This window comes from Schistocerca americana, chromosome 7 (assembly GCF_021461395.2).
Source record: "Schistocerca americana isolate TAMUIC-IGC-003095 chromosome 7, iqSchAmer2.1, whole genome shotgun sequence".
NCBI lineage: Eukaryota > Metazoa > Arthropoda > Insecta > Orthoptera > Acrididae > Schistocerca > Schistocerca americana.
The window spans coordinates 48153417-48225505 of record NC_060125.1 but is presented as its reverse complement, the minus strand read 5'-3'; the positions used below and the strand labels follow the sequence as shown (position 1 = coordinate 48225505).

The following is a 72089-nucleotide window of genomic DNA, read 5'->3' as shown; positions in this document are numbered from 1 at the left end:
TGCTGTTCCAACAGGACAATGCACGTCCGCATGTATCCCGTGCCACCCAACGTGCTCTAGAAGGTGTAAGTCAACTACCCTGGCCAGCAAGATCTCCGGATCTGTCCCCCATTGAGCATGTTTGGGACTGGATGAAGCGTCGTCTCACGCGGTCTGCACGTCCAGCACGAACGCTGGTCCAACTGAGGCGCCAGGTGGAAATGGCATGGCAAGCCGTTCCACAGGACTACATCCAGCATCTCTACGATCGTGTCCATGGGAGAATAGCAGCCTGCATTGCTGCGAAAGGTGGATATACACTGTACTAGTGCCGACATTGTGCATGCTCTGTTGCCTGTGTCTATGTGCCTGTGGTTCTGTAAGTGTGATCATGTGATGTATCTGACCCCAGGAATGTGTCAATAAAGTTTCCCCTTCCTGGGACAATGAATTCACGGTGTTCTAATTCAATTTCCAGGAGTGTATGTGGTGTCAGTCAATCATTATAAGATAATCAAAAGCGTACCAGGGGATGGTTGGCATGGGATGTACTGTAATACACACCACAGTTGATAGCACGATGAATTTCAGCAATTTTACCACTTGTTCCATAACTGCAGCCAGTGGAATAGCCGAATGCTTCCCAGTTTCCGTATCATTGCTAAATCACCCCTCTACTACTTTTCAGGTACCATACAATACATTGCGAATGATGATTGATAACACTGTAGTACTTTCATTTTTCCTGTATATCAAAGTGCACCAAATGTTCCGTAATTGCAACGCCAGCCACATATACAGCAGAAGACATCCCAGTTTCAGTATCATCCCTAAATCACCCCTCCTTTACTTTGCAAGTATCATATACTACGTTGCGAAAGCAGATAAATGACTGTGCAGTACGTCGATTTGGCCATACACACCGTAAGTATGACAGATAGCGTCCTATACCGATACAATTAGGTTATCTACATATTTCCGTTGCCCAGTCCTCCCTGCAAAACCGTTGCTAATTTAATGTGCAGCCCGCCAGAAGTATGAGAATGATGAGTGTCCTACATCCATTACAATCCATGTGTCGTGAAGGAACAGAGGGAGCTGTGTCTCTAACTGCTGTTCAGCAAGGACTGTTATGCTCCAGTCTTACTCATGGCCCCCAACGAAGTGCACAAGATCTCTCCAGTTGCGTGCATGTCGGGGAGGGTAGCATCCCTAATCCATTTAGAGTAGACATGAAAGCGTTACGGTGGTATGACCAGATGGTCAAGAAGAAGCATATAGTTTACACATGACAGAGCTCCAGATGGACGAAGTTTGAACCATTTCACGTAAATAAACTGTGCTATCAATTCTGAATTATTATTCCACTGGAGTCAGTACCAAGAAGGTACCGGCATGAGAAAAATGATTGGAGAGCATAACACACAGTCTATGGCTACATGGTTCTGCAGCTAACAACACTATATTTTTAAAGCCATACGGTCTCTTAATTTATGAAGGATATATTCATCCAACATAATACTTACAACAACCCTGCAAGTTTACTACCCCAACACTATGGTGACAAACTTTAAAATGATATAACTTCTTCCTTCTACACTATTAAACTCCTTGTGTACGAAAAACACAGGATCCGTCTCAGATGACTGATAGTCTGTTGGATATGGTATTTTTCCAGTACAGTCGACAGAACTTTATGCAGGTCTGTGCAATCGACTTCGACCAATGACGTCCTGCACCAGTGGAGCGATATATATATGTATGTAATATGCTCCATGTCAACACCCAGATAGTACTGTTGCTTGGGTATATCAGTAGAGAGAGATGCGGTAAAAGCTTGTAGGATAACCTATTACAAGACAGGCTCACAAGATCTTTTTCATAAACGCTTGTGTGATATATCATAAGTCATCATATTGGTAAAACTGGACCTGTCATAGTGTACAAAACATCAACGTCTTCTTCAGTTATAACTTGCTGTCAAACGTAAAATGACTGTGTTATTTGCGAAATGTGGGCAAATAGTATGAAAGGATATATTTCGTAATGTTATTTCAAGTGTCTGTAATGTTTGTAATACACCTGTGTATGACAAATTATTTACAGGCACCGATTTGAATGCGAGGGACGCTCTGAAACCATGTAATTTGTCCATCAAGCTGAAACAAATTGCATAACATAGACGTTTTTTACTTCAGAGTTTAAATTCTCGTTTTATGCTTACTCCAGTGATGGTTTCGAAGTAATGAAGACATAACTTAGTGATTGGTAGTTCGTGGAGCCGTGGAAGTTACTTCTTTTCTTTTTCGAATTTACGCAGGGTGGACAAGTATAGGGGGTGTGTATTGCGACTTCCTCTGTTTAGTCATCTGTAATCGGCGGCGGTGCTGTCGTTTGTTTTTCACTTCGTTGGATGTCGCAAAACAACGGAAGGCAGGGGCGGGGGGGGCGGGGGCGTGTAAGAAAGCAAGCAATGCGAATATCTTCCAATCAAACGTAAAAGCCATGCAGATTTGGCTCATAAAACTAAAAGAAAATGGACTGTACCTATATTCGCGGAAAGAAGACATTCATTAGCGTCGCGATTGTGTTTTCCTTTTTAATAGATGCCTCCTTATAAGCGACGCGTCGACATTAAATAAAATTCCCGTAGCGAAGTATTTTCCCCTCAGAACGGCGGTCTTAGTGGAGGCACGGTTGCGCGTTCCATAGGAGGTCGTAACTGCCCTTTTAGACAATCAAGCCTCCGTGAGGGTAGTCATCATTTATCTCTCTTTTGTTCTGAGGGATGCCAGAGGCGAGGTCTATTGTGTACGTGTAGCTTATGTCTCTATCGATTGCACTGACCACCCAGGCATATACTCATCAGAGACACACTGTACTGAAGATTTACGAGGCCAGACATATGATAATGGGGCAAACATGAAAGGAAAAAAGTAGGTTTATATATATTGGGCATGAGTCCTCGTGCTTTTTACGTTCTGTGTGCGGCTCATATGCTCAATTTGCCAGTAACGGATACAGCTTGAAGCATCGGAAATATCAAACTTTTTCCTATTGTTGAGGATATATATGTATCTTTTTCGGTATGAAATTAACGTTGGCATGCCATTATGAACCAGATACTTATTTTGACATTAAAACCCCTTTCAAATACGCGATGGAAAAAAGAGTTGATGCTTGGCTTTAATATGGATAAAATTTGCGATGCTTTATTTTTATCAGTAACAAGTATCACACTGATGCAAGAAACATGGTGAGTTCATCAGTCAGAACTAAAGACTTACAGGTTTATATGTTCAGTTGTAATATGGTACAACGTTTTATCAAGAATTAATACTGTAAGCAAAGCTTTGCAGAAGTCAGATTTTATTGTTTCAAAGCCAGTCGAAATGATCGATCTGATTAAAAAAGATTTAGGCGTATAATGCACAGACAGTACATTTGAACATTTGCTAGTTGATTCAAAATTAACTACAGAAGATTTAGAATTTAAACACGAATTCACTGAAACTGCTCGTTCACTTAATCGAAAACGACATTATCATTAGAAAGCTGCAGATGAGCCCATAATAGATCCAAAAACGAAATGTAAAGTAAATTAACAATAAAATGAAAAATTAAATTTGTTAGCAGAACACAAAGACAGGGTTTCATATCCGCAAAGTATTGAAAGCCTCAGAGAATTGTACAGAGACCAAAGGAAAACACAATGGCTGAGCACAGGACAAAAGATGAAGACAGATCGGATATTAATGGGGAAGATCTATTTAATAAGTTGGAATTGCATCCTTGATTTTTTCTAAAGAAAATCACAACTCTACGTGTTAAATTTCATTTGTCTCACCAATTTAATGCCTTTGTTTCCAAATGTTTCAACATCATTACGCATATGTTTTACACTTCCTGTAACAGCTGCAGAAGGCGAAAGGTCATTTTCAAAACTGAAAATAATAAAAAAAATATTTATGACGAATCACTACCGTAGATGGACTGACAAATTTGTGCATCATTTGTATCTAATCGGAAGTAGATTTCAAAACGATTCCATTAAGAAGATCGCTGAGTTAGAAACCAGAAAAATTGAACTACATGTACCAAAATGTATTTAACTTTATTTTAGAGTAAGTATTAAGTAAAGAAGTGGAGCATAAAACTTAAAACGTTTTTGGTTTCTTCCATTTGGTTGGCAAAGGGGAATGGGGACGCAGGCTGGTTTTTCGCACCCTGGCGCCCAGTATCGTTAACATGGCCCTGGAGTCTAGCACACTAAACGCATTTTATTCATGTCTGTCCTGTACTTTTTCAATCAGTATTATTATCAGTTAATCCAAAATTCGCGAGTATGTAAAAACTCTCATGAAAGTTTTCACTGATGAAACTTAAAATTATCTGGACCTAAAGGCTTTATTTGCAGTTTAATTAGATGACTATAATATTCCTTTAATGAAACTGAAATATAACACAAATATTTTGAAGTATTCTGGATTATTCACAAATCCATCCATTCATTATTTCCACGCTCTTGTAATATGGAGTACAGTGTTATGGGCGACTAGTCGGCCTTTTCTATCAGGAACAGCTGTTTTCCAACAATGACCATTCTCACTGTGGGCGACTCTTATTTTCTTCATTACTGTCTGAAGATCCGGTAGAATGATTGGTTTTGCCATTGTAAGTAAGTGCTTTGGGAGCATCAGTTTCAGAATCACTTTCATCAGGAAAGTCCCTACCACCGTTGAGTTCATCTAAAAATGCTTCCTATGTAGCATCTTCCGCCTCATTCTCACATAAATGTACTTAACACTCAGAAACAGAGTAGTTGCACATTGTGGGCTCCAGGATAACAGTAACCCATCAAAAATATTTCTGTAAAATTAATTAAACCACAGTTTCTCACAACTTTGAAAGCCCATCCTTTTCTAGATCTCATTTAATGTAGAATTTACGTTGGTGTCAGAGGGTTGTGTAAATGTGGTGGTGCATGCACAGTAAAAAACAAAAAACTCCAGGGTCAGACTAACCCTAGTGTACAGTTAAGGAGTTAAATTACATACACTGCATTAGTGTCAGGAAAATTAAAAATACTGTGCGACATGGCTAGTTGATGGTAATTATTATTATCATAAATAAACTCACATCCATAGAGATACACGTAAGGAAGAGAACAAATAAGGAAGTAAGAAAGACAGAAGAGAAAACATACATAATTTACAGAGGCATTTCCTTTGCGCGGCTTTCAACTCAGAGTCATCAGTATTCCATGTAAAATGACTCATAAAAATTATTGTGTCTCTTTACTGCTGCGTTGATTGAGGCACAAAAATGATTTCATTTTACGTGTCGAAAACAACTATAGATATCTTCGCTCAATTAAAATGTCCATAGATCACAAATATTTAGTAGGATAGATGGATTACAAAATTTTCTTCATTCCCAATGTTAAATTCTTTTGAATTCTCCCATCTAACGGTCATGACCAACACCTTACATTCAATGGCTTAATTGAGTATTGCCCCTTATCAGGCCAAAGCCAGTAGAAAACCCCTACAATAAAGACTCCAGCAGGAACTACAGAGCTTAATGGATTCATACAAATGTTTAATTCTTGGCAGAAACTAAGTCTTTTATGGTGTCCTCCGTTAATCCACATACTGTACATACGTATTTATATAGACAAAAATAATATTTTTACCATATTCAGGTTCCAGCTTCAAGCAGAAATTTTTATGGTCACCCATTACATGACACAAGTGTACAAATTATCTGATCTTTATGATATCTTTTTCTTTAATAGATTTTATGTCAGTTTTAATGGAAGTTTCCAGCCTGCGCCATAAGTTTTTAAATTTTCAGTACTTATGTCAGTCACATAAACATCACAAGTAAAAGTTTAGTTATCTGTTCAGTTTATATGACCACTTGTTTCATTACACAATGGTACAAATTATTTGATCTTTATGGTAGCTTTTTTCCTTAAAAGAATTTATGTCAGTTTTAATAGAAGTTACAGCTAGAATGGACAGGTGATAATTGCGTTTCTGATGAGAGAGAGACATCGTGGGGGACTGCACACACTGTTGCATGATGTCCCTGGACCCACCACTGGAAGCCAGAGGTGTTCAGGAATGTTTTCGGAATCAGTGGACACGACACCTTGAGGATACTCAGGAAAAGGTGCCAGGAGGTTATGATGACGTCCATATCTGGCAAATTACATGAAAAGAGTTAGAAGTGTTGCACAAACGAGATACATGCGTGTGCCGAAAGAGAAGTTTACTTCAGAGCATTTCATTTATTTATTTGCTACTGCCGTTTACACATGACCTGCAAACTACTTATTGAGACAGGTCCTATTTTCACAATATGCAATTGTACATGTATAGAATGTGAAACGCGTCCTATTTGTGAAAAGGAATAGTAATATTGCAGCTTTAAATACATATAGGTTTAAAAGTAAATAAGAAATGAAATCTCAAATTTTTTTGTTTGTGAATAGACGATACAAATTTAGGAAGATGGGAAGACGATATGACACATTATCACTTTATGCATTATAAATGCGGAAAAATTTACTGAAATTAAATTAATCTTGAATTTAATAATCAAAAATAAAAGGTAATACAAAAGAACATATATTTGTAATAGAGATCTCGCCACCTAGCTGTCTCTGGTATGAGAGCTCAGGAAATTATGGATCCTGTCATATTCGAAGTATGATACGAGATACCACTAATACTCATTCGATAAATTTGTATATACATACGTGGGTTGTAGATCTCTTATATTCCGTTTGTTGCAGGTCATATGTGGCTTACACAAGGGCATAATTGCTACATTATTCGTGCATCTTTGACTTTCTTGTTTCTGCTTGTTGTGTGCATGGTGTTTATGTTGTCTGTAAGCTAAAACCTTACCTATGTTTAATAGACAATTGCATCTTTTTCATTACAATTATTATTTTATCTGAGCCTAATAACAATTACATCAGTTAATTACATGTATTACTCGAGACGTTTCTATATATATGAAAATGAGAGTTACATCTAGGTCTGTGTATTAATCTCGTTTGCGTCTATTTCAGCACCTGAGTCTGTTTCTATGTGTGTGTGTGCGTGTGTCTATGTCATTCCAAGTATCCTGTTCCAGTGTTCGTGTGTTTGGTACTATTGGTGTGTGTGTTGCTTCTTGTTTGTATAATTCATGTGACATACGTGACACATATCAGTTATTTTATTTAGTATGCTCCAATCATGTGGTTCTTGTAGAAGTTCTCATATGTTGTCAGACTTAGTTCGCGGTTGTGTGTGTATGAGTCTGTTACAGTGTAAAGTAACATGTTTAGGAGTTCTTAGTTCTCCACACCATAGTTCGGCTGAGACCAAATCGATGAATGTGTTCTGGGTATTGACCATGGCCTGTGAGGCAATGGACCATGCCACGCGTGGGACCTATATGTTTTAGCCTCATACTTTCCTTGATGTTTGGTTGGTTCAAATGGCTCTGAGCACTATGGGACTCAACTGCTGTGGTCATAAGTCCCCTAGAACTTAGAACTACTTAAACCTAACTAACCTAAGGACAACACACAACACCCAGCCATCACGAGGCAGGGAAAATCCCTGACCCCGCCGGGAATCGAACCCGGGAACCCGGGCGTGGGAAGCGAGAACGCTACCGCACGACCACGAGATGCGGGCCTTGATGTTTGGAAAAAAGGTGTAGACGCAACGCCCCTTTTCTGGCGAATCTCGTTCTCTCTGCTACGTATCATTTCACCAACGGTTTAGCTGACACATTTCTGTGATGTCCTTTCCTGTAATTTCAAATACCTTGTTAAATCTGCCTCTCTTCAATCAGTACGCTGCTGCTCCTTGACAGATGGTGATTCAATGGGGCATACTGTCATTACCACACGTAGAGCCTCCACCGATGTTGTGCCGATATCACCAAACTTCCTGAGAAGAAGACTTCTTTGGGCACCTCTCAGAATGATTTGCTTAGTTGCAACCGTTAGTCAACGTCAGGCGCTCGCTGCAAAGCATACAATGGTTCGAATAGTGCGATATCATATGTGTGTGTTTTCTTTATGGATAGTGTGCATTTTGTTATATTTAGTCTTCCCTGTTTATTCATTATTTTCATTGCTTTGTTGGTTGTAAGATTTATATGCTCAATGAGCTTCAGACTATCGTCAGTGTCTAAAACTAGATATCTTATTACTCTTTTGCGTTGCAAAAGTTGTTTTATTTTGCTTGACACTGGGGTTTCTTTTAAGTTCAGCTTTCACTGGTAAGTACACCGTTTTATTAACTATAAATGTTAGTTTATTATTGTTACAGCATTGTCTTTTGTTCTAAGTGTCTTCTTGAGTTTCCCGATACCACTACGACCAAGTTATGTGTACACTACCATCCCCTTCGTTCTACCACTTATGTCTCGGTTGTGTATCAGCGACTCAATAGCACTGAACCCTTTGGTGATTTTCTGGACGTCTCTTCGGAGGCCTGCTCGCCATTCAATAACTCTGTCTCTGCAGTAGCTGAGGAAGCTGTTATATAGAACTGCTGTATTTTTCATCTGTCTTAGCTTTGCTAATAGCGCAGGCCACCAAAGGTTGTCAAAAACGGCAGGTACACCACCACATATTTATCCTGTGTGCTCCTGTTATAGAAACAGGATATTACTTATTTCATGAAAGCAAGGTGATAGCTGTTTGTGTGTACTTCATTTTAGTTTAGTAATAATTTGAAAGTAGTCACTAGTAAATGATTTTGCAAGTAATAGTTACGACGTCACATAAAGAATTATGGTTTCTGAGCCTTGGGAGAATCTTCCACCTAATGTATTAATTACTTGCAAGCACTAGTGAAAGTATCAATGTCCCTGCCGGAATATAGTCCTTTAATTTTCTCACTGGATGGGTAAGCTGAAAGATAACTTCTTCTGGGATATAAAGTACCCCTATCCCATTTATAGGTTCGTTTCTTGTGGTCAGAATTAATGTTGGGGGACTTGATTCCTTTTCCAGTCGAGACATACTGTGTCGTATTGAAATTAAAAATAACTGTGTATGCTTTACATTTTGATCTGTGTTTGTGTTATTATCAGAGCACTGTCCTACACCAGGACGACGGCAGCCGATTGAGTTTCCGTCACATCTCATCTTATTCACGTACAGTGGGCCTCATTCTGCATGGCGACTGTAACGGAATATCAGTGTCATTGCTAGCATCACCAGATAGACGTTTTCGTCTTGTGACGAATCACGGCAGCGAAACTTTAAGTGTTGTAGAGAGAAGTGACCTTCGCCGCAACTGTTGTTGTAGTTTTTGTGATTATTACTATTCACCGTAGCTGTGAGTATCTCAAATTCCCTGTGTTTTCATATACTTTCGTTTAACAAAATAGAAATGGTGAGCTCTTCCACCATATTCCTAGCTGTAAGGTTTTGTTGTAATCAATTACTGTCACATACTTCGCCAATATACATGTCTTAGGAGACACTGGTCTGTGACAGGTATCACTAGCTTGTCCCTTAACATTATTTCTTTCCTTTTCTACGTTACCTATCTGTATAATAAGCTGGGATTGCACACTGCCTTGTCACTGCGCAAATGTTTTAGTGTCTTGTGTATTTGCTCTAACTCGTTCTTAATCATCTGTACTGATGGGACCCTGCTCGGTACATAGTTCAGTAAAATGCACAGTCTGATCTTTAACCTGATCTGTAATGTGTGCAAAATGAGTAATCAAACATTCTGTTTTTGAATTATGTTATCCACCATAGCGTCCTAACTAATTTGTTTTTCAACCATATGACCCAACATATCTTCTAGTCATTTGAGCGTTTGGATAATCGGATTTGGTGCGATTGTAATAGACTCCGCAATACATTCGCTCGTACCAGGTGACGTTATTTCACTTGCTGTCCGCCCCCAGTAGCTGAGTGGTCAGCGCGACAGAATGTCAATCCTAAGGGCCCGGGTTCGATTCCCGGCTGAGTTGGAGATTTTCTCCGCTCAGGGACTGGGTGTTGTGTTGTCCTAATCAACATAATTTCATCCCCATCGACGCGCTAGTCGCCGAAGTGGCGTCAAATCGAAAGACTTGCACCAGGCGAATGGCACACCCGACGGGAGGCGTTCGTCACACGACATACATACATACATTTAACTTGATGAAGCGGTAACTGTATTTACATTCTCACTGGCGAATTTCCCTTCTGGTACTGGATCTAAAGCATTTTGTGTGTTTATCGAATCCATCATAGTAGTCTGGAGTATAATTTTTACCTTACTAACATCCAAGGAATATTGATTGAAGTAACATCCGATTGTATTATGACTTACACGTAAACAAGTCATACATGATGTTCAAATGCAGCACAACGCAATTGATTAAAAATATTTCATTGATAACGAAGGCACTTCACTACTACATACTGAGCGATCCTTGTCACGGACAGGCGTCATCTTGTGATCAAATTATGAAAAAAAGAATAAGTATAAAAGTAATTACAGTTACGCAAAATAACCAATTCTTTACAGAATACTGGACCGACATAGATAGATTTTACTAATACAAGAGGAGACACTATAATTTGCTACTGAATGAGTGTAAGAATTCCATTTCTAGTGTTATGGATGAGAATACCATGATTTTAATGATTTTCATTCTTATATTCTTTACCCAAATTATTCTTAAACGTTAGCGTATTATTTTCTTTATTCATTTAATAATTATCTTGGGCATGTTTTATGATTACATGAAAAGAAAGCAACCAGTCATCAAATATAAATATTTTTTAATGAAATCACATATTTAGAGTAATAATATTTTCCAATTACAGTCCTTTTTAGGGTCGCCAATGTAACGCGTTTTTTAAGAGACACGTATTTTAAGACACGTGTTACACTGCTGTTTCAAATAAAATAATGGGAACACAAAGTATTTCGATGTAGAAGACTTGTAAGACACGTAATTTTGAAGACACGCTTTACGCTACCGGTTCAAATCAAATATTCGCAACAGTATTACGATTTTGAAGCAGATGGCTTGGTTAGGTACTCTGTGACTGTGAGTTTTAAATATCACCAGTGCGCCCAATCTTGTTCGCACTGGTGAATCGGACTTCGTACGTAATATATCAAACACGCTCTGTATAATTACGACAATTAGTAGTTATCTCAATGAGATAGCCGTAATGGCGAGTAAAGAGATCACGTCCAAGCCGGCTGATCACTATGATGAAACCACATTCACTGACATTTCCAAACGTTGGGAGCAGATCACGTCCAAGCCGGCTGATTGCGATGATGAAACCAAATTCGCTGACATTTACAAAGGTTGGGCTATTAACAATACTTATATGGCATTAATGTCGGATAAAATGAAAAGTACAGCGTGAAATGTCTCTTCGATGGTGATTATTACTCTTAAATAATTTGCACGGTTACGAATGTCCGCACAGATAGAAGCTAGGAGGAGAACAGATAGGAAGTAACAAGCGAAGGGAGAAAGACAAAAGAAAAAAACTGACTGAAATATTTCCTTTGCACAGCTTTCGGCTCAGAGCCATCAGTATTTCGAGTTCATATATTATCTGAGAGTCCCCCTTATCATAAACGAAAATAAGATATTCGAGTAAACTATTACCTGTGTCCATGTAAAATAACTAAAAGTTTTGTATGTATTTTCTCTTCACCTGTTAATTCCGTTCTCTGTAAACCTTTTAGAAGTCCCTTGTGCTATTCTGTCTTTCTTTTCGTTTTTTCGACTAAAATGCTAGTAGTATGTACCAAGGAAAGAACAGGTCTTCTTCCTCTTTGCTAATTTTCTGAAAAAGATTGACATTTGTCTTAAGCCGAGGTATCTCCAGAAACTGATGAGATTTCTCCATTCCTTTTGATGTGTTTTTGAGTGGGAATATTTCCAACTATTTAGATCCCTTACGAATAGTTATGTGACGTGCATTACTAATTTTTTCCTCTTATTATCTAGACCTACGAAAATAAGTTCGACTTCTTCTGAAAGTTTTCTCCTGTGATTGTTAGTAGACGCATCCGTATTTGTGATGGTCTATCAATTTTTTGCTGATCTAAACGACAGAAGTGATATTCGCTCATGCCGAGAGGTAAAATTTGTTATGGATTCTATGTTTCCAGACCATGGGTGCTGTTCTCTGCATAGTGACTTTCTGCTTATTCTGTGCGATTGGTCTCACTCCGTAAATGCTGTAGCCCTCTGATTAAAATGCGTTCTCATCTCCGTATCTGGCTTCCTGAAGTGCTAGTATGAGTAGGAGGTGCATGTTTAGTACATCTGCCAATCATTATATTTTTCAGTCTTAGTGAGTGATATCTAGCAGGATCTCGCAACATTACACGAGATCATCGATCACTGTATGAGGAAAATATGCAGAATGTTCCAGGACCGGCCTAGCTGTATCTCTCGCGGTTCGATGATGCCATCTCGGAAAGCTAGTGATATGTTTTCCAAGTACCACAACTCATTAGCCAAATCCAGCAGTGTGGGTCCCAAGGGCACAAATATTGTTCATATAATTCTGCAGGTAGCCCACCTGATTCTGGTAATTTCCCTTTTCTACATCTACATCTACATCCATACTCCGCAAGCCATCTGACAGTGTGTGGCGGAGGGTACCTTGAGTACCTCTATCGGTCCTCCCTTCTATTCCAGTCTCGTATTGTTCGTGGAAAGAAGGATTGTCGGTATGCCTCTGTGTGGGCTCTAATCTCTCTGATTTTATCCTCATGGTCTCTTCGCGAGATATACGTAGGAGGGAGCAATATACTGCTTGACTCTTCGGTGAAGGTATGTTCTCGAAACTTTGACAAAAGCCCGTACCGAGCTACTGAGCGTCTCTCCTGCAGAGTCTTCCACTGGAGTTTATCTATCATCTCCGTAACGCTTTCGCGATTACTAAATAATCCTGTAACGAAGCGCGCTGCTCTCCGTTGGATCTTCTCTATATCTTCTATCAACCCTATCTGGCACGGATCCCACACTGCTGAGCAGTATTCAAGCAGTGGGCGAACAAGCGTACTGTAACCTACTTCCTTTGTTTTCGGATTGCATTTCCTTAGGATTCTTCCAATGAATCTCATTCTGGCATCTGCTTTACCGACGATCAACATTATGTGATCATTCCATTTTAAATCACTCCTAATGCGTACTCCCAGATAATTTATGGTATTAACTGCTTCCAGTAGCTGACCTGCTATAATGTAAATAAATGATAAAGGATCTATCTTTCTGTATATTCGCAGCACATTACACTTGTCTACATTGAGATTCAATTGCCATTCCCTGCACCATGCGTCAATTCGCTGCAGATCCTCCTGCATTTCAGTACAATTTTCCATTGTTACAACCTCTCGATACACCACAGCATCATCCGCAAAAAGCCTCAGTGAACTTCCGATGTCATCCACAAGGTCATTTATGTATATTGTGAATAGCAACGGTCCTACGACACTCCCCTGCGGCACACCTGAAATCACTTCTCTCCATTGAGAATGACATGCTGCGTCCTGTTATCTAGGAACTCTTCAATCCAATCACACAATTGGTCGGATAGTCCATATGCTCTTTCTTTGTTCATTAAACGACTGTGGGGAACTGTATCGAACGCCTTGCGGAAGTCAAGAAACACGGCATCTACCTGTGAACCCGTGTCTATGGCCCTCTGAGTCTCGTGGACGAATAGCCCGAGCTGGGTTTCACATGACCTTTTTCGAAACCCATGCTGATTCCTACAGAGTAGATTTCTTGTCTCCAGAAAAGTCATTATACTCGAACACAATACGTGTTCCAAAATTCTACAACTAATCGACGTTAGAGATATAGGTCTATAGTTCTGCACATCGGCGTCCTTGCTAACAGATTCTCTGATACCGTCTTCAGTGAAGATTCGCTGTTTCCTCCTGCGTCATTTGGAAGACAATTTTTCAAAAATGGTTCAAATGGCTCTGAGCACTATGCGACTTAACTTCTGAGGTCATCAGTCGCCTAGAACGTAGAACTAATTAAACCTAACTAACCTAAGGACATCACACACATCCATGCCCGAGGCAGGATTCAAACCTGCGACCGTAGCGGTCGCTCGGGTCCAGACTGTAGCGCCTAGAACCGCACGGCCACTACGGCCGGCGACAATGTTTCAGTCACGCTGATACAAAGATGATAGTTAACGTCATGTTTGCACTAGAGGTTCTTATTATATTCCTTCGCGTGAGTTACGATTTCACTCTGATTTATTGGTTTGTTTACCGCTTCGTCGATAAGATAGTTCAAAAACGTCGCATGCAGTGTTCGACCAGGTGTTCGAAGCCTACATATTTGGCTAAAATGTAGCTAAGTTGTCCTCCATTTTCACTAGGTTCGAGCTGGTTTTCCGGATTTGCACTTTTTGGTACTTATCATCCCATCAATTATTGTAAAATGTAAACAATGAATAAAATGTTCCGGGCTGATGTGCCTTGGTCGATGGATTTTAACTTAAAACCAACGTTTCACGCCATCTGCGGACGACATTTTCATGGGACATCATAGCCTCGTTCCGTGTCCGATTCACACGCTGGATCGCCACTGACGCGTGCTTCAGCGCAGTGACATGACGCCACATGTTTCAGTACCGGAGCGCAATCGGTCATTTTCAGTTGCCGTCGTCCGCTGTCCACATGTTCTTCAGCACCGGGATCTAAACGTCATTCACTTTCACGCCCTCCTGCTTCTTAATGAAACTCCTTGGGTGCTTTACAATCGCTATGGCCTCTCTGTATAGCCTTTCATGGCATCTGCTTGTGGCTGCTAGTATTTGAGTCCTATCAAAATGAATGTGATGGTTTCCTGGCTGTAAAGTATGTACCGCAACACCTGATCTCTCGGTCTTCCTCCTCCTGCAATTGCCTCTGTGCTCTCCTAGTCTTTTCTTGACAGTGCTTTTTGTAGTACCTACACATGCCTCGCCACATATAAACTTCTGATTCTTCCAACTATTTGAGAGCATTCTTGGCCCATTTTAGGTGATCCTGTATCTTCCGGGTGGGGTTGCAAATTACCGCGATGTTCCGTTTTCTCAAGATTTTTCCTATGCATTCAGTGACGTCCTTGATGAAAGGCAGGGAAACTTTCGGTTTCCCAGGCGCTTGTGCATCGCTATGATACCTGCGCAGTGGTATTAACGCTATTTTTTATCTCAGTGGACGATAACCAATATTGAGCAATGCTTTGGTGAGTTGGTTAATTCGACATCAATTACAGGCAGCCACAAGCGGATATCTTGAAAGATCACACAGATAGGCCATAGAGATTGTAAAACACCCCATAACTTTCAGCAGGAGGAAGTAGGGCGTCAAATTGATTGAGATTTGGATCTTGGTACTGAGGAAGATGTTTTCCACCATGGTGTGATAGCAACAGCAGACGACGGAAGCCGACAATGGTCAGTTGCGCTAGGGTATTTAAAAGTTGTGACGTCACGCCACTGCGCGGATGCACGCGTAAAGGGAATTTTGCTGCAGTCAGCAGTAATGTGTGGTGTGAACTGAACACTCAAAGAAGTTACGAACATCCACTAAAATGTCTTCCGCAGATGGAAACGAAGCGTTGGGTTTGAATCTGGAATCCATTCGACCACGGCATAACAGACCGGAATATTTCATTAATTGTGATTATTTTTCAGTTTATGCACACAGAGGCCTTGTGAGATATAAGTTCTGTTTATTAGACTTGCAGAGAGAAAAGTGCGAGTTGAGTTTCACATGACTGAAGTTTTCTAGTTGCATACCGTTTGGAATGAAAGAGGTCGTTCTGTTCGAGATACCTCACTATGCTTCAGATCAGAATACGTTCTAAGATTCTGCAACAAATAAATGTCAATATACACTCCTGGAAATGGAAAAAAGAACACATTGACACCGGTGTGTCAGACCCACCATACTTGCTCCGGACACTGCGAGAGGGCTGTACAAGCAATGATCACATGCACGGCACAGCGGACACACCAGGAACCGCGGTGTTGGCCGTCGAATGGCGCTAGCTGCGCAGCATTTGTGCACCGCCGCCGTCAGTGTCAGCCAGTTTGCCGTGGCATACGGAGCTCCATCGCAGTCTTTAACACTGGTAGCATGCCGCGACAGCGTGGACGTGAACCGTATGTGCAGTTGACGGACTTTGAGCGAGGGCGTATAGTGGGCATGCGGGAGGCCGGGTGGACGTACCGCCGAATTGCTCAACACGTGGGGCGTGAGGTCTCCACAGTACATCGATGTTGTCGCCAGTGGTCGGCGGAAGGTGCACGTGCCCGTCGACCTGGGACCTGACCGCAGCGACGCACGGATGCACGCCAAGACCGTAGGATCCTACGCAGTGCCGTAGGGGACCACACCGCCACTTCCCAGCAAATTAGGGACACTGTTGCTCCTGGGGTATCGGAGAGGACCATTCGCAACCGTCTCCATAAAGCTGGGCTACGGTCCCGCACACCGTTAGGCCGTCTTCCGCTCACGCCCCAACATCGTGCAGCCCGCCTCCAGTGGTGTCGCGACAGGCGTGAATGGAGGGACGAATGGAGACGTGTCGTCTTCAGCGATGAGAGTCGCTTCTGCCTTGGTGCCAATGATGGTCGTATGCGTGTTTGGCGCCGTGCAGGTGAGCGCCACAATCAGGACTGCATACGACCGAGGCACACAGGGCCAACACCCGGCATCATGGTGTGGGGAGCGATCTCCTACACTGGCCGTACACCACTGGTGATCGTCGAGGGGACACTGAATAGTGCACGGTACATCCAAACCGTCATCGAACCCATCGTTCTACCATTCCTAGACCGGCAAGGGATCTTGCTGTTCCCAACAGGACAATGCTCGTCCGCATGTATCCCGTGCCACCCAACGTGCTCTAGAAGGTGTAAGTCAACTAGCCTTCCCAGCTAGATCTCCGGATCTGTCCCCCATTGCGCATGTTTGGGACTGGATGAAGCGTCGTCTCACGCGGTCTGAGCGTCCAGCACGAACGCTGGTCCAACTGAGGCGCCAGGTGGAAATGGCATGGCAAGCCGTTCCACAGGACTACTTCCAGCATCTCTACGATCGTGTCCATGGGAGAATAGCAGCCTGCATTGCTGCGAAAGGTGGATATACACTGTACTAGTGCCAACATTGTGCATGCTCTGTTGCCTGTGTCTATGTGCCTGTGGTTCTGTCAGTGTGATCATGTGATGTATCTGACCCCAGGAATGTGTCAATAAAGTTTCCCCTTCCTGGGACAATGAATTCACGGTGTTCTTATTTCAATTTCCAGGAGTGTATATGTGGACGACTTTTTCTACTCTTAATATTCTTCCAACTAAGTGGCATGGTTTTTTGAAGGAGTGAGCCACAGACTCTTGCGACGCCAGTCTCACACTGAGCTTCTGTTTCTATCTTCATGGATTTGAGTTTCATGTGTCTTGCGGAAAATACATCACATCCATTCATCATTAGTCTATCCGTTCTATATGCACTTAGATTTTCACTGCTATGACCTTAGAGATTTAACCAGTTTTCTGTAACTTTACTGTTATAGAGGAGCACTTCAAACTCTGGCATTTTGCTGCGATTGCTTCATCAGGTAACCACTAAGATTTCAGTACTTTTGGCTGTAAAGGGCATTTCTTTGGAGCGTATACGAAGACATCTGGGTCATATACATCTATCGTTACCTGGACTAGATAGTAAGTTGACAGATTTGTTGAAAAACAATGAGCGAGGCTGATCTTTTCAACCTTTTTCACCAACAGCTGGAATGATCCAAGTACGAAATTGGAACCCAGACAGCAAGCACCATTTGTTCCAAGGTGTGCAACAATCAGCAACTGACCACAGTCTGTTCCCTCAATGGCTGCCAGAATACCCCCTTTAGCATATTGAATGAGGCTCCCAGCCATGCACCTGGTGTTTCTTCCGATCTCTTGATGGTATTTCCATAATAGGTATCAGTATTCACCGTATTTGTACTGCAGACTTTTAATAGACCCTACCTTGTGTTGGCCTCTTCTTGACACAAGACATGCAGGTTTCCCAACTGGTAAAGTGGACCTCTGGCTCAGTTTTGGCTTCAGAGGAAGACAGTATGTCACATATGCTGATTCTGGGAATGAGTAAAATACTTTGATTGTCTTCAGAGGAAGACAGTACGTCACATGTGCTGATTCTGGGGATGAGTAAAATACTTTGATTGTCTCTGGCTGCGGTCTCCCCCAAATAGGACGCCTGGTCCATCTACTGATACACCACACAGAGTCAAGTGGACAGGGGGTGGTTCTTTCATACTTACCTCTAAGAGAAAGGATTAGTACGATTATCTGGGGTACCTTTGATATATCTCGTTCATGTCTGTTGGGAACCCTACCAATACACCAATTTACAGCGGATTTCAATATTTTTACAGTAGTCAGAGCAATTTATAGTGCATGACATCGACTAACTCATCTTGTGTTCCCCAACAACACTCACTGTGGGGGTGCAATATGGCATAACACACATTACAAGAAGCCGTACCTCACTTATAGACCATGAAAACGAAAAAAAAGAAATACTGTATTTTATCGCCCATTAAAACTACACAGCAAATCACACTGTAACCCCAGAGCAGCCATTTTAGCTGTAAAAAGTACCCAAAGAATCTGAATTACATGTGCCATTATTAATTATGTTTATCCAAAAAGTTACATAAAGGTATTACTTGTAAGATTTCCACATTTAAAAAATGTCAACAGTCGCACGCATGCACACAACAAACAATTAAAGCAGTACTAGTTAACATCCATAGTTTGATCCATATACCACACTTGGTGTAAGGCAAAATGGCTGGTCAAATTATAGCATCTTCCACATCAAATTGTTCTTGATGCTTATCAAGTGTTATAATTTTCTTTCCATGTCTAAAATGTCTGTAAGGTACGCCAGTAACATGAAAAAGACAAAAGACAAGCAACCTGATTGAATGCTACTTTAAAAGAAAAAAATAAAGTGTTTGGATGAGATCTTAGTTGTAGTATTTCATTTAAACTGCTTATATGTGTAATGCACAAACAGAACTGCATAATGCTGCAAATATGAGACGTAAACGCAACCTTACCGAAGGTGTTAGTGGTGGAACAAGAGAGAGATCAAATATCGCCAAAGACATTGGTAAAGACGAAAGCTGTATAACGAGAAAAATATAATTTTTGCCCCCACACTAAAATTTCTCTTCAAAATAAGCGACGATTTTGAGTATAAAAACGCATGCGGGTTGGTGATCGTAATACATAAATATAATTACAGTTTTCTCATCGGAAATGAAAATGCAGACATTACACAAAAATGAAATATGATGTGTTAGATTTCGAACAGAAAATATATTCAGCACTACAGTCACAAATTAATTGTTACATAAGTTTTGCATACTAGCACCACTAATAAAACTAGAAGGTTTACACTTTGAAAATGAGCCACTTAGACGAATGTTGGGCCTAGAAAACTGGTCATTTATGCCATTATTTAAAGTGTTACTGGTTCATTTGTAACTGGTATACCTTCAAGAGCAATAGACACTAAAAATAGACCAAGCTTCATGAGATTCTTTCATAGATTACAAATGTTAAAATAATGATGATAGAAAGTATAAGTGTCCTTCTAAAAAAATATGAGCTGAGTAACTGAGTTATTTCTTCCTCTTGAGCTTCCGAAATTTCTTGATCACTCAAAAATCATGATATATTTACAGTATGATTACAGCGAATTGCTGAACATAACGAGTACAAGCATGAAATTACGTCAGCAAGACCACATATGGGATCAGCCTTTCACAACAGCAGCTGTTATTTTTGCTAATATTTCTTTCGAAATAATTCTAGAAATTGGCAAAAGAAGGCAACACCTGTAAAGGGATGGCTAGCGAGAAGTCTGTACATTGTTCTCATAACAAATGAATCCAGTTTTTTAGTGACAGCTGGCTGATGCATGGAGAGTTTTGTGGCCCCATTGTAAGGTGGCGTTGTCTCCTGACCTTCATTTCTTACATATTCTGTCCTCACAATCGTACTCTGCACATCAAGATGCTTCATTCGAAACCAAACTCGATAAGGTAGAGTCAATTTTGTATGAATTCATGTAAGCGACATGCAAATCTAATAACTAAATCGCAAGTGCACACTGAGGTTGAAAAACGTCGAGGCTGGTGTACACAACATGACGGCCACAGGAATTTTCGTTCTAAAGAGCAAACCAGCCCGCTGGGAAGACCGTGTCTTCAGAGGGCTGGCTCGACAACATACCTACTTTGGCCGAAGCGATCGCCCAGAGAGAAAACAGCTTTTGCCAGAGCTAAGGGATAACGAGCCCTGTGTTCGACTTAAAAGCAAATTCCGCTACATTGTGTGGGAGCGACCAGAAGTCGCATTTTTTCACAGACCGACTGCATAGTTACAGAGTTCTCACAGGAGGACAGTATATGCCTAACGGAGATGCTACAGATATCTGCATTGGTCGACTTAAGCGAAACGTCATTTTCCCATTTAAAAGAGCAACGCTGATTGGCAGAATACTTCTGACGCAAAGAGTCAGAGGAGTGAGGGAGGCAGCGAATGATATACTCTTGCAATTTTTCCAGAAGAAGAGGCCGTTCCGTTGTCACTCTTGGAGCAGGAACATAGAACGAGAGCGAGTGCGCTCATACGTGTACGCAAAGAATAAATCTCTCCTCAGTACTTCACTGAGAGAGCACCACAGTCATAGCGAATCGGAGTGATACTCTATATTGAGTCGATCGCGATTAAGCCTTGTTCACTGTGTTGGCCGTCACACTTACTGTGCGGTGTGAATACAGACAGACTGCTAGTTAAACACCTGCGAGCGAGTATTGAGTGGCATCATTGTGGACTGGTTATCTGATCGGTGTACGACGCCAATAGTTAGACTAGGTGACTTCATCAAGGTGTAGGGAGAGTCTGATGGGCGAAGGTCAATCCAGATAGAAAGAGGTAGTTGTGTTACTTGTCGGCAGCGAGCGACGCAGGCAGCAGTCGTCGCAGCTCACGGCATTGTGCGCTACAGCGTATGCGAGCCCCATCTGTCCTCCATAACATTACACTCCATTACATTTCTCATGCGACTGCCTTGACTGTACCTAGAAAAGTTATTCAAGTTGTGTAGGCGCGGCTCTCAGCCATTCTGCCGAGTAAATAACATTCTTAAATAAAAGGGAGAAACGAACCTTTCCATACTTTGTAAAATAATAGCATTCCTAGCCATAAAAGTCAATCTACTGTTCCGAAAAGAACACGGAAATTTATTAATTTTTTATAAGGAAAAGTTTCACTTGATTTCTCAGAATTTTTGTAATAAATAATATTTTTCGTTCGTTTAATGTTTTTCTTACACTAACTAGCAATACTCCCATACCCAAGTATCCAACTAGTTACGTAAGAATATATAAAATATTTTTGTGTCTTTCCCTTGCATCGGACGACTCCAGAAGGTATTTGTAGCTGAATGTTTTTCAAGAAGTTCTTGTTGGTACATTAGGAACGTCTGTCTGACTTCTGTAGTAGTGTGGGTTGGAAATTATTTCTTGCAGGAGCCAAAGGGTTGTTGGATCAATCCATTGCGTAACTTGACAGAATAAAACCCACACACTCACACCGTGTATAATCGGGCACATCTTTCATTGGCTTGGTGGCCAAAGTATAAGCAAAACCTGTTGATGACTAAAGTTCGATTGTTGTATCACAGTTTGCAAGCACAATGAACCTTCAGATCAGATACTTCCTCATCTGAATTGTCTGGATTATACATTAGAAAACACACAATTTGTTTATTCGTACTACTGAATAAATTATAAGTTAAGTGATGATCGTAGTTCAGTGCTAGTACCACACATTAAAATTATCAGAGTAAATCAAAATTACTTCTATAACACTGAAAACAGGCATGAGCGCTAATTCCGCTGTTTAAATTCGTCAAAAACTCTCCTCTAACACCAACAAAAAATTCACCGAAACTTCCTGAAAGTCTGTTAGGTACATAATTTCATGTTCAAAACATAATCATCTTGTACTTCCACACACTGGAAAATGCATGACACTTCGATGAAATAGCATACTGAACAGTAAAATGAACATTTGTATAGTTAATTAATGACAGTAGGTACACAGAGCTGAGTACATGCTATGGTATTAATTTTACCTTGCAGTTATCGTCTTACACGTATAATGTTATGCAGAAGCTGCGATGGTAGTTGTCACGAAGAAACGCACATTGCAAACACGTGGTTGATACTGCTGTGGTGCAGGAAGCTCCTGCTGGGTGACAAAGTGTAGGGATGGTTCTGTAACCAGAGCGTCGTGGGTTGACAAGAGTGACATTTTCAACAGTTGTGAGATATTCCATCTTGTAACAACACGCATGATAGACGATGCATTCAGTATACAAAGACTGCAGTGAGAGCAGCACATTGGGCTATCTTAGTCAGAACCCTGCAGCAGTACTGGCCACTGTTTGGACACAAGGCAGCCATGTCTCTTCCATTTGGTAGATCGCAGCGCTGTTCAGAGTCATCTGTGGAACAAAGGCTGGAGAGTAGCAGTGGCTGGCTGGAAAACTCTGGTGACGGTTATGTGGACAGGTGGACCTTATAGAGGCCGCCGCAGAGAGTCGGTCACCAAAGACTGGGCAGTCAAACAGTGGTCCTCAGATTGCAGCTCAAAATGGCTCTGAGCACTATGGGACTTAACATCTATGGTCATCAGTCCCCTAGAACTTAGAACTACTTAAACCTAACTAACCTAAGGACAGCACACAACACCCAGCCATCACGAGGCAGAGAAAATCCCTGACCCCGCCGGGAATCGAACCCGGGAACCCGGGCGTGGGAAGCGAGAACGCTACCGCACGACCACGAGATGCGGGCAGATTGCAGCCTACCCATGTCCTTGGCAGTGGCGATTTCGTAATAATAATGACTTTCAAGCTGCAGCTGACACAGACTGAGTCCAGCTACATTCCGCAACAGCTCAACTACGGCTCATCTGATCTGCAGTCACCTGATGGCGCAGCACCAGGCTGTTGTTGGCCAAGCCGGCTGAAATGGCCGAGCGGTTCTAGGCGCTACAGTCTGGCACTGCGTGACCGCTACGGTTGCAGGTTCGAATCCTGCCTCGGGCATGGATGTGTGTGATGTCCTTAGGTTAAAATGGCTCTGAGCACTATGGAACTTAACTTCTAAGGTCATCAGTCGCCTGGAACTTAGAACTACTTGAACCTAACTAACCTAAGGACATCACACACATCCATGCCCGAGGCAGGATTCAAACCTGCGACCTTAGCGGTCGCACGGTTCCAGACTGTAGTGCATAGAACCGCTCGGCCACCCCAGCCAGCTGTTCTTAGGTTAGTTAGGTTTAACTAGTTCTAAGTTCTAGGGGACTGATGACCTCACATGTTATGTCCCATAGTGCTCAGAGCCATTTGAACCATTTTTTGTTGTTGGCCAGCGGCGATGGTCATGTTAGCTGTCTTCTGTTTACTCTATGGCTCAGTTCTACTGAAACTGTTCCTCGAGCAGGGCAGCATGTTCGGTGATTTCTGCTGGGATTTCTATGCAGGGCTTTCGCACCTTGGCAATGAGCGCTGCCTTTCTCTCTCCAACCTTGGCACTGGCCGCCCCCATAGCTTTCGCCGTTGCTTCTGTGTCGATGGCCGTCTTCATAGTGCTGTTCTCCTGCGGTGGTGCCGGGGTGGTCGCAGGAACATCCACCCTGGGAATTTCCTGCTTGTCGACGGCGCTGTTCTGCGTATCTGCAGGAGCGGTCGTCGGGTTTCTCCTGTTGCTGAACGTAGGCCTCGGCGAACACGCAGATCCTTCAAGGCTTCCTCCTTCTCCACAGCCAGCGCTGCTTTGAAGGCGGCTGTGGTTTCCTCAACGGCGGTGGGGTACTCCGATGTTCTTCTGAGGGGTCGAGCTGCGTCCCGTTCTTCCGCTTCTGGGCGACCGTCGCCGCCACTGGCTGGGGTAGCTGCTTCTGCGCTGTGCGCTGTCCCTCACCTGTGCCGCCGTCGCCCATCGTCGCCGTTGTCGTCTTCTCCGCTGCGGCCGCTTCGTCGCCTTCGGCACGGCTGTGGCTCGAAAAAGGCGGTCAGCCGCGCCAGCTGGCGATGTGCGGTTCGCCACACCGGGCTTAAGTCGGCAGCACTTCTCTGCCGTGGTCGCAGGCGCGGCTGTCTTGCTCGCCGGAGCAGTTGACGCACCGCGCCGCGTTGAGGCAATACTTGGCGACACGGCTCTCGCCCTGGCACTAGAAGCTCTGAGTCTGAGGATCCGTGTCGGACGGGAGCGCTTCTGCCGTAAATGAGAAGCCCAGCAGCTTCCGCAACGCCGAGATGTCGCCCTCGCCGTTGGCCGTTTTTAGGGTCATGGCATAGAGCGATGGTCTTATTCGTTCACTAATGAACCTTGCAGCGGCGTTACCGAAGCTGGCCCGCTCGGACCGCTGCCTCGTGGCAGCACCAAGACAGTTCCTTTAGGGGTGCCTCTGTCGTCTTCATTCTTCTGGACGAAGGCGTCTTCTCACGCTCCGGTGGCGCTTCGACAATATAGGCCACCCCAGTGCTCTCGATCGCCCTGTAGTCGGCCATGTTCGCTGCCAGAGCGGACATCAGAGGGTCTCCATCCACAGACTCGTAGACCATCCCGTTTCTTTGAGCAACTCATTAAATGGCACAGCACTGTTCACCCCCCTCTGGATTTGACGGGGGACAGGCTGTGAATCGTCTTCGCTGTATTTTTCCCCCGCTACCTTCAGAATTACAATGAGAGTACTCCAGTCAACATTGTCAAAAGCTTTCTCCAAGTCTACAACTGCCAGAAAAGTGGGTTTATCTTTTTTAGTGTATCTTGTAAGAAAATTCGCAGGGTCAGTATTGCCTCGGGTGTTCCTAAATTTCTCCAGAATCCAAACTGAACTTCCCCAAGGTCGGTTTCTACCAGTTTTTCCGTTCTTTTGTAAAGAATTCTTGCAAGTGTTTTGTAAAGAATTCTTGTGAGTGTTTTGTAAAGAATTATTGTGAGTGTTTTGCAACTACAACTTATTAAACTGATAGCTCGGTAGTATTCACACCTATCATCACCTGCTTTGTTTGGACTTCTTGAAGTCTCAGGATATTTCGCTTGTCTCATTAATCTTCAGCATCAGATGCAGGAGTTTTGTCATGGCTGTATCTCCCAAGGCTTTCATTTGTTCCAACAGAATGTGGTCTATAACCAGTGACTTGTTTCGAGTTGTGTTTTTCAGTGCTCCATCTAAGTTTTCTTGCATTCTATTCCCTTTCTACAATATTACCTTCAAGTTCATCTCCCTTGTGTAGAACCTCTATATACTCCTTCTACCTTTAAGCTTTCCCTTCTTTGCTTAGAACTGGTTTGGCCTAAGAGCTCTTGATATTCATATATGTGCTCTTTTCTCCAAAGACGTCTTTAATTTTCCAGTAGGTGGTATCTGTAGTTTCCTAGTAAAATATGCTTAATTCTTACATTTGCCCTCTAGCCATTGCAGTTAGCCATTTTGCACTTCCTGTTAATATATCTTTTAGACGTTTGTATTCCCTTTCACCTGCTTCATTTTTCCCTTTCGTCAATTATATTCAATAACTCCTGTGTAACTCAAGGATTTCTATTAGGCATTACCTTTTTATCTACCTGATCTCTATTACCTTCGCTATTTCCTCTCTCAAAGCTACCCATTTTTCTTCTACTGTATTCCTTTTTCCTGTTCTAGTCAATAGTTGCCTAATGCTCCTTCTGAAACTCTCAGAAATCTCTCGTTCTTTCAACCTGCCTCAGTCCTACCTCCTTGAGTTCCTATCTTTTTGCAGTTTCTTTAGTTTTAATCTGCAGTTCATAACCAATAAATTGTGGTCAGAGTCCACATCTGCCCCTGGAGAAAGTCTTACAGTTTAAAATCTGATTTCGAAATCTCTGTCTTACCATTATATAAACAGTATGAAACTGTCCGGTTTCTTCATGTCTCTTCCACGTATACAACATTCTTCCATGATTCTTAAATCAAGTATTAGCTATGATTAAATTATGCTCTGTGCTATGTCTGCCAGACTTCCTCTTTCATTCCTATCCCCCAGTATATAATTAGATGTAATTTTTTCTTCTCCTCATTTTCATGCTATCTAATTCCAGTCCCCCATCACGGCAAAATTTTCGTCTCCATGAACTATCTGAATATTTTCTGTTATCCCATCAAACATTTCTTCAATACCTTCATCATCTGCGGAGTTAGTGGACATATTAACATGTACTGCTGTGGTAGTTGCTAGCTTTGTGTGTGCTTTGGCTACACTTAAGCGTTCACTTTGCTGTTCGTAGTAGCCTATCCGCATTTCTATTTTTCATTAATTATCAAACCTACTCCTGCATCACATCTATTCGATGTTTTATTTATAACCATGTATTCAGCTGGCCAGAAGTCCTGTGCCTCTTGCCACCGGACTTCAGTAATTGCTTGAATGTCTAACTACAACCTACCCATTACCTTTCTTAATTTTCTAACCTGCCTGCACGATTAGAGGACCTGACATTCCACGCTCCGATCGACAGAACGCCAATTTTCATTCTCCTGATGGCATCCTCCTGAACAGTCCCCGCCTAGAGATCCGAATGAAGGACTATTTTAGCTCCGGAATATTTTACCCAAGAGGACGCCACAATAATAACTATAGAGTAGAGCTGCATGCCCTTGGGTACGGTCATAGTTGCCTGTTGGTATCAGCCGTTCGTAGTATCTGCACAGCAAGGCCATTTTGCTCGATGTTACAAAGTCAGATCAGTCATTTATCCAAATTGTTGCCCCTGTAACTACTGAAAAGGCTGCTATCCCTTTTCAGGTTTCTTTTGGCCTCTCAAAAGGTACCCCTCTATTGTGCTTGTACCTATAGTAGGGCAATTTTTATATTTCTGAAATGCTTTCAATCAGCTATATTGAATACTTTAAAAAACACCTGGCTTGCAAAATTTTGTAAATGGCGTTTGTTGAATTTTGTTGAAACCGTCCTAATTATTAGTGCAGAAAACGAGATTTCTGTTATGACAGTAAGAAACTTAGGATTATATTTAATAATTTGCTGTAACTTTTTGAGTTACAGTTGCTAACAAACCCGAAAACTGCGTTAATTTACGATAAGTGAACAGAATATATACCGCTTCTGAAGGAACATCTAAATGTAACACAATATTTTAGTTACAATATGTGCTAAAGCAACTAAATCACAAACGCCGATTTACTACGAAATAAGTAATGTAAAACACTCGCACTTTCCGAAGATTCTCATAAATGTGGGTTTATTTGCATCGATATACAATAAAAGTTAGGGTAAACGATTCTTTGAATGCGGCTACTATCATGCAGTTATAATCGTGTATATCACAAATTTGATTACAACTGTTGTTATCGTACAAAATACATTCGCACAAGTTGTGATACAATCAACACGAAATGGCCGTTTTTGTGAAGTTCGTGGATCTAAGTTCTCGAGAAGAACTTATATGACGCACTTTATTATAATAAGGAACAGGCATAGTAAACAGTTTCTTTTAATTATGTTGTGTCTTTATCACATTCATAGTTTTTTGACTTGGTGTTTTTGAATCCTTTTGTCATCGAAATATGCTTTATATTTATTTTGTTTTAATAGTGTGTTGATATTTTGTGCGAAATTCTCTTCAGCACCCTGTATTAATTTGCAGTTTCATAGTGGAAGAGTAGTGTGGAAATCACAGTGATATAAACCAGAACAAACATTTAATTTTTTTGGAAGTTGGGTAGACCGAGATAATCAATTAAAGATGTTTTTGAAGGAAGCAAGTAACATTGGTAATTGTGTACATTCGAAACTGCTAATAAATATTGTTTAGCACCATCTTTTGAGCTCCAGTAAGTATGCCATGTTACGGTATTTCTAGAACAAAGCAAACACACAAAATACGCTTATTTACGTAAACTTAAGTAAAGCGTCTTACGAATTGCACGAAACGAACACCCAGCTGGTTTCCTTACATTTCGTACACTGTAAAGTCATAGATGAACACTGCAGCATGAATAAATCTTACAAAACAACCTAAAATATGAAGCACAACAGCTGGTGTCTTCACTTGGAGCGGCTAACAATACCATCAGCAGATAAGACCCTAACTTCATATGACACCCGCACAGCATAATATATTTTTCATCAAATAGTGCAGTGATAAATTTATTCTCCGCTGAACAAGGGTAAGTTACTATCTGTCAGGTCCATACAAATCCACTGCAAATGGTCAGACGATATCTTGTTCTTCCATTTGTTCTTACATTTTTGGTCACCATGTTTAACATCGTTGCGTACTCTGTTAATCTCCAATTTCTCTTTATGTACTCGCCCAACAAAACACGTCTCCACTATTGATATTCCCAGCGTTTGCTGACGCTACTTGTAAGTCTGTGGCATGGCGTCTTTCAGAAAAAGTAACATTTTATTTCTGACGCTTCAAAAGTATTAAAGGCAGCTGTCATTCTGCTATGTAGCTTTTCCATTCAGCCCACTTTGGAACCTTTGGCCAAATAAATTTCAAAAATTTTAGAACCGAGTCTGTTTAAAAAATATTTCTTAGATTCGCTTCGACTGCAGAGTCCGAGAAACAGTTCCATGCACAGCCTTAGGCCCTTTCCCATCTTTGCCAAGCTGTCAGATCATGATGTGAAACTCTCTGTGCTTTATGTGGAATATCCATTTTAAATTTATTCTAATTATTATTACACTGACCAGACATATTAATGTGACCCAATTCAAAAGCCTGAGCAACTATCATCTGCAGAGCAGATCTCTGTGAGACTTGCAGGAAGATGCTCAAAGATATTCGGGAATACACGGACAGCGATGTGGAGCCATGCCGACTTCAGTCCCGTGGCCAGTTGCGCTAGGTTTCTTGGCTGTGGATCGCTGGCGTGCACAGTCCAGTCGCGTTGATCTCACAGATTCTCGATTTGGTTTAAATCCAGGGTATTTCGTGGCTAGGGAATACGGTAAAAACATCATGGTACTTATCGAACAATGCTAGTAGCATCTGGTAGAAGCTATCGTGTCGGGCAAAAACGAACCGTGCCATCCTGAACGACGCGATCACCACCAAAAGATCCTCCATACGTTAACGCTCCCTCCTCTGGCATCCACCCTTCTGACAATAATTGTTGCAGGGTGTTTGCTACCAGAAGTTTCACGCAGTACACACCAACGACCATCTCTCTGATGTAGCGTAAAACGTGATTCAACCGAAAAGACCTTCTGTCACAACTCAGTGGACGTACAGTTGCGGTACTGGAGGAGTGCAGATTCGTACCTTCGTCGCCAATAAACAGCGGTCACCGTGGATGCATGACCAGGAGCCTGCTCCAGGGGCCTATTCGCACCAAAGTTTGGTCATGTTTGAGGAGTCACTGTTTGTTGAGACCAGGCGAAGCTACGGTCTTCCAGATACAGTGGTGGGTTCTTTGATTGCTCCAGGAGAGTGCTCATCACGTTAGAACACCTGAAATACTAGTTCGGTTTATTACATTCATGAATAATTGATTTATTTAACTTTGGCCGACTTCTTTGGAACAGAAGTAGGAATAACTTACAGCTGTCATGGACTAGCAAAGCATCGCTTGCTGTACTAATTGTCAAACTGTTCTCTTGAGGTACAGAGTAACATTCTCCATCTCAGCCATACGACTATGGAACGCGCTTCCCTGTGATCTGCGTCTTATCCAGAACCACTCAACATTCAAGAGGGAACTCAAGACTTACATATTAGGGACGGTATAGCCACCATTGTTGTGCCCCTATCATCTTTTTCTTCCTCCTCTCTATCATAGCTTCGAATTTTACCATTCTATTTCTCTTCCTCTAACCTATCTACCTCTTCTATCTTTCACCCCTTTCTATCGTCTTATGTCTCTGCTTGATGAGAATAACTCACAAGCTGCAAGAATATAACGAGAAAATTCCCAACTAGCAATAGGACTGACATTCATGAAAGAAAAATATGTTTACTTTCGTATACATAGTCAATACTATTATTATTATTATTATTCTTGATTGCTATAATTATTTTTTGATTGTTATGATTATCATCGTACTACTTTTATAATCTCTATCTTTTTTCTTTAACATTAATACTGTATAACATGTTATATGTCCTTAACGTTCTGTAGAAACTGAAATTTGTTGAATCAGAGTATGCTTGGTTAGGTGTAAGAGAGGGCCTGAAGGCCCTAATCTTGCCAGGTAAAATAAATGCATAAATAAGTAAATATATTTCATCTGTAGCGGCACCGCCGGTTAGGATAGGGAAAGTTAGTTTTGTGCTATATTATGAGCGCAAGTCACAACCAGTTGCAGGCTGCATTACAGTAAGTTACGCTGACCAGCAGTTGCAAAGTGGAATGGAGACCACAGGGCCATCTAACTGCTAAAAAGAGTAAACACAACGGTTCGCATGGCGCAAGCTGTAGGCAGAAGAGCCCCACTGGCGCAACTTAGGTGCTGAGCAGTGCGTTAGCAAAGCAGAGGTGCCGTTTCCTAACGAGATTCATTCAAGTGTGGCAGCTCTCCTGGAAGGCTGGGCGTATCATACCACCGGGCTACACGCAGCAACTGATGGGATGCCAGTGTCCAACTACATGGCAGGTCGTTGGTTCGATCCTCTGAGGCGGACGTACGGTCTGCAGCCAGTCAGCAGTGGGCAACTCTTCAGCTCGCTACTGCTTCTCGGCTCCTGACACACGCCGGAGACTTCCCGAGGCGAGGGCGCTTGTTCGTCGCTGTGATGTCAGCCACGCTGGCGAGTAGAACCAGCAGCTGGCCGCCCGCGGCTCACACCGAGCAGCGCTGAGTCGGCAGGGGTGCAGACCGCTGAGCCAACTCCAGGCATCCTGACCACGACGCACTCTGCTGGTGTACAAGGCCAGCCCGACACAGCAGCGCATGGCACTGGGTCGCTGGGGCAGTGGCCTCAGCATTGCGGGACCCTGTGACGCAGACCGAGGTGAATGGGGCACTGCAGTTCGAACCAACAAATCATTTGGAAAGCTCGGACAAGTTTTAATATGGCACGTACTAGCACCCATCCACTACATTTGGTATGTTCCCCGTTACATTTGGTCATCCTGATACATTCGGTGGCAGAAGTTGTCATTACACATCATAAACTTTAACTGTCACTGTCCTACTGGATGATGTTGACTGCTGTCCGTGAGTCTCGAACTGCAGGAGAGTTCTTACTAGATCGACATTATATTGAGCTCAGCGTTAGGACTCCGATATGCTGAGGAGGCGGCGAGGGCTGTGGTCTTCCAGAGTACCTACCATACAGTACTGTGGATTGCAGTGAGCCTTTGCTGTGTTGTATCGATTCGTGTTGCCAACTTTGGTATTGCAACGCAATCTCTGGACGATACATCACTGCTGGTAGCATCCTGGTACATCTGGACCGCCATCTACTCAACAGTTCCACGTCTATTCGCCCGTACACATCTCTGCAGCCGTCGTACACCCTTGCGCCACAGGTGCATCAGAGTTGTGTCAGCACCGGTTTTGGATAGGGCCGTTTTGCATGCACAGTATACTTTAACCACTGTGGCACGAGGTCAGTTTATGAACTTAGACGTTTCGGAAATGCTTCCACCCTTGGCCCGAAAGGGTGTTATCACGAACTACTGGCCATCAGATAAATCTGTTGTCCGCGTCACCCGGACGTTTTTTATACAGGATGGTCAGAAACAATCTGAGAAGCAGGACAGGATGTGCCAAGAAAAATATTGAAAAAAAAAATATTAGGTGCGTTGCACCGTTTCCGAGTTAATTTGTCATGAACTTAGACAATCAGGCCTATGAGTGTTCGACAGACACGTTGTCGCCGAACGTGTTCGTTTCTGTACGTCCATATTTTCACAGATGGTTGCGGGACCTCGGCTGCTCAGTATTTTAGACTGTCAAATTAAACGCCTTTCAGCCGTCTAAATTTCCAAATTATTATTTTATTGAGCTACCATTTTCGGTGATATATTACCCCATCTTCAGGCGCGCTGACCGACATGTAGGAAGATTCCCACCTCTGGTCCAGTCAGAATAGGGGTCAGCATTCAAAGACTGGTAACCGTAGATTTTTGAGACAGTGATCACTACAAACGTCACCTACCGAGTCGGAGACCCTATAGACTTCATTTCTCCCCATGGGATTATCACGCCTTCGATTCCTTAAAAAAGGTTTTGAAGGGTCAACGATTCCTGTCGAACGATGATGTGCTGTGGGCAATTACAGATTCCTTCACGCAATAGGACAAAGTGTATTATCAAACGAATATCTTCAGTCTGGTGCATGGGTGGGATGACTGCCTCAGTGCTCACGGTGATTATGTCTGGGTGGCATACCGTTTCTGAACTGCACGGCGTCCGAACGGAAACTTTTCGGTTTCCCCTTATATTTCTCCGCTCTTTCTTTTCCTTCTATCTAGTTCTGGTCCCCCATCGTGATTAAACGTTTCTCTTCCTTAACATTCTCCATTATATCCTTCATGTCATCATAAATTCTTTCAATCTCTTCTTCATTTGCGGAGGCAGCTGGCTTGTAATCTTATACTAGTGTGTTGGGTGCTGTCCTCGTGTCTATCGTGACTACGATAATGCGTTAACTTGGCTGCCCATAGCAGCAAAAGTTATCCACATTCCTATTTCTTATCAATTATTGGACCTACACGTGCATTGCCTGTATTTGATTTAATGCTGATAACACTGCTCTCACTGGACCATAACACTTCGCTAACACCCACTGCGGTTTCGTGGGACCCATTTCTCTTTTCAGATTTCTAGCCTCCCGATCGAGTTAACGGATATAACATTCCACGATCCGACCTGTAGAATGGCAGTCTTGTTTTTTCTGATCACAAAAATTTTGCCGAATTGTCCCCGTACCGTTTTCCAAATGGGGACTATTTTCGCTCCGCAAAGTTTTACCCAGGAGGTTGCAATCATCATTTAATTTTACAGCAGAGCTACATGTCCTTGGAAAAGGAATACTGCCGTAGTTTACCTTATAGATGTTTGCAGTGGTGGTACAGCAAGGCTATGATGACTAATGTTACAAAGCTACGTTCGTGTATCATCCAGACAGCTGGCCCTGTAACAGGTGGCTGTGCCTGTTGAGCAACCACGAGTTCGTCAGGCCCCTCCGCACATACCGCCTCTGTGCGGCCTGCATACACTGTACGGTAATCTGTATCACTGAGGTACGCAAGCGACCCCACGTCTGCAAGGTTCATGGTCCACAAATCTAGATAAAGCAATTGATCTCCGTTATACTACATATCAACTGATATGGATACTACGTCAGCTGTGACAATTATGATGAACTTTGATTACTTTGATATTATTAACTGTCTCATCATACTACTAACAGATGATAATTACCTTGTTGTCGTGCTAAATGTATATGGCAGTAGTAATTAAAGAACTCAACTGATTACCTTTATTTTTACATATATACAGCTGTCTACTAAGGCACCAGCACAGGCAGAGGAACTTCTGCAGCTGCTTTGTGTTCCACAGTGACTGTCGCCGTGCTGATAGGTGAGACATACGTAAATTAATGTAATTCATAACTGTTTAACGTACTTTATTAAGTCATAATGAGATTCTGTTGTGACCAGTAACTCTGAAATTTACGAGGCTAGTAAAGTACTTTTCTATAGTCTTTTAACAACAGCCATGCTGGAAGGGAGGAAAATTATAATTACAATAAGCACTGTGCATGTCAGTATCACAGCGAGCCATTAATCACGCAATTGAGAGGCGTTGATACTGCCAGACGGGCGTTCTGTTCTTCTCTTGCAATTTAAATTACTATTACGCCCTTACGTGAATACGACAGTACAGAAATAGAGAATGCGGCCAGTGAGCGTTGGGAAGTTTCACCCAAATCTCTTCGTGGTTGTCTTACGAGTGTGAATTGTGTTCACGGATCAGGAAGGTAGAAAACATCCACGAATAAAATAAGATTAAAATTTGTGACTGATATACGACAGGCGGAAAAGCTTCTGAGACTAGGAATGGCGTTCCACCACTATTTGACTGCTGAACAGGGACGGTCTGAACTCGACATTGCATTTTAGTTGAGGTAAATATTCGAGGGTGAAGATCAAACATTCTTGCATTACAGTGTAGCGAATAGTGACATATTTTCGGCCGAATGAAAAGTCGCACTGCAACTAGTAGAAAGACATGGCTTCCACGAAGGAAAACACTATGACGAATTCAACCTGAGGATTCATGAGTGAAAATATTTGGGCAACATCACCAGGGATAGTTCACCATAGATAGAGGTGCAGGTGGAAAAAGTGATACCGCAGTTTATTGAGACAGTCTCTTTCAACAACTGCGTAGAAATTCTGAACAAAATGCGACCTCGCCTATTGTAGGATTTCCCACTCACTCTCAGATGACGCTCACCATTGTATTGGAAGCCTCGTAGCAGAAACGCTCACTCTGGTACAGTGAAGACGTAGGTCTCTCAGTCATCTATTTTTTTCCCAAAAGTAGAAAACAGTCTACGCGCCAACATCCTTTTTCGTTAGCAAAATCATTCTGTTCCCATTGCCCTAACCATTGAACATAACACCGGTGCGTCACCACGAGAAGAATAAAAGTTCCCAGTCGTTGGATGTCGGCAACTGAGAAGCAGGGATGATAGTTTGAAAGGGTGAAGAAACAGATTATGAAACGAATAACTTTATATCTAAACAGAAAGTGTACAATACTCAGCAAATGACCATTTTCACGTGCAGATACGACATTAAAATTTTTTGGGAAGTTAGAGTCATCAGGGTCTACATTACCCACATTTTACACTACTGGCCATTAAAATTGCTACAAAACGAAGACGTGCTACAGACGCGAAATTCAGCCGACAGGAAAGAAGATACTGTGATATGCAAATGAGTAGCTTTTCAGAGCATTCACACAAGGTTAGCGCCGGTGGCGACACCTACAACGTGCTGACATGAGGAAAGTTTCCAACCAATTTCTCATACACAAACTGGTGAAACGTTGTTGTGATGCCTCGTGTAAGGAGGAGAAATGCGTACCATCACATTTCCGACTTTGATAAAGGTCGGATTGTAGCCTATCGCGATTGCGGTTTTTCGTGTCGCGACATTCCTTCTCGCGTTGGTCGAGATCCAATGACCGTTAGCAGAGTATGGAATCGGCGGGTTCAGAAGGGTCATATGGAACGCCATGCTGGATCCCAACCGCCTCGCATCACTAGTAGTCGAGATGATAGGCATCTTATCGGCATCGTTGTAACGGATCGTGCAGCCACGTCTCGATTCCTGACTCAACAGATGGGGACGTTTGCAAGACGACAATCATATGCACGAACAGTTCGACGACGTTTGCAGCAGCATGGACGATCAGTTCGGAGACCATGGCTGCGGTTACCCTTGATGCTGCATCACAGACAAGAGCGCCAGCGATGTTGTACTCAACGACGAACCTGGGTGCACGAATGGCAAAACGTTTTTTCAGATGAATCCAGGTTCTGTTTACAGCATCATGATGGTCGCATCCGTGTTTGGCGACATCGCGGTGAACGCACATTGGAAGCGCGTATTCGTGGTCGCCATACTGGCGTATCACCCGGCGTGATGGTAAGGAGTGCCATTGGTTACACGTCTTGGTTACCTCATGTTCGTACTGACGGCACTTTGAACAGTAGACGTTACGCTTCAGATGTGTTACGACCCGTGGCTCTACCCTTCATTCCATCCCTTCGAAACCCTACATTTCAGCAGGATAATGCAGGACCGCATGTTGCAGGTCCTGTGCGGGCCTATCTGCATACAGAAAATGTTCGACTGCTGCCCTGGCCGGCACATTCTCCAGATCTCCCACCAATTGAAAATTTCTGGTCAATAGTGGCCGAGCAACTGGCTTGTCACAATACGCCAGTCACTATTTTTGATGATCTGTGGTATCGTGTTGAAGCTGCATGGTCTGCTGTACCTGTATACACCATCGAAGCTCTGTTTCACTCAATGCCCAGGCGTATCAAGGTCGTTGTTACGGCCAGAGGTGGTTGTTCCGGGTACTGATTTCTCAGGATCTATGCAGCCGAACTTCGTGAAAATTTAATTACATGTCAGTTCTAGTATAATATATTTGTCTAATGCATACCCGTTTATAATCTGCATTTCTTTTTGGTGTAGCAATTGTAATGGCCAGTAGTGTATAACTAAACACTACTTACTCGGAAGAGAGTTATTATTTGATTTATTTACCTCAATTTTTGCGTAATATTTTGTTTCATATTTTTCAGAGAAGTAATCAGTCAAGTTTTTAAATGCTGAATGTTAGATCATTATTCTATTGTTGCATAAAAAACTGTTGAATTCTTATAAATACTCTGCGGAAGTAACCAACGAATATCAGATTGTGACTCTCATCAGACAAGTTACAGGTAGTGCCATCAAAGTAGGTGATTTTAAAATCTGGTAGGTCGCGAACTTGAGAGCCGTTGATTATCTACAACAGACTGTTGCGTCCTGTTGTGTATTACCCCGTCGGTAAGGAGAAGTAGGCTGCAGAGTGATGCAGAAGCTATGGTCATAAGGTCACAAGAAAGATGGACAGGAGCAGAAACGATTAGCAGACACGTAAATACAGTAAAGAGAAGTTATACTTAATTTGTAGCTTTCTCAGTGAGTTGCGAAGTTTTTTTTTACAAAAGAACAAACAGCAGTAAAGTCCAGCTGTTACACTAAGCAATCTATGGACCTGCTAATGCACGAGCGAACAGTGAAAGGCTGGTCAAGACTGAAGCCCGTCGAAGGGCGCGACTGAGACTGGGGTGCGTAGCCGCCGTCGGCCATTGTGTATCGCGGCGGCAAAGGGAGGGCGCTCGCAGCCGCTGAAGGGGAGGGCGTGGCTCACTGGGCGAGCATCGCTGCCAGGTCCAGCCACGGCCGCTGTCGGCGTCTGCCGGAAACGTGCGTTTCCGTTGCCAACCGTGCGACGCCCGTGAGGGTGCTACCCGCCTACCACAACACACCTGCAGTGTGTAATTTTACAGCTACCAAATCGTGCAGATGTTAGACAAGACGCTTTAATAATCGTTTGTTAATTCTGAACACCGTTCGAAAGTTGGATAAGACTTGTGAATACGTGTTTATCGATGCTGAACAACTTCTAAATGTTTTCTCCGCAATTGTAGAGTTCATTTAATATTTCTCACATTATGGCATGTAAAAAAACTCTGTAATATTCAAAGATAAGTGTTAGTAATATTAGAGTAATAAATTTCATAGAGAAGTCAAGTGAGTACTGAAAAATTCAATAAGCAAGACCTTTTTTACGGCTATCTTCTGTTTTTGAAAAATTCTGGCAGTTTCACATATTTTTTGGCACATTATTTGTTCTCATTGGAGTTTTTTGCACTGCAAAATTAACGACAGACTATGGTACTTAATTCGATAATTTCCTAGTAGTGCTAATTTGTTCTGTGGATGGTTCAAATATGCATTTGATACGTTATCTTTAAGGGGCAGCACACTCTCTTGTTATCACAGCTAATCGTGATTCTTTGGAATCAGTAAAGGCAACAAGTTCCTACTAGAATACCTGTTTGCGATAGCATCTCTTATCGATATGCTCCAAAGGTAAATAAAATTTTCACATCATTTAAAAATACTGCTAATAGGTTATCAGGCTATTCCACGTGAAAGTTAAGTGCATTGGACAAAAATATGAGAAGGTCTCCATAAATGAGAGAATCTGAAAATGGCCGAGAATTTGTTTTGCAAACGAATGAAACACTTAATGCTAGTGAATGTCGTTTACGATTAACGTAATACCATGTCATTCGTGACTTTGTGTCGTGTGTTGGGTGCCTACAGCGCCATCTGTTTTGTCGTCGTCACTTGCTTGTCTGCCGCAGCAATGTGGTCGACCCCGACGCTGCTGCTGCTGCTGCTGGGTGTTTTGCTGGTGGCGCCTGCCGTAACAGCGGCCGGCCTCAACACCCGCTACGACGAGGCCTCCGGACGCGTCCTGATACTGACTGACAGAGGTGAGTGCGTGGCGCGCCAACTGCTAGCTGTCTGGCCACCTGTTCAAAGTTGCCTCTGTGCTCACTCTTAGCTACCGACGTCTGCGACCATTTCTAGACAATACATTCACAGTACACCATCGGTGCTGTAATCCACCACTAGGAGAAGAGGCAAAAGTTGCAGTGTGCTTTTATACAGCGCTGCAAATTTCTTGATGTTCTTCTAATTAATGTGTATAATAACCAGCGTGAACAGATGTGAAATTTATGTTGTTTATTCTCAGCTGAACAACTTCCTGCAGGAATGGAGTAACCCGTTGTGGCGTCTTAAATGGCCAAAACTAAAAATACAAAATTCACCGGCAAAAGGATTGACAAACCAATTGCTTCACCAGATCTTATGAGGGGACATAAGTCTTCAGTATTATTACACCGTTAATTCGCTTTCAGTTTATCATGTATTCCACTGTTACGATACTACGTCGTTCTGCAGAATGGTAGAGTAATAAAAACACTTATGCAACAACCAACCTGACATGTAGTAGACATATTTACAGTCAGCCGTTATTTCTGAAAACGTCATGTAGGCCACTTGTTTCAACGCCTCAGTAGCGTTTTCTGCAGAACCGAAAATTATAAAAAAATGTATTACAGCAGTCGACCGACCACTGTTCCACATTTCATATTTTTAGGATGGATTTAAAAAAGTTATAATTATGCCTGTCTGACATTTCCTCATATTTGGCAGTAAATTTTGAGATGAATCCGTCAAAGGTTGTGCTGTCTTCGGAGGTTCTAATCGCATATCCACGTACATCGCCAGCCAATACCTGTTTCGCTGCATACCTATTGGGAACATTTCGACCCACTTATGTACAGAAATTATTCGATACGTTCAGCCTACAGAATGAAATTTCTTTGTCCGCTAAAAATCGGCCAGTAGGACGTGAATTTACGTTAATTGCGCTTGCTTCCAAGTTAACGTTCCGTGTGAGTAGGCTGTTTAGGTTTTTATGTTGGTAACGTCACGTAGCGCTCTGTATGAAAATCACTGGCTGTGCTGCATGCAGTCTGTGGCTGGTTGGCATTGTTGGAATATGCGCTATTGTAGTGTTGGGCAGCTGGATGTGAGCAGCGCGTAGCGTTGTGCAGTTGGAGGTGAGCTGCCAGGAGTGGTGGATGTGGGGAGAGAGGATTGGCAGAATTTTGAAAGCGGACGATCTGGACGTGTGTCCATCAGAAAGAGTAAATTTGTAATATTGGATATCATGAACTGACAAGGACTTGGAAGAGCAGTTGAACGGAATGGGCAGTGTCTTGAAAGGAGGATATAAGATGAACATCAACAAAAGCAAAACGAGGGTAATGGAATGTAGTTGAATTAAGTCAGGTGATGCTGAGGGAATTAGATTAGGAAATGAGGCACTTAAAGTAGTAAAGGAGTTTTTCTATTTGGGGAGCAAAATAACTGATGATGGTCGAAGTAGAGAGGATGTAAAATGTAGACTGGCAATGGCAAGGAAAGCGTTTCTGAAGAAGAGAAATGTGTTAACATCGAGTATAGATTTAAGTGTCAGGAAGTCGTTTCTGAAAGTGTTTGTATGGAGTGTAGCCATGTATGGAAGTGAAACATGGACGATAAATACACTCCTGGAAATTGAAATAAGAACACCGTGAATTCATTGTCCCAGGAAGGGGAAACTTTATTGACACATTCCTGGGGTCAGATACATCACATGATCATACTGACAGAACCACAGGCACATAGACACAGGCAACAGAGCATGCACAATGTCGGCACTAGTACAGTGTATATCCACCTTTCGCAGCAATGCAGGCTGCTATTCTCCCATGGAGACGATCGTAGAGATGCTGGATGTAGTCCTGTGGAACGGCTTGCCATGCCATTTCCACCTGGCGCCTCAGTTGGACCAGCGTTCGTGCTGGACGTGCAGACCGCGTAAGACGACGCTTCATCCAGTCCCAAACATGCTCAATGGGGGACAGATCCGGAGATCTTGCTGGCAAGGGAAGTTGACTTACACCTTCTAGAGCACGGTGGGTGGCACGGGATACATGCGGACGTGCATTGTCCTGTTGGAACAGCAAGTTCCCTTGCCGGTCTAGGAATGGTAGAACGATGGGTTCGATGACGGTTTGGATGTACCGTGCACTATTCAGTGTCCCCTCGACGATCACCAGTGGTGTACGGCCAGTGTAGTGGATCGCTCCCCACACCATGTTGGCCCTGTGTGCCTCGGTCGTATGCAGTCCTGATTGTGGCGCTCACCTGCACGGCGCCAAACACGCATACGACCATCATTGGCACCAAGGCAGAAGCGACTCTCATCGCTGAAGACGACACGTCTCCATTCGTCCCTCCATTCACGCCTGTCGCGACACCACTGGAGGCGGGCTGCACGATGTTGGGACGTGAGCGGAAGACGGCCTAACGGTGTGCGGGACCGTAGCCCAGCTTCATGGAGACGGTTGCGAATGGTCTTCGCCGATACCCCAGGAGCAACAGTGTCCCTAATTTGCTGGGAAGTGGCGGTGCGGTCCCCTACGGCACTGCGTAGGATCCTACGGTCTTGGCGTGCATCCGTGCGTCGCTGCGGTCCGGTCCCAGGTCGACGGGCACGTGCACCTTCCGCCGACCACTGGCGACAACATCGATGTACTGTGGAGACCTCACGCCCCACGTGTTGAGCAATTCGGCGGTACGTCCACCTGGCCTCCCGCATGCCCACTATACGCCCTCGCTCAAAGTCCGTCAACTGCACATACGGTTCACGTCCACGCTGTCGCGGCATGCTACCAGTGTTAAAGACTGCGATGGAGCTCCGTATGCCACGGCAAACTGGCTGACACTGACGGCGGCGATGCACAAATGCTGCGCAGCTAGCGCCATTCGACGGCCAACACCGCGGTTCCTGGTGTGTCCGCTGTGCCGTGCGTGTGATCATTGCTTGTACAGCCCTCTCGCAGTGTCCGGAGCAAGTATGGTGGGTCTGACACACCGGTGTCAATGTGTTCTTTTTTCCATTTCCAGGAGTGTAGCTTGAACAAGAAGAGAATAGAAGCTTTGTAACTGTGGTGCTACAGAAGAATGCTGAAGATTTGATGGGTAGATCACATAACTAATGAGGAGATATTGAATAGAATTTGGGAGAAGAGGAGTTTGTGGAACAACTTGACGAGAAGAAGGGACCGGTTGGTAGGACATGTTCTGGGGCATCAAGGGATCACAAATTTAGCATTGGAGGGCAGCGTGGAGGGTAAAAATCGTGGAGGGAGACCGAGAGATGAATTCACTAAGCAGATTCAGAAGGATGTAGGTTGCAGTAAGTACTGGGAGATGAAGAAGCTTGCACAGGATAGGGTAGCATGGAGAGCTGCATCAAACCAGTCTCAGGACTGAAGACAACAACAACAACATGAACTGACGTATACATGATGACTTTTGAACATTGGTACGGTAAATACATTGTTTGTTCGCTATCAAAATCTTTCATTTGCTAACTATGCCCATCAGTAGTTAGTACCTTCAGTAATTAGAATCTTTTATTCAGCTGGCAGTATTGGCGCACGCTGTATTGCAGTTGTTTTAGTAACGAAGATTTTTGTGAGGTCAGTGATTCATGAAAGGTATAGGTTATTGTTAGTCAGGGCCAATCTTTTGTAGGGATTATTGAAAGACAGATTGCGTTGCGCTAAAAAAGTATTCTGTCTCAGTTTAGTGATGATCAGAATAAGTAAAGAGAGAAAGGTCTGATTACATTCAGTTTTGCTCAGCTGTTTGAAAATTAAATAACATAAGAGGTTTATCAGCTCAGTCGTTCATAAATTTTTCTAAGCGGACGTTTCATCTGTTCTAAATTATTCATTTTTTTCCTGGATAACTTCCGTTGCACCGCTCAAGTCTCTGGGTGTCATGAACCATTCGCAAATTTATTTTCACTCTTTCAGTGTTGGACACCTATCGTATTTAATGTATCTGTTTTATTATTCAGTTCGCTAATGATGATTTCATTTATCGCCTAATTTCCTCGATTCTGCGTTCACAATCAGTTTTTACTCCTTTCCAAAACTATCTTTAGGTTCCACTATTAGCAAATTAAGCACTTCGGCTTTCCCCCTTAAGCTTGTAATCAACTACTGTCACTTCTCATTAAACTAATTGATTTTTTATTCGGTTTCTGATCTTCCTTTGAAACCGAAATATCAGTAACCTACTTATTGCCTGCACCATCGCCATTAACTGACTTTTGTTTGATGCCGCCCGCCACGAATTCCTCTCCTGTGTCAACCTTTTTATCTCAGAGGAGCTCGTGCAACATCCCTTTGCTGAGTGGACTCCGCTTTGCGTCTTGTGATAGAAAGCTGTCATAGTTCCGCCTCTTAGCGTTGGCGTAGCGTATCTCACATGTGCCGTGTGAGAGGTCGTGCACGTCACGTTGCTGTTCTTCGCCTAGTGTCCGGAGTTTGTGCAGCCCTTCCTTACACTTCGTTATCTCGTATCGTGATGTCCAACATGTTTCCAAAGTCTATTCCACGTATAGGTACTGTCAGATTCAGTTTTGATAAATTCACGAGGCATGTGCAGCCCGGCTCTTTAGAGACACGCGACTGGCTGGTGGACAGTGTCAAGGTTAGTGCAGATTAACTGCATACTACGTACTTTCATTAGGAATTATATCTTTCTCTCGTTAATTTTTTTGACGTGCTTTAGGTTGACAGTATGGTATTACGTCACGGTAATCAGATCCTCTTTACTCATCGTGCTGGTCCCACCATCATGGTTCTTTTGGCAAACGCAGAAGTGGCCCACACGAATATTCGGGTTTTTCTTCTGCTCGAGGGAGCCTACAGTTTTCTGAGGTCCATACTGCTTCCTTATGGGGAGGTACGATATATTCGAAGGGAACGCTTGTCTGCTCAGATTCGCTGACATTTATGTAGAAGTGTTCGGTCGGTGTACATGGTGATGAAAAAAATACTCGCTCTCACTTACAGGTATGTGGCTATCAGGTATATGTTTATTGTACCGGCCAGGAAGAAACCAGCTTTATTTGTAATGAGAAGAGCCACCTACCTGCCAATTGTGCCCGACGTGTGGTGACATTAAAAACCCACCTACTAACAGTGTAAAAACTTACTTCAGCGGCTCTTCTCCAACAAGACTCTGCAACTAAGCCAATCCCGATTATTGGGGATCAAAGTGGATCTTTGAGATGTACTGATTGTGATTTTGACCTCGCTGCTCACTCGTAAGGCTACTAACGTCGTCACTGCCGGGGTTTTAAAAACAAGAGTCGGAGAGCACAGGAGGATGACGCAGTTGAGGAGTGTTTTCCTTTGGCTCACCCTTCGGATAGCCCTCTTTCAGAGAACCCTACTCTCCGTCCTGTTTGTGGCCGAGGAAGCAATGGGTGCTTCTGCACCACTTCAGGTGCTTACTGATAAGTCGTCTGGCGATTCTCTCTTCATCCTGCCCGCCTGGTCAGCGCCACCTGTTAAAGAATCTGTCAAGTCGCAGGGGAATAGCATGAAAGTGGTTCTACGAACTCTCTGCCCGCCCCTGAAACGTGAAATGCAGAGCAATCAAGTAGAAGTAGGTGTAGACGCAGAAAATGTCGCAGAATTAAGAGCGCTCACCTGTAACGTTTCGCTGATCAAACAGCGTTGTTTGACGCCTGTGGTAATATTTTCCCTGAGAGTATGGCAAAATTACAGCTGCAAGGAGAATACATGCGAGTTAAATGAAATTTTTACTACACAGACTTTACGTGACAAATGGGAAGGTGTTGTATGTGAGGGTATAATTGTTATTAACGCCTTTACTGAAACATTCCGAGACGAATATTGTTAAAGTATATAATGATACGACAGAATAATATTGTTGCCAGATTGCTTGCATAAAACGTGGAATTTTCCAACTAAAGTAGAATGTGCTCCAGTACGACTGTCATACATGGTGACATTCTTGATAGTGGCCAAGGAGCAGCCAACTTCGTGTCCTCTCTCAGATATATCAATGTGTTTGATTGTGGCATGATTTCAAATAACGCAAAGCGATAGTTTCAATATATGGAGTGGGGTTCCTTTCTAGTACTGTTTTCTTGTAAGGAAACTGTCTACATAACACGTATGGTAAAGTGAATGCGCTTTTCGTGTTATTGTTACTTTCTGTGCAGTTGTATAGAATGAAACATTCAATCGCCACACACTCTAGAATAATATTCTGAAAGAGCTTCATGTATGCTGCATGACTTGTCTACATGAGAAGTTGTAGTCCGTCTTATGATCTAATGTTACCCCAGGCGTGAGACTGAATGTGTGTAATAATAAGAGATATGGAAATGATATTGGCAAGTACATATCAGGGGTTAATGTCGGAATAATAGCTACTCGGTGCATGCTAGAGAATAAGTGTAGCTTGTCGAACGTTTGAACAACAATGGTATAGTGGAATGTCAGTAGAGGTTACTGTAGTCGTGGCGTTACTTGTACATAAAACGCTGACGTAGACCTCTAAATCCGTAAGAAGAATTAAAATTCAGCCATTTGTGGGATATAGCGCGCTACATGTTTCTGGTGTTCAATTATTGAAGGATTTCAGTTCCCTTTATGGCAATCATAAATTTGTGTTCTAGTGTACTTCAGTGTTTCATAATAGCTCTCTTTTATTATATTTATGACTACAGCAAATTCACTCACAGGAGATAATTACTTGCGTGTTTTAGGCGGCCAGGAGGTGGAACTGGGATACATCGAAGTTCCAGGAGACGAGCTACCTGCAGCTCCGCGCCACGAGAGACGTCTGGATGAGGAGTCCTTCGACTTTGGAAGCTCCAGGGTCGTCTTGCGGCGCCAAGACAGGGCGGGCCGTTGTTTTGAAGGCCGGCTGACGATTGACGTTCCGACCGCGCCCATCAGAATGTGTCAGCGCCACCTTTCGAGTCACATCTACGGAGGTATCGAATCGACCTACCAGAAGTGGCCAACGGAGCAGAACGTGTACGACCACTACGCATACGTCACCAACAAGAGAGACCACGCCGCCATCGCTTCGCGCTACTGGCTCTTCTCCGACGGCAGAGCCGTCCGCGTTCATGCAAACAGTCCTCTCTTCATCGACCAGAACACCGATGAGACGCTCAACAAACTCTGCTTCGTTGCCCAGAATATGTCTCCCTACCCAGAGAACCGAACAGACAACGTGCTGCAGTTCGAGCTGTGTTCGTACGAGGACCCGAGACAGGCGCACGAGCACGTCGTCCAGACGTACATGGGCAAGCCCGACGAGATCCCAGACGAACGCATGGCAACATACCCCATCTGGACAGTGGCGCCTCCAGAAGACAACGTGAGGGACAGGGTCGCCAATATAATTGAGCACGGATTCGACTACAGCGTTATCGAAATATCTGACAAATGGGAAACCTGCTACGGCAGTATGACCGTCGACACGACCAAGTTCCCCGACATGCGTGCGCTCACGGATGACCTCCACGCGCTAGGGTTCTCCGTCGCGTTGTGGATGCACCCATTTGTAAACGAAAATTGCGAGCCGTACTTCTCTGAGGCGCTGGCCAACGGGTACCTCGTGCAGAACACTAACGGCAGCACGACCACTCGCTGGTGGAGGGGATATGGCGGCGTTGTCGACTTCACCAACCCAGACGCAGCAGCTTGGTGGACGGACAAACTTTCGGTGAGTAGCAGCATAGTATGCCTCTACTTAAATACAATCAATCGCTTGCAGAGCTTCTTGCGGTTCTTGTAACCCATATAAAAGAAAAATCATATTCATCTTTGACTTTTCAGAAGGAATTAGAAGTACATTCTGTAAAACGCTTAGAGACATTACGTCCTGCAAACGAACATCTACTGAGAATATATGAAATGACTAGGTAGCCGATATGGATATATCGTATGATGAGTAATTAGAATATCTTGCATTTAATGTACGCCGCAGGCATGCAGTACTTTTGTCTGTAGGTCATCAAGTTCGTGACTTCACTCAAGAGCATTTTATAAAAGGAGATAGCTAGGGGACATTTGTCAGTCGAGAGTATGTTGGTAGGCTTTTCATTCATTTATTTAGATACACTTTTCATCAATTCATTAAACTTATAACCAATCCGTATACATTTATCCGACTACAGAATTAATTACATGCAGCACTTGGTGCAGAATAAATTATCTGGAAACATTCAATCCAATTTTCCTTTTAAATCCATAGCTGCTGTTTCTCAAAACTCATATTTTTCAGCTTAACTTCTGATTGTACTTTTAGTCATCTCAAATACCCACTATTGGATGACATTGCCAGTAAGACTTCGGTGTCTTTTTCAAAGCGACGAGCGAATGAGGTACCTATTGTATCTCATTGAAATGAGAACTTAGAGACTGATTGAATGCATTCTGATAAAAAATGAAGATGATTCACAGAAATAAATATGTGTTGGGGAACAATGTGCTGCTGTACCTGGGTTTTCTAAAACCTGAAGCTAGTTGCTAAATCATCCATTTAACGATATCTGTGGCGCTTTGTTTTCTATTCTTCTCGTTTGTACGCACATCTAGTCATAACAATATGACTCCCTTGCATAGTCCTTTAGTAGAAATTTCATTATTATTAAGTCATCTATCTTATGACTCGTTTGATACAGCCCCTCTGCGAATTCTTCAGCTGTGGCAACTTTTTCATCACAGAGTAAAAGTCTGTAACCTACGTTTTCAATTACATGTTGGATGTATTCCAATCTCTGCCTTCCCCTACAGTTTTTTGCCCTACAGCCCCCCCCCCCCCTAAAGAAACTTATTCGCTGATATCATAATACATGTTCTATCATCCTTTCCCTTTTTCGTATTAGTATTTACCTTTCTTCGCTGATTCCGCAGAGAACCTCTTCATACGTTATCTTACAGTCCGCCTAATTTTGAGCACCTTCCTACTGTAAAACATCTCACTCATCGATTCTCTTTCTCTCCTATCTTTGTACAGTTCACGATTCACTGCCATACTGTGCTGTGCTTCGTATGTACATTCTGCGTATCTGGTCCTCAAGTTGAGGCCTACCTTTGATACTAATAAACTTCTTTTAACAAAGAATGACCTCTTTGCTCGTGCTAATTTGCTTTTTACGACTTCCTTACTTCTTCTGTCATATATTACTTTGTCTCCATGGTTGCAGAATTATTTAACTTTTCTGCTTCGTGGTCACCAATTTCTATGCTAAAGTTTCCGTTAATCTCAATTCCACCATTGCTCTTTACTCCTCTCTTTCATCTATTTATACTCAATCCATTGTGTGTAATCATTAGACTGTAAATTCTAGTCAATGTTACGTAATTCCTCGCACCATTCACAGAGGATAACAGTGTCATTAGCGAATCTTTTCACTGATATCTTCTCACCCTAAATTATAATCCCACTCTTGAAGCTTTATTTTATTTCCGTCATTATTTCCTCAATGTACTGATTGAACGATACGGGCGGAGGATCGCATTCCTGTCTTAAACCCTCTATAATTCGAGCACTTCGTTCAGCACTCCCATTCGTATCTTTCCCTCCTGGTTTTGTTACACACTTAATAGCAACCCTCTTTCCAATAGCTTACTTTTACTGTTTTCAGTATTTCGAACACCATGCACAATTTTATAGTGTGGATGCCTTTTTCTGGTTCCAAAAATCTTACGAAAGCTTCTTCAGTTTTCGTAAGCCTTAATCCACTACCTAGCGAAACGTCAGAAGTTACTCCCACGTGTCCCGTTTCAGAAAGACAGACTGATAGTTACCTAAACGTTCCTCAAATTTCAGAAGCTGCGACATCGTCGCGAAAAAACACAGTCACCCGTATATGCTGGTGCTGATTCCGCATTTAACAGTTGACTATGCCACTATGGCTGCAGTGCGTTAGGACATTGTTTTTGTGAGACAGATCTGATGATGGTCATTAAGGACCGAAGCCGGTAATCTGTTAAACATAAAAGATTGTGACCATAGACGTAAATTAAAGGAAACTTGTTCCACAAATTCCTTTACCTTTCTTATGTGTATTATTATTATCAGGAACTTGGTTGCATGAGATTCCAAGACGTTTGTGGGGTCGTTCTCGATTTGAGAAATTCCAAAGGAATGTTGCCTATGCCCTCAGCCTTTCTTGATCACCAGTCTCCTGAAGGTCTGTTAAACTCTGACTCTAATAGCGGAATGTGTGAGCCTTCCATGTCGACTCTCGTTTTTTCTTCTGTCGCGTCATCGGACATTTACTCCTACCTTCAACATACTCTTTCCACGTATCCGTTCTTACCTCTTCGTTTAACAGTAGGATTCCATTTTCAGTATGAAAATTGATGCCTTTGATTTTCATTGAAAAAAAAAAAAGATTTTCACTTTTCTATATCACTCGTCCTGGCGACCATTCCTTTTTGATTTCCTACAAACCAAGTCGCCTTGGCTTCACTACACTTCCTAGATTTTTCTTTCTTAATTGCGATATTTCTATCTCAAACTGAGCATTTTTCAACTTCCTTCTCCAGCCGATCAACTGAAATTTTTCGTGTGTTACCCACAGTTCCTTCGCAGTTACCATACTAGTACATACGCTACTGTATTCGATTTGTGTGAGTGCCCTTTTCAGAGATTTCCATACCTCTTCAAGCGGACTGCCCGCTGTTGTGTTCAGTATTGCAGTAACTGCAGCCTTAGAGAGCATAGGACGCTTCTCATCATTCTTCAGTGCCCAACTTCATTTCTCATTGATTTTTCTGGAGAATCTTTTAAGCTCTAGCCTGCTCTCCATCAGTACAAGATTGTGGCCCGAGACTGTACCTGTTTGTGGCTACGCCTCACAATCCAACAACTGATTTCGGACTCTTTCTCTGACTACGATGTCCATTCCAAATATCGGCGCGTCTCCCGCCATTGCAACTTATAGCTCCCCACCTTCCAATTTTGAACAATGTATTAGTAATTAACCTTTATTGCACAACTCAGTTTGCCTTTCTGCCATCCTATTTCAAATACCAATCCTATATTCTTCAGGAACTCTCTCTTTTATTTCTTCCCCTACTACCGCATTCCAATATCCTACGAAGATTACATAATTTATCAACCGTCCGATATCCTCCCATACTTTCTCTATCTTTGTCTCCCGCTCTGACGTCGGCTTGTATACCCTGTAGAGAACAGGAGCCGTCGTTTGCTTCATCTCTCACGGTACGCCACTGCATTCTTAATCTCTTTCCAGACACTTCGCAATGAGACAGGGATAGACACGTTCAGGTTCGACTACGGCGAGTCCAGCTACGTGCCGCAGCCGGCGGAGATCACGCCGGTGGAGAAGAACCCGGTGGCCATCTCGGACGAGTACTCGAGGGCGGGCGCCCAGTTCGGGCCCATGGTGACGCTGCGCTCCGGCGTCGAGAGCCAGCAGCTGCCGAACTTCTTCCTCATGGACGTCATCGACACCGCGTGGAGCGGCCAGAACGGCCTCAAGACGCTGGTGCCCAAGCTGCTGCAGCTTAGCATGGTCGGCTACCCCTTCGTGATGCCGGAGCAGGTGGGCGGCGCCGAGAACCACGGCGGCTACCCCACCTACGACCTGTACATCCGCTGGCTGCAGGCCACCACCTTCATGCCGGCTATCAGGTTCCACGTCAAGCCTTGGGACTTCGACAACGAGGTGAGTTGAGCGCTTATTTAATGGTATGTGTCGCTCTGTATTTATACGAACCATGTATAAGGTCGCATCACAGCGTTCATACGGTACGTGACGCACAAAAAATTTCACATTAAGGAAAAAAAGACACGTATTTCGAAAAGAAATTTTTATCTACATATAGAGCTACACTGTACGGTCAGATGTTTTCGAGTGAATGGAGAGAAATTAAAAACCTCCACCTGAGCAGGCCATGAGGTCCCAACGGTAGCGACCGGCCGCCGTCTCATCCTCAGCCCAAACGCGTCACTGGATGCGGATATGGAGGGGCATGTCGACAGCACGCCGCTCTCACGGTCGTATGTCAGCTTACGAGACAGGAGCCGCTACTTCTCAATCAAGTAGCTCCTGATTTTGCCTCATAAGGGCTGAGTGCACCCCTCTTGCCAATAGCGCTCGGCAAACCGGATGGTCACCCATCCAGGTGCTGGCGGAGCCCGACAGCGCTTAACTTCGGTGATATGACGGGAAGCGGTGTTACCACTGCTTTTCCAGCTACCAATTGGGTAAAATAACACAGAGGTCATTTAACATTTGTACTTAAATATTTTTTGCTCCAGAAGTTAATGTTGTCGTATATGTAGTTATTTTCAAACGAAAACGGTTTCTGTGATACCCGTCACAATATTTTCTTGGTTACACCGGTACGCACCCACGAAATAGTGAAGACAATGCTTTACTATCCAATGAATGAATACAGAACGAGCGATGCGTTTGCAATGAAACAACACCTGTCGAACAGGCATGCGTTAGACGGCACAGTATTCTGATACGGTACTGTCACTGTCAGGGTTGTCAGAGTCTGCAACTTGGCAACGATTGTGGTATTAGTAGCAATAGTCGTTCTTGTTGATTCATTGGCCAGTTTATTCTTTTATTCGTGCAGGTTGCCACAATATTTACTTTTTTCCCCTGGAGCAAATGCATTATAAGTTCATCAAATACAGTCCTGGAAATGGAAAAAAGAACACATTGACACCGGTGTGTCAGACCCACCATACTTGCTCCGGACACTGCGAGAGGGCTGTACAAGCAATGATCACACGCACGGCACAGCGGACACACCAGGAACCGCGGTGTTGGCCGTCGAATGGCGCTAGCTGCGCAGCATTTGTGCACCGCCGCCGTCAGTGTCAGCCAGTTTGCCGTGGCATACGGAGCTCCATCGCAGTCTTTAACACTGGTAGCATGCCGCGACAGCGTGGACGTGAACCGTATGTGCAGTTGACGGACTTTGAGCGAGGCCGTATAGTGGGCATGCGGGAGGCCGGGTGGACGTACCGCCGAATTGCTCAACACGTGGGGGGTGAGGTCTCCACAGTACATCGATGTTGTCGCCAGTGGTCGGTGGAAGGTGCACGTGCCCGTCGACCTGGGACCGGACCGCAGCGACGCACGGATGCACGCCAAGACCGTAGGATCCTACGCAGTGCCGTAGGGGACCGCACCGCCACTTCCCAGCAAATTAGGGACACTGTTGCTCCCGAGGTATCGGCGAGGACCATTCACAACCGTCTCCATGAAGCTGGGCTACGGTCCCGCACACCGTTAGGCCGTCTTCCGCTCACGCCCCAACATCGTGCAGCCCGCCTCCAGTGGTGTCGCGACAGGCGTGAATGGAGGGACGAATGGAGACGTGTCGTCTTCAGCGATGAGAGTCGTTTCTGCCTTGGTGCCAATGATGGTCGTATGCGTGTTTGGCGCCGTGCAGGTGAGCGCCACAATCAGGACTGCATACGACCGAGGCACACAGGGCCAACACCCGGCATCATGGTGTGGGGAGCGATCTCCTACACTGGCCGTACACCACTGGTGATCGTCGAGGGGACACTGAATAGTGGACGGTACATCCAAACCGTCATCGAACCCATCGTTCTACCATTCCTAGACCGGCAAGGGAAATTTCTGTTCCAACAGGGCAATGCACGTCCGCATGTATCCCGTGCCACCCAATGTGCTCTAGAAGGTGTAAGTCAACTACCCTGGCCAGCAAGATCTCCGGATCTGTCCCCCATTGAGCATGTTTGGGACTGGATGAAGCGTCGTCTCACGCGGTCTGCACGTCCAGCACGAACACTGGTCCAACTGAGGCGCCAGGTGGAAATGGCATGGCAAGCCGTTCCACAGGACTACATCCAGCATCTCTACGATCGTCTCCATGGGAGAATAGCAGCCTGCATTGCTGCGAAAGGTGGATATACACTGTACTAGTGCCGACATTGTGCATGCTCTGTTGCCTGTGTCTATGTGCCTGTGGTTCTGTCAGTGTGATCATGTGATGTATCTTACCCCAGGAATGTGTCAATAAAGTTTCCCCTTCCTGGGACAATGAATTCACGGTGTTCTTATTTCAATTTCCAGGAGTGTAATTACTACTTAAGTACAGAATGTTAAAGTACATCCAACATTACAGTCGCGTGGACAAAAAGAGCGTTTATTATTAATAGTCATATTGTAAACCTAATTCAGGGCTGAGAATTCTATCTTCAACCAGTTCATCCACTTGGTTTAGCCGTATCGAAATCCTAATATAAGGCATTTTCTTTTGAACCACTGCAACCAATATAGCGCGCTTGTGTCTTGTATGTTACGAAAATACAACAAAAAGAATCGACATTAAATTATGAGCAAAGAACGCAGTTTCAATAAGCACGTGATATTTTATTTTATCGTGAACAACAGCTGACAAGATTGCTGTCCCCCACTTGGTGAAGAAAATTCGTCGCTGAAAAGTGAGTGAGAGAGATTCACGGAAATGATAAGGAACCTATGCTGAGATACGCGTTGAAACACATGTTTCGTGTCACAAGAGACCTACACTAAAATTCCGAGAACCCAGATTCTAGTATGATACAATATAAGTAGTGTAACACTAATACTTCCTGCTTTTTCTTCAATATATATAAACTACTGGCCATTAAAATTGTTACACCAATAAGAAATGCAGATGATAAACGGATATTCATTGGACAAATATATTATACTAGAACTGACATGTGATTACATTTTCACGCAGTTTGGGTGCATAGATCCTGAGAAATCAGTACCCAGAACAACCACCTCTGGCCGTAATAACGGCCTTGATACGCTTGGGCATTGAGTCAAACAGAGCTTGGATGGCGTGTACAGGTACCGCTGACCATGAAGCTTCAACACGATACCACAGTTCATCAAGAGTAGTGACTAGCGTATTGTGACGAGCCAGTTGCTCGGCCACCATTGACCAGACGTTTTCAATTGGTGAGAGATTTGGAGAATGTGCTGGCCAGGGCAGCAGTCGAACAATTTCTGTATCCAGAAAGGCCAGTACAGGACCTGCAACATGCGGTCGTGCATTATCCTGCTCAAATGTAGGGTTTCGCATGGATCGAATGAAGGGTAGCGTCACGGGTCGTAAAACATCTGAAATGTAATTTGCACTGTTCAAAGTGCCGTCAATATGAACAAGAGTTGACCGAGACGTGTAACCAATGGGAACCCATACTACCACGCCGGGAGATACGCCAGTACGGCGATGACGAATACACGCTTCCTATGTGCGTTGACCGCGATGTCGCCAAACACGGGTGCGACCATCATGATGCTGTAAACAGAACCTGGATTCATCCGAAAAAATGCACCCAGGTTCGTGCAGCCAGGTTCGTCGTTGAGTACACCATCGCAAGGCGCGCCTGTCTGTGATGCAGCGTCAAGGGTAACCGCAGCCATGGTCTCCGAGCTGATAGTCGATGCTGCTGCAAACGTCGTCGAACTGTTCGTGCAGATGGTTGTTGTCTTGCAAACGTCCCCATCTGTTGACGCAGGGATCGAGAAGTGGCTGCACCATCCGTTAGAGTCATGCGGATAAGATGCCTGACATCTCGACTGCTAGTGATACGAGGCAGTTGGGATCCAGCACGGCGTTCCGTATTACCCTCCTGAACCCACTGATTCCAGATTCTGCTAACAGTCATTGGATCTCGACCAACGCGAGCAGGAATGTTGCGATACGATAAACCGCAATCGCGATAGGCTACAATCCGACCTTTATCAAAGTCGGAAACGCATTTCTCCTCCTTACACGAGGCATCACAACAGCGTTTCATCAGGCAACGCCGGTCAACTGCTGTTTGTGTGTAAGAAATCGGTTGGAAACTTTCCTCATGTCAGCACGTTGTAGACGTCGCCACCGGCGCCAATCTTGTGTGAATGCTCTGAAAAGCTTATCATTTGCATATCACAGCATCTTCTTCTTGTCGGTTAAATTTCGGGTCTGTAGCACGTCATCTTCGTGGTGTAGGAATTTTAATGGGCAGTAGTGTATATCCTGAGAAGAGAGCTATTTACTCATCCCTGAACACTATAAAGAGTTTCACTTGAGCTGTAACGCTGTAACTGCTGACCGTGTTGCAGACCATGGACATCTGCCGCAACCTGACGCAGCTGCACGCTCAGTACGGACCGCTGATCGTCGAGCTGATGAAGAAGGCTGCAGAGGACGGCACCCCCGTCAACAGGCCCGTCTGGTGGGTCGACCCAGAGGACGCCACCGCTCTCACCATCGACTCAGGTATGACCGGGGGCTTCCTATCACATTCCTATGTATGCAGTTATTAAGCACACTTTCCCGTATTCTGTCATTTTCAGAGTATATTCCAGTTTAGATTATCTTAGTCACGATATCTCTTACCACTGGGCATCAACCTAAGCTCCTTGCTAGAACCAAGACGTTACTGAAACAACCTAAAATTTGAAGAGATGTGGACGACACAAGACAGCTCCAGACATCCTCGGTAAACACGGCAGACGTCGCTCGTCACAGTGGTCCAAAGCGAACGCAGATGATAAGTTTTCGGAGACGCCACGTAACTATTGACGGCTTTCTCTGTGGAGACATTTTAAGACAATTTAAAAGTTTCACCACTACTCAAGATACAGTACAACTCCAGGGACCATCACTCAGGTTCCCGCGAGGGAACGCGGTGCTCAGGCTGACGTAACATTTCGTGACCCAGAGCGGTATTAGCCTGCCAAGTCAATTTCTTCGATATAAGCTTTGCTTTAAAAGCAATGCACCATGGAAGAGCAGCTATTTTTATTATTTACATTCACTATGCCCTTAAGAACTGGAAATCCCGTGATTAACCAGGAATTAAATTAGATAAATGCAGTAATCTAACTGAACCACTATTTGCAGATGATACAAGCAAGTGGACTTCCAGTTAGCAACATATACGTTAAACAGAAAATATAAGGAACACATTCTTAAAATTTTATTACGTTAAAAGAAAGTTATGACCTTTGAAGCTACATACTCAGCACAGTGAAAATCGTAGTTAACGACAAAATAATTATACAGGGTTACATTTAAAATATCTGAGTTTCGGCAGAAAATCTGATTATGATAAAGATGTAGACGAAAAGGTGCACAACTTTCACGTCATTTGTGGAATAATAAATAAAGTGCTTAACTAAAAACCCGGAAAGATACAAAAATTACATTTTATAATAGTGTGGCGATAGTATTACTCTATGAATTTTGTCGACAATGGATGCAGTTGCACTCTACGTCTGTTCCGCTGTAGGGTGTAGAATAATAACGGCTACCAGTGAAAACAGAAAGTTATTTTATTCAATACACCACTAGTTTCGGGTTTAGCCTATCTTCAGGTGGTTAACTTTCAATTACATGTTTCAACGCTGAATATTCGAGACCACTGTTCAAATAAAAGACAAATAATATGATACTGAAGATACATACATAACTGAAGCAACTGGAAGTTCATAAATGACATGAGTTTCAAAATATTGAAGAACTTACCTGTAACTGTACTGTCCGTCTCGTTTTGACATTACATTCGTCACATTTTTTATAAGAATATTTCAATGTCTTACAAATTAGCTGGGTATTACTCACAATAGTTATTACTGGACTTGCAGGTAATGATTTTGATATAACAGATGGCGATGACTTCGGATGCACATGCAATTCAACATCTAACGTGTTCACATAGGAAAGTAGTGGTTATGGTCAAAGAGCTTAGAGCTAAGAAGTTCTGAGGTGTTACATATACACATTATGGACAAATAGCCAATGTCACAACAAATCAGATGTTTACAAGCTTCCATGTGAGAACTGCCCACAGGTCTACAGAGTCTAGACAAGAAGATGTTTCACTTTAAGATACTGGGAACACGTGTACGCCAACTCGCTAAATAATTTTGATACATCCACTTTTGCAGCACATCTGAAGCAACACAGACACTTAGTCTCAATCATTAAAGACCACCTGAACATATTACACACTGTGAACAAAGGAAAGAAAATGAATCCCCTTGAAGAGCTCGATATTTACATAGATAGCTCCAATTCACCCCTCGTTCTCAATGAATAAGTAGGTAAGGAAGTAATTTCCACATCTTTAAAGAAATGGCTGATAATAATAATAATAATTTTTGACTAGACATAACGTCTGAGAAAAGAAAGAATAATCATAATAAATTGACAATGGCTACAAAATTATACAGTTTGCCAGAAACCTTTCCATATATTATAAATGAAAGTGTCGTTACATAATCGCATAAACTGATTTTCGTAAACTGTAGTATGTGTTATATTTTTGTGTATGTAACGTCTCTGAACTTGAAAAGGCGTAACACAGAAGTACCAGCAGTTGCCAAGGTAAATACTACACATATTACGTGTAAAAAATTGGGATAATTTTGCAAAAATGGTTTTAGTGATATGTGGAAAGGGAATGGATGTTACAGCTATATATAAGTATTATAATATTTTGCAACACACGTCGCTTAGCATCTTGCAATTATTTAAGTGGGGTCTACTCAGTCATCATCTCATAATTTGTTTTTAAACTGCGATCCTCAGCATTAAGTGTGGAACATGTAACTGGATGTAAACAACCTGAAGATGAGCACAAGCCTGAAACTGAGTGTACAGTAAATAAAATAACCCTCTACTGTGTCTGGGAGCGGCTGTTACTCGACACCTGATACCATTGTTGTCAGATGGAAGCTAGTTTTGTATAAATAAACGGAAACAAGACAGCGAAAATACGTGCAGCAGAGATGAGATTCTTGAGGAGAGTAAAGGGCTGCACAACAAAAGATTCTATACAGCATGTTTACATGAGATAACCTGGGATGGCCTGTGTGGTGACAGTGTGTGTTTTCCCTGTGCACAGAGTACATGCTGGGCGACGACGTGCTGGTGGCGCCGGTGGTGTCGCACAAGGCGGTCAGCCGCGACATCTACCTGCCAGAGGGCAGGTGGCGCGACGAGGTGGACCCCGAGCACCCCGTCATACAGGGACCCACCTGGCTGCACGGCTACGCCGCCCCCCTCGACACGCTGCCCTACTTCACCAGGGCCAGCGCCTAGCTCGCGCTGGCTGCATGTGTGGGCACTTTGTATGGCTGCTGCTTCAACCTTGTGTCAGCGCAGTGGTGGATCTCTGCTAATATGATCGTGTATGGCGCCTGCTGCTAATAAACGTTTGGTTAACATAACGTGCGCAGTTTATTCATAAAACGTACCTTTGCAACCGTGTTTCAGGCTTCCAATTGGTCCAAGCTGGTGGTGTGTTGTATTCGTTGCATCTTGTGCTTGCATATAATTGTTGTTCTTCAGACTATGAGAGCATGCTGAAAAATGATATAAACGTTATTAAGATCTTTCATCTTCATTCAACACATCTAAATATTTACTTTTGCGGAGGTCACAGTTCTCGTCTGTGGCTTGCAATTGTCATGCTGAAGGAGAGGCTACTCCACGTGTAGACCAACAACTCTAACTCGACTCTCTATTACAGCTTGCTGTTTCTCGCACATTGACATAGTGACTTTTCACACAACCATATTACAAGCTGCAATTAAGAGTCGGTAGGCGACAGAAGGCTCCAAATATGTAGACACGAAGATAAGGTTGTGGAATGTTTAGAATGTTTCTTTTATTTAAAAATCTCTGAGAGTTTTCTTCTAAAAAAATTCAGAGGCATTGCTTTTCAGCACGCCCTCGTAAAATTCACGCACAAATGTCGGGAGGAAGTCCATCCATCAGATGGTAATGTCCTTCAAGGTTTATGTAGAATGAGAAAGGAATTACATGATGGATGAACGTGTGCTAAGCAAGGCTATTTGTATCGTGATAGCTGAACGAGGAACTGCAGTTACCTGAAGGGGCTCGAGTTTTCCATTTTAGCATCTGACGGTTTGTCCATTGAATCAAAGACATGTCATTAGCAAACGCTTCTAAGAGAATAATTGACTGTACAGATGGTGTTTGGAAGTGTGTTGGGTGACTATGAGACTCCATGTCAACTGAGGTTGTCCTTTAGTGCCTTCAGGTATACTGAGCTTGATTAGAAATAGCGGGTATGAATCTAAGGAAAATAGACATGACTTACTTATTCACTTTCGCATAAAGTAATCCCGACTCCAAGCCATTCACAACAACTGTTTTTATTGGTTTATGGAATTTGTGATGATTATTTCAAAACAGAATCTTATAACACAATCCATCACGAAACACACACGCTAGTGACCTTCTATATTCCCATTAAATTTGTATTAATGCTCGCCTTAAAAGCCTTTTCTCCATTGAATCATTTCGGAAAGATATTTTTGCCAAGTGGAACAGTCTTTTTTGCATAGTAACCACCTCCTGTTGAAATTACTTTTCCTCATATCCGAATGAGTGTCATTTATATAGTGATATATCTGTCATGACAGCAGGTATATTGTCTGCTAAGAAACGCAACCAACGATCAACACTGAACGACAAGTTGCTCGCAACAGATTAGATGAAAATATCTGTTATTACAGAACCACTTACATTAAAATCAGTTAAGTCACATTAAAACCAGTTAATTCGATATTAATTAGTATTTTCCACGAGACATTTCAGAGTTGGTTGCCCTGGAGCCCAAAGTTCATTGTTGTTGTTGTGGCCTTCAGTCGAGACACTGGTATGATGCAGCCCTCCATGCTACTCTATCCTGGCAAGCTTCTTCATCTCCAAGTAACTACTGCACCCTACATTCTTCTGAATGTGCTCAGTGTATTCATCTCTTGATCTCCCTCTACGGTTTTTACCCTCCACGCTGCCCTGAAATACTAAACTGGGGATCCCTTGATGCCTCAGAACATGTCCTACCAGCCGATCCCTTCTTCTAGTCAAGTTGTGCCACAAATTCCTCTTCTCCCCAATCCTGTTCAGTAGCTCCTTATTAGTTACGCGATGTATCAATCTAATCTTCAGTATTCTTCTGTAGCACCACATTTCGAAAGCTTCTGTTCTCTTCTTGTCTAAACTAGTTATCGTCCATGTTTCACTTCCAATCCACAGCCACACGATACTTTCAGAAAAGACTTCCTAACACTTAAATCTATAATCGATGTTAGCAAATTTTTCTTCTTCAGAAACGCTTTCCTTCTACATTTTATATGCTCTCCACTTCGACCACCATCAGTTATTTTGCTCCCAAGTAGCAAAACTTATCTACTACTTTAAGTGTTTCATTTCCAAATCTAATTCCCTTAGCGTCACCTGATTTAATTCGACTACATTCCATTACACTCATTTTGCTTTTATTGATGTTCATGTCATATCCTCCTTTCAAGACATTGTCCATTCTGTTCAACTGTTCTTCCAGGTCCTTTGCTGTCTCTGACAGAACTGCAATGTCATCGACAAAGCGCAAAGTTTTTTATTTATTCTCCATAGATTTCAATTCCTTCTCCAAATTTTTCTTATACCCTTCGACTCTTATAACTGCCATCTGGCTTCTGTACGAATTGTAAATAGACTATCGCTTCCTGTATTTTTCCCCTGCCACCTTCAGAATTTGATGGGAGTATTCCATTGTCAAAAGCCTTCTCTAAGTCTACAAGTACTTGAAACGTAGGTTCGTCTTTCCTTAACCTACCTTCTAAGATAAGTCGTAGGGTCAGTATTGACTCACGTATTCCAACATTTCTACAGATCCAAACTGATCCTCCCCGAGGTCGGCTTCTACCAGTTTTTCCATTCGTTTGTAAACAATATTTTGCAGCAGTGACTTATTACACTGATAGTTCGGTAATTTTCACACCGGTCAACACCTGATTTCTTTGGGGTTGGAATTTATATGTTCTTCTTGGAGTCTGAAGCTATTTCACCTATCACATTCATCTTTCTCACTGGATGATAGAGCTTTGTCAGGGCTCGCTCTCCTAAGGCTATCAGTAGTTCTAATGGAATGCTGTCTACTCACAGGGCCTTGTTTCGACTTAGGTCTCCCAGTGCTCTGTCAAGTGCTCCCATTTTATCGTCATCTACGTCCTCTTCCATTTCCATAATATCGCGCTCAAGTACATCGCCCTCTATATACTCCTTCCACCTTTCTGCTTTCCCTTCTTTGCTGAGAACTGATTTTCTATCTGAGTTCTTGGTATTCATAGGAGTGGTTCTCTTTTCTCCAAAGGTCTCTTCAATTTTCCTGTAGGCAGTATCTATCTTACCCCTAATGATATATGCCTCTACATACTTACATTCGTCCTGTAGCCATCCTGGCTTAGGCATTTTGCACTTCCTGTCGATCTCATTTTTGAGACGTTTGTATTCCTTTTTGCCTACATCATTTACTTCATTTTTATATTTTCTCGTTCCAGGGGTTAAGTTCAATAGGTCTTCTGTTACCCAAAGATTTCTACTATTCCTCGTCATTTCACCTACTTGATCCTCTGCTGCGATACTGTTTCTTCTCTCAAAGTTACCCATTCTTCTTCTACTGTATTTCATTCCTTGGTTCTTGTCAATCATTCTCCAATGCTCTCTCTGAAACTCTCTAGAACCTCTGGTTCTTTCAGTTTATCTAGATCCCATCTCCTTAAATTCTACCTTATCGCAGTTTCTCCAGTTTTAATCTACATTTCATAACGAATAGATTGTGGTCAGAGCCCACATCTGCCCATGGAAATATCTTACAATTCAAAATGTGTTCATAAATCTCTTGTCTTACCATTATGTAATCTATCTGAAGCCTTCCAGTGTCTCCAGGCCCCTTCCACGTGTGCAGCCTTCTTTCATCATTTTTAAACCAAGTGTTAGCTATGAAAAGTTATGCTCTGTGCAAAATTCTACCAGGTGTCTTCCTCTTTTATCCCTTATCCCCATTCCATATTTACCTACTATGTTTGCTTCGCTTCCTTTTCATGCTATCGAATTCCAGACTATTAAATTTTCGTCTCCCTTCACTATCTGAATAATTTCTTTTATCTCATCATACATTTCTTCAACCTCTACGTCGTCTACGGAGCTAATTAGTTTATAAACTTGTACTACTATGGTAGACGTGGCCTTCGTGTCTTTCCTGGCTACAATAATGCGCTCACTATGTTGTTCGTAGTAACTTAACCGCGCTTCTATTTTTTTGTTCGTTACTAAACCTACTCTTGCAATACCCCTATTTGAATTTCTATTTATAACCCTGTATCCACCTGACCAGAAGTTTTGCTCCTTCTGTCACCGAACTTCACTAACTCCCACCATATCTAATTTTAACCTATCCATTTCCCATTTTAAATTTTTAACTTATCCACCCGATTAAGAGATCTGACATTCAACGCTCCGATACCTAGAATGCCAGTTTTCTTTCTTCTGATGACGACGTCACCATTATACCGTACCAATGTTGGCGCGGCAGCTGAGGACGATCTAGCGCCTGGTGGAAAGCGAGATTTTCTCCCAGGTTGTGGTGTTAGTGAGTGATCTTTATTGTTCGTCTCATGTGATCACCCATCCTAAAAGCATACGCAGTGAGTCGCCTGCTACGCAGCATATTTGTGTAGTGGGAACAATCATGCGAACATAATGGAAGGAGACATCTGGGCCGATTAACCGATAGGCAATTTCACGAATCAACGATGAGGCTAAACAGATAAATCACAACACAGAGTCTTGAATGCGCCACAGATCTTGACAGATTAATGTTTCCTCTGCTGTACCTTCTAGGACCAAGTGTCATATGGTGACAGCATATGATGAAAGCTGTTACTGCTTGTCCTGTATTCTTACTTCCGCCAAGTTTGTTGACAATTCTTCTCTGTGTCCAGAATACGGTAGGTTCAAAGAAAGTAAAAATGAAATGAGTTCCTAGCACATTCTGGAATAAGAGACACGGCTCAGTCATCCATTGATGACGACAAGTCTGATCGTTGTATCTGTAATACTAAATAGCGGAGTAGAGGGTTAATGAGGAAAGCAGAACGTCGGTGGCTCCAATGGATGTGATTTTACGGTTATCTTCTAGGAGCACAAATGTATGGAATCGAGGGAAGGTAACACAATTACTACTTTGTGTACTTCAAAAGATAGATAACGTCGAAAGACCTGGTAAGATATCGACTATAGAATTGTATTAAAATATTAACATCAAATTAAAAGGGTATTGCGTAAATACTTTAGACAGGTACGTGCCTATCAAAGTTTAGTCGGATACCAAAGACCAGTTGTTCTTGAACAGCCGTTGCTTCGAAAGCAAGGAGAATGTCACCAGAGTTGTAGGAGCGAGAAATGAGTTTAAGGAGAGACATGTGCGAATCATTCAACGGTTTGGTGTAATGAGAAATATTTTCTTAAGTGGATCACAGTCATACTGCAAACGAAACGGAGAATGATATAGAGACGAAATACTAAATTGCTTCTTCCTAACCTGTTATACTGAGGAAGATCCTATAATCTCTGCTATTAAAATGCAATTATATTTGGGTAGCAGCTGTACATATAGCTTTAACACAAGAGTCGGTACACGCACAAATATCTGACATACCAGTATATGAGGCTGCGGTAAACACTATAAGCGAGCTGGCAGAGGCCATATTGTTTACTCGAGACAGCCCATAAATCCTCAGAGCTTAGTTACGAAACTGAAGGGAGATGGCACTACAGAAGTTCAATACAGAAATCATTAACATAGATGGACCTTCGGGCTCTAATAATAAATACCGTAATAAATATCGAAAGGAGTTTTCTATATAGTGAAGGAATCAAGGTATTATCAGCAGTGCACTTTCACTAGTCGTTTATGGTGGTTGACATCAATTATATCTTCGAAAGAAGTAATGAAACACCTAATTTAACTTCTCAAGGGAGCTATGAATCTTATACCAGTATTATAATGTTACGAAATGTGGAGAAAATTCATCAGAATTCTACATCCTTCTGCTTTCGAGAGAAGCATCCAATAAAAACTCGTTCCCCAAAAAGTATTTAACGTAATTAGGGGTAGGGGTTGCGGGAGGCTTGAGGAACAGTTGTTTCGTCTTTGGAAAAACTCCTCAAACAAATTAAACGAATATCTCAATGCCTTAAGCAGATGGGTAGAACTAGCCACGCCGAAGACAATCCGCACCTATTAAAGCCGAACGTTTGAGAGAGGCGGCACAATGGTCGAGGAAAGTGAAAGAGTGTTACTTCCTACCGCTGAGGAAAATCCATCGTCTACATGCACACTTTACATATGGAGATAGTCCATTGTGTCTGTACATCGTTTGAACATAAGACAACCATCTATTTTGTCTTTCAAAGACAAGGGATAGCGCCATCCACAGGCTGTATAAGTTTGTAATGGTGCTGTGCTGTAAATAAGTGGACTGACCAGTCGATCTCAGCATCAGTGCAGTGCTGTCTTACAATGATGCCATACAGAGCATCAGAACAGCTCAGCTAATGTCTACGGGAAAATATGATTGAGAATACTTGGTGGTGATTTGTTGACTGAATTACACAGTTCATTACATTCCTACTCTGTAAACCGCACTTTAAAACTTCTCAGTGAATTTTGGATCTCTAACACAATGTGTCAGTCACTGTCCCCTGATGCTCCTATATTAATATTTAAAAAGTTTGAAATGCTAACTGTTACATTATAAGTTGATATGAAAAGCACTAGAGCACTTCAAAGAATCAGCAGCTTCTCATTGCTACATCATCACTCTGTTGTTGAAGTAACACCAGAATGTTCTAGGATGGTTCGTACTTTGGTGACCAGTACTGGTCTGCATCATGTGGTGTAGGACCACCAGCACAATTCTCCTGAGAGTTGGGGACTGGATGGGTGCCCTCATTACACAAACTGACGAGCAAGCAACTCACTGTCCTACTCCAACATGCCAGTCAGGTGTGCTGCAGAATCCCACAGTGCTGTTGCTGGACACAATAGGCTAGAGGTCTCTGCAGGTCCCACCGAGCCAGTGGTGGCTTCTGCTGGTCTGGCCACACCAAAGGTCACCACAGCTCAGGTAACACTGAAAGTTTGGCTAGTCTGGACATGTCAGAGGTCACTGAACAAAGAAGAGGAAACAATAAGCATCCATAGACAGAGACATGGAGTTGAACAAAGACCTGGACGTAAGGCACTACTTTTACACTTCTTCTGCGAGGCAGAGGCAGATGATAATCTCAGTTGGTGTTGGCACTTCATTATTCCTCCACTGACTGAATACGAGTGAGACTGAATCTGCCTTATATCACCCAACATCTTAAATGTAGTACTTCTATGTTCCTATTGGTCCCCTTGAATTTTCATATGTGGGAGGGGAAATGCTGTGTTATTATTGGCTTCAGCCAATTTTTCGCCCATGATGTCGCACTTTTGAGTGCCCCCTGATGGTGGAATTGTTAACTAGGCCAGTTAGTCTCGGGCTACCGAAGAGTATAGTTCGCTGCAGATCTATCTGCTTGGCTGCAGGGAGAACCGTTATTATTTCAGCATATTAATACTATCGGCGGGCTGCCCACCACAAAGATGCAGCACACAGGAATAATATCATTGAAGTGCTGGATTAGTGGCAGTCGCCTCTTGCTTTGTGGGAGAGGCAGCTTAACGAGCCACTTCACATAAGGAGGTCGGCAGTTTCAGCACCAGAAATCATCCGCACCAGTTCAGAATCTCAGCTTCACCACATCCTGCTGCATCGACATTATTTAGCGGAAAGAATTCTTTTTCCCTCCTCCATTATCTCATCTTTACATCCATCAAGAAGTAACCTATGCTGCGTCCTGGACTGTACGTTTGCATGTAATACGATTATTAAACTCCTTTCTGCTTGATATCCACAGCTCATGAATAGTACACATTGCACATGCACACACAGTACCTCCTGCGCCAAAAGCTGATTGCAGATTGAGCTTTCTCCAGCAACTCACAGGTGATGGAGGGGATGCAACTGCAGGAAAATCCACACATAACTGAATAACGTCATTACCTGTCTCCTCCCTCTCCAGCCGCTTAGTGCCAATTAACAAGAGGGGAAGGGGAGATGAAGTAGGGTGGGGAGGGGGAATTGAAGGAGGGGACGTTAAGAGAGGAGGGGAGCTAGAAGTACAGAAAGTGAGGGGAAAGTGGGTGAGTGGAAGGGAAGTGGGGAGAGAGGAGTTGAAGAGGTGATGTCATGCTGTGTTGCAAAACTCCAGGAGAGGAGGTGGTGGAACTACCCATGAAGAGCCACCATCTTGAATACATATGGCAACAATGCAGATTGAGATGATTTCAGCTGATGTTACATGACAGTATGCCTCATGCTAGCATTTCAAGCCCCGTGGGAACCTGGCTTTACAGTATGTCCTACAGTATTTCACTATGTCTGAACTGCCACAGAATACGTCTCCAATCGAAACTGCACAGTTTCAGGCGCAGCAGATTGAACGACTGCTGCTCACTGTCAGCTAGTTGAATTCGTTGCTAAAGAAACAAGCAAGCTCGCCTTTGATAGCTGCTCCAAAACTTCGCCCATACCACTACCATGATGAAGAATGGTCGGACTATAGGCCTCAATTGGCGACCCAATTTGCTGTCTGCAAAATAACAACTATAGATAGCAAAGCTTTCTTTCCGTCCACTGTTGATTCCGACGTATATCACCTCTGTGTCAAGTTATTTGCCGAAACCGTTGAGGAGAAAGTCACATTTGACAAACTTGATAAGTTATTGGTCGAACATTATGATGGTCAAATCCATGCAGCAACTGAGAGATTTAAATTTTTTCATCTGTATCAGCAGTTTATTCAGACAATAAAACAGTGAACTGATGGAATAAGAGCGCTCAATAGTCCTTGCAAGTTGAAGTGTATTTGTGGAATTAACTATGGTGAGATCATGTTACGTGAGGCTGTCTCGCAAAATGTACCAGACGCACGCATTCGTACTGCTATTCTCATACTGCAACACCCTGATTCAAAAGCAGTTCTAACTATTGTGGAATCTCAAACAATTCTCGACTCAGCTTTTGAGGCTCCACGTCTTTCAGTTGTTGATAATGCAAAAACCTGCCGAAGTGTATCGAAATAAAACTCACATAACCAGCAAGAACAATAAGAACGGTAGAAGGTAAAACTTTCAGCGTTGTGGTACATGGTGTGTGCTACCAAACTCAGGGAGCAAATCATATCCTCAGTGCTTCTTGAGACATGCTCAGGAATATTGTCCGGGTTGTAACACAAATTGCTTTGAATGTGGACGTGAGTTCACATTCAGTCAGTGTATTTATACAGCTTGGAAGACCAGTGCAGACTGGAACAGGGTATATGAATTTCAAAAATAGACTTGTGAGAGGAATATCCACACTTACCGCTGGATGAGGAGTCCAAGCGATACTTTGTGCTGAACGCTCACTTAGGTCTGTTCCATTTTCAGGGACTACCTTTCGGATGTGCATCATCTCCTGCAATTTTTCAACGGTTCCTGGAACACTTAACAGCAGAAATCTCTTCTTATACAACCTATTTGTCACGGGTCACACGCCTGCTGGATATTCAGCGTATTTAGATTATTTATTTAAGTTCTTTCGGCAACTAGCTTCAAGTCCCGTTTTAAATTGTATCGAGCGGATAGAGACAACCTCACGAATCCATGGACCCTGCAGGTCAGGAGGGGACTGTTCAAGGTGGTGGAGGCTCTGTAAGGGTGTGGGGCGCGTGCAGTTGAAGTGATATGGGACCCCTGATAGTCTAGATACGACTCTGACAGGTGACACGTGCGTAAGGATCCTGTCTGATCACCTTCATCTATTCATGTCCATTGTGCATTCCGACGGACTTGGTAAATTCCAGAATTGCTACAGAGTGGCTCCAGGAACACTGTTCTGAGTTTAAACACTTCCGCTGGCTGCCAAACTCCCCAGACGTGAACATCATTGAGCATATCTGGGATGCCTTGCAACGTGTTGTTCAGAAGAGATCTCCAGCCCTTCGTACTCTTACTGATTAATGCACTGCCATGCAGGATTCATGGATTCAATTTCCTCCAACACCACTTCAGACATCAGTCGAATCCATGGCACGTCGGATTGCGGCACTTCTGCGTGTTCGCGAAAGGCCCTACATGTTATTAGATATACCCGTTTCTTTGGTTCAAAATGGTTCAAATGGCTCTGAGCACTATGGGACTTAACTTCTGAGGTCATCAGTCCCCTAGAAATTAAAAATTCTTAAACCTAACTAACCTAAGGACATCACACACATCCATGCCCGAGGCAGGATTCGAACCTGCGGCCGTAGCGGTCGCGTGGTTCCAGACTGTAGCGCCTAGAACAGCTCGGCCACCCCGGCCGGCGTTTCTTTGGCTCGCCAGTGTAATACCCTGACCATTTTGCATCAAATGTCAAGAAAACTCTCATCAAACCACTTGCCAGAGTTTTAATTTTCAGAAAACTGATTCCAAATTTAGCGTTACCTCCTTAGCGGAGGGGTTCGTTTTGTTACTATGCTAAACATTTCAGTCATATGAAAAGGTGGTATATACGGTTCAGATCCGGAAGACGCAGCATTTGTACAGATAGTTCAAGAGTGTTTCACCTCAAGTGATATAGACACAAAACTGCAGATAGGAATGGTTCATTTCAGCAATCATTTTCCCTAGTAAATCACGTATTTCCGGAAATGTGCTTCGAAACACGTGAAGTTGAAAAATTGCTTTTGATACGTTGAACGCAGTACTTGGTAAAAATACAGGATATTCTTGTAAAGATAGAGGCTACAAAACAATTTGTGAAACAGGAAAGCACCTGGTTGACAAAACTTGCGAATTGCTAGAACTCACGAAAGGATAGACGTGAAGTTTGTCTCACGTAGCGGTGACATCTTGTCATGTAGAGAGGTCTTTTTCACTCGGAATTACCTTCTTTAGTGGCGAACGAAAAAGGTTCACCCCACAAAACGTCTGAATGACACTTCTCGTCTATTGCAACAACAGCACTGGACAATAGGTTGAGTTCCTAATACAAATTATTCTCTATTTCATTCCCCTTAAAGATTTCTATTAAAGCAGTGCAGTACTTTTTGACAGTAACTGAGAACGGATAACTAACTTGTGACGAACTGATGACAATATATGTTTATCGTACGATTTTTATTTTGCATATCGTTTATACATGTGTTAACGAATTTTTAGAGCATATATCCATGCATACTGTGGCATTTGTTTTTTGCATACAGATCTTGGCTCTTTCAGTAAAATATGTTTTATATTATGTTTAACTTTAAAAGAGTACAAGCTATACCACAGTGTGCCAGGACAGTTAACTGTAGAAAGTACAGGCCATTACCCATACTTCCATGGCTCCAAGATGCGTACAAATCTTGAAAAACACGGATAAATAAAGACATAGATCGATGTATTGGCTCATACCCATGGGCGTTTGAAGTAAGAAAAACAAAAGCAATTGCAGCCTCCTGCGTTGTCTTGTTTAAAGACGGGAAATGAACTGATAGATGTATTTCGCTTTCACTCGTTCAGAGTTGAAGCGAACTGGAAGCTTTCATATCGCCGCTATGAAAGTTGGGCTGGATTGAGTGTAGAAGACTAGTTAAAATATGTGCTTGAATCAGAGTCAGATACTCTTTATAAATAGAATAAAATAGGACTACTGAGTCAGGAAATGAGGAAGTAATGGATATCCTTTGTCTACATATCTGTTTCAAATAAAGAGGGTTAAAAATTGTTCCATACTCTGAGAGATGATAGTGTAGGCCAGTCCAGTAAACAAGGGCTCTGAAATGTAAACCTTAAGAGTTATGAGTACTTGTTCAACATCATTACTGTCAAACACATCTCTTGTGATAGGTGAAATAGCTTCAGACTCCAAGAAGAACATATAAATTCCAACCCCAAAGAAATCAGGTGTTGACCGGTGTGAAAATTACCGAACTATCAGTGTAATAAGTCACTGCTGCAAAATATTGTTTACAAACGAATGGAAAAACTGGTAGAAGCCGACCTCGGGGAGGATCAGTTTGGATCTGTAGAAATGTTGGAATACGTGAGTCAATACTGACCCTACGACTTATCTTAGAAGGTAGGTTAAGGAAAGACGAACCTACGTTTCAAGTACTTGTAGACTTAGAGAAGGCTTTTGACAATGGAATACTCCCATCAAATTCTGAAGGTGGCAGGGGAAAAATACAGGAAGCGATAGTCTATTTACAATTCGTACAGAAGCCAGATGGCAGTTATAAGAGTCGAAGGGTATAAGAAAAATTTGGAGAAGGAATTGAAATCTATGGAGAATAAATAAAAAACTTTGCGCTTTGTCGATGACATTGCAGTTCTGTCAGAGACAGCAAAGGACCTGGAAGAACAGTTGAACAGAATGGACAATGTCTTGAAAGGAGGATATGACATGAACATCAATAAAAGCAAAATGAGTGTAATGGAATGTAGTCGAATTAAATCAGGTGACGCTAAGGGAATTAGATTTGGAAATGAAACACTTAAAGTAGTAGATAAGTTTTGCTACTTGGGAGCAAAATAACTGATGGTGGTCGAAGTGGAGAGCATATAAAATGTAGAAGGAAAGCGTTTCTGAAGAAGAAAAATTTGCTAACATCGATTATAGATTTAAGTGTTAGGAAGTCTTTTCTGAAAGTATCGTGTGGCTGTGGATTGGAAGTGAAACATGGACGATAACTAGTTTAGACAAGAAGAGAACAGAAGCTTTCGAAATGTGGTGCTACAGAAGAATACTGAAGATTAGATTGATACATCGCGTAACTAATAAGGAGCTACTGAACAGGATTGGGGAGAAGAGGAATTTGTGGCACAACTTGACTAGAAGAAGGGATCGGCTGGTAGGACATGTTCTGAGGCATCAAGGGATCCCCAGTTTAGTATTTCAGGGCAGCGTGGAGGGTAAAAACCGTAGAGGGAGATCAAGAGATGAATACACTGAGCACATTCAGAAGAATGTAGGGTGCAGTAGTTACTTGGAGATGAAGAAGCTTGCCAGGATAGAGTAGCATGGAGGGCTGCATCATACCAGTGTCTCGACTGAAGGCCACAACAACAACAATGAACTTTGGGCTCCAGGGCAACCAACTCTGAAATGTCTCGTGGAAAATACTAATTAATATCGAATTAACTGGTTTTAATGTGACTTAACTGATTTTAATGTAAGTGGTTCTGTAATAACAGATATTTTCATCTAATCTGTTGCGAGCAACTTGTCGTTCAGTGTTGATCGTTGGTTGCGTTTCTTAGCAGACAATATACCTGCTGTCATGACAGATATATCACTATATAAATGACACTCATTCGGATATGAGGAAAAGTAATTTCAACAGGAGGTGGTTACTATGCAAAAAAGACTGTTCCACTTGGCAAAAATATCTTTCCGAAATGATTCAATGGAGAAAAGGCTTTTAAGGCGAGCATTAATACAAATTTAATGGGAATATAGAAGGTCACTAGCGTGTGTGTTTCGTGATAGATTGTGTTATAAGATTCTGTTTTGAAATAATCATCACAAATTCCATAAACCAATAAAAACAGTTGTTGTGAATGGCTTGGAGTCGGGATTACTTTATGCGAAAGTGAATAAGTAAGTCATGTCTATTTTCCTTAGATTCATACCCGCTATTTCTAATCAAGCTCAGTATACCTGAAGGCACTAAAGGACAACCTCAGTTGACATGGAGTCTCATAGTCACCCAACACACTTCCAAACACCATCTGTACAGTCAATTATTCTCTTAGAAGCGTTTGCTAATGACATGTCTTTGATTCAATGGACAAACCGTCAGATGCTAAAATGGAAAACTCGAGCCCCTTCAGGTAACTGCAGTTCCTCGTTCAGCTATCACGATACAAATAGCCTTGCTTAGCACACGTTCATCCATCATGTAATTCCTTTCTCATTCTACATAAACCTTGAAGGACATTACCATCTGATGGATGGACTTCCTCCCGACATTTGTGCGTGAATTTTACGAGGGCGTGCTGAAAAGCAATGCCTCTGAATTTTTTTAGAAGAAAACTCTCAGAGATTTTTAAATAAAAGAAACATTCTAAACATTCCACAACCTTATCTTCGTGTCTACATATTTGGAGCCTTCTGTCGCCTACCGACTCTTAATTGCAGCTTGTAATATGGTTGTGTGAAAAGTCACTATGTCAATGTGCGAGAAACAGCAAGCTGTAATAGAGAGTCGAGTTAGAGTTGTTGGTCTACACGTGGAGTAGCCTCTCCTTCAGCATGACAATTGCAAGCCACAGACGAGAACTGTGACCTCCGCAAACAATCTGACGCCGCGGGTTCGTTGTCATCGATCATCCTGCATACAGTCCCGACTTGGCTCCATCCGAATTTCACCTATTTCCAAAACTTAAAAGACACCTTCGAGGGCTCGGCATGACTGATGTGTGTGTGTTTTTTTTTGCTCTGAGGCTGTTTGTATGGGTGATGCTCAAAATCAGTTAATAAAATAAAAGTAAATATTTAGATGTGTTGAATGAAGATGAAAGATCTTAATAACGTTTATATCATTTTTCAGCATGCTCTCATAGTCTGAAGAACAACAATTATATGCAAGCACAAGATGCAACGAATACAACACACCACCAGCTTGGACCAAGTGGAAGCCTGAAACACGGTTGCAAAGGTACGTTTTATGAATAAACTGCGCACGTTATGTTAACCAAACGTTTATTAGCAGCAGGCGCCATACACGATCATATTAGCAGAGATCCACCACTGCGCTGACACAAGGTTGAAGCAGCAGCCATACAAAGTGCCCACACATGCAGCCAGCGCGAGCTAGGCGCTGGCCCTGGTGAAGTAGGGCAGCGTGTCGAGGGGGGCGGCGTAGCCGTGCAGCCAGGTGGGTCCCTGTATGACGGGGTGCTCGGGGTCCACCTCGTCGCGCCACCTGCCCTCTGGCAGGTAGATGTCGCGGCTGAC

The 72089-nt window shown here is 42.9% G+C and overlaps 2 protein-coding genes across 2 annotated transcripts in view; one reads left to right on the top strand and one right to left on the bottom strand.

Annotated features, from left to right (window-relative positions):
• Positions 1–38039: 38039 nt before the first annotated feature.
• LOC124622688 (myogenesis-regulating glycosidase-like) lies at positions 38040–57258 on the top strand. Its single transcript, XM_047148478.1, has 5 exons — positions 38040–38169; positions 44895–45865; positions 49410–49844; positions 54273–54429; positions 57062–57258. The coding sequence occupies exons 1-5, from the start codon at positions 38040–38042 to the stop codon at positions 57256–57258; spliced, it is 1890 nt and encodes a 629-aa protein (XP_047004434.1).
• A 14687-nt stretch (positions 57259–71945) lies between these two features.
• The window catches only part of LOC124622687 (myogenesis-regulating glycosidase-like), a 16318-nt gene continuing 16174 nt past the window's right edge, over positions 71946–72089 (bottom strand). Inside the window, exon 5 of the mRNA XM_047148477.1 lies at positions 71946–72089. This exon is cut by the window's right edge and continues 53 nt beyond it. Within this exon, the coding sequence (XP_047004433.1) occupies positions 71946–72089 (144 nt within the window).

Excerpts from the sequence above, each read along its gene's own strand:
- LOC124622688 (XM_047148478.1), top strand. The coding sequence starts at position 38,040 with ATGTGGTCGACCCCGACGCTGCTGCTGCTGCTGCTGGGTGTTTTGCTG. Across the intron at positions 38,170-44,894 it reads CCTGATACTGACTGACAGAG|GCGGCCAGGAGGTGGAACTG; the intron begins GTGAGTGCGTGG and ends TGCGTGTTTTAG. Across the intron at positions 54,430-57,061 it reads CGCTCTCACCATCGACTCAG|AGTACATGCTGGGCGACGAC; the intron begins GTATGACCGGGG and ends CCCTGTGCACAG.